We start from the raw sequence: 60,948 nt of genomic DNA on the forward strand, positions 1-60,948 counted from the left end.
AAGGAGGAAGTATGAACTCAGCGCAAAAAACCTTAAAACCTTGGGAAAAGATTTGACAAATGGCTAACTAGAATAACCAATGTAGAGAAGTCCTAACACGACCTGATAGAGATGAAAACCGTGACACGAGAACTATGTGACAAATGCACAACTTCAGTAACCTACTCTATCAACTGGAAGAGAGGGTATCAGTGACTGAAGATCAAATGAATGAAATGAAGCGAGAAGAGAAGTTTAGAAAAAAAAAAGTAAAAAGAAATGAACAAAGCCTCCAAGAAATATGGGACTATGTGAAAAGACCAAATCTACGTCTGATTGCTGTACTTGAAAGTGACAGGGAGAATGGAACCATGTTGCAAAACACTCTGCAGGATATTGTCCAGGAGAACTTCCCTAACCTAGCAAGGAAATCCAAAATTCAAATTCAGGAAATACAGGGAATGACAAAAAGATAATCCTCGAGAAGAGCAACTCCAAGACATATCATTGTCAGATTCACCAAAGTTGAAATGGAGGAAAAAATGTTAAGGGCAGCCAGAGAGAAAGGTCGGGTTACCCACAAAGGGAAACCCATCAGACTAATAGCGGATCTCTCGGAAGAAACTCTACAAGCCAGAAAAGAGTGGGGGCCAATATTCAACATTCTTAAAGAAAAGAATTTTCAACCCAGAATTTCATATCCAGTCAAACTAAGTTTCATAAGTAAAGGAGAAATAAAATCCTTTACAGACAAGCAAATGCTGAGAAATTTTGTCACCACCAGGCCTGCCTTACAAGAGCTCCTGAAGGAAGCACTAAAAATGGAAAGGAACAACCGGTACCAGCCACTGCAAAAACATGCCAAAATGTAAATACCATCAATACCAGGAAGAAACTGCATCAACTAATGAGCAAAATAACCAGCTAACATCAAAATGACAGAATCAAATTCACACATAACAATATTAACCTTAAATGTAAATGGACTAAATTGTCCAATTAAAAGACACAGACTGGCAAATTGGATAAAGAGTCAAGACTCATCAGTTTGCTGTATTCAGGAGACCCATCTCACATGCAGAGACACACATAGGCTCAAAATAAAGGGATGGAGGAAGATCTACCAAGCAAATGGAAAACAAAATAAAAGGTTGGGGTTGCACTCCTAGTCTCTGATAAAACACACTTTAAACCAACAAAGATCAAAAGAGACAAAGAAAGCCATTACATAATGGTAAAGGGATTGATTCAACAAAAAGAGTTAACTATCCTAAATATATATGCACCCAATACAGGAGCACCCAGACTCATAAAGCAAGTCCTTAGAGACTTACAAAAAGACTTAGACTCCCATACAATAATAATGGGAGACTTTAATACCCCACTGTCAACATTAGACAAATCAACAAGACAGAAAGTTAACAAGGATATCCAGGAATTGAACTCTGCACCAAGAGGACTTAATGGACATCTACAGAACTCTCCACCCCAAATCAACAGAATATACATTCTTCTCAGCACCACATCACACTTATTCCAAAATTGACCACATAGTTGGAAGTAAAGCACTCCTCAGCAAATGTACAAGAACAGAAATTATAACAAACTGTCTCTCAGACCACAGTGCAATAAAACTAGAATCCAGGATAAAGAAACTCAATCAAAACAGCTCGACTAAATGGAAACTGAACAATCTGCTCCGGAATGACTACTGGGTACATAATGAAAAGAAGGCAGAAATAAAGATGTTCTTTGAAACCAATGAGAACAAAGATACGACATACCAGAATCTCTGGGACATATTTAAAGTAGTGTGTAGAGGGAAATTTATAGCATTAAATGCCCACAAGAGAGAACAGGAATGATCCTAAATTGACACCCTTATGTCACAATTAAAAGAACTAGAGAAGCAAGAGCAAACACATTCAAAAGCTAGCAGAAGGCAAGAAATAACTAAGATCAGAGCAGAACTGAAGGAGATAGAGACACAAAAAGACACTTGAAAAAATTGACAAATCCTGGAGCTGGTTTTTTGAAAAGATCAACAAAATTGATAGACCACTAGCAAGACTAATAAAGAAGAAAAGAGAGAAGAATCAAATAGACACAATAAAAAATGATAAAGGGGATATCACCACCGACCCCACAGAAATACAAACTACCATCAGAGAATACTATAAACACCTCAACGCAAATAAACTAGAAAACCTAGAAGAAATTGGTAAATTCCTGGACACATACACTCTTCCACTACTAAACCAGGAAGAAGGTGAATCCCTGAATAGACCAATAACAGGTTCTGAAATTGAGGCAATAATTAATAGCCTACCAACCAAAAAAAGTCAAGGACCAGAAGGATTCACAGTCGAATTCTACCAGAGGTACAAGGAGGAACTGGTACCATTCCTTCCAAAATTATTTGCATCAATAGAAAAAGAAGGATTCCTCCCTAACTCATTTTATGAGGCCAACATCATCCTGATACCAAAGCCTGGCAGAGACACAACAAAAAAAGAAAATTTTACACCAATATCCCTGATGAACATCGATGCAAAAATCCTCAATAAAATACTGGCAAACCAAATCCAGCAGCACATCAAAAAGCTTATCCACCATGAACAAGTGGGCTTCATCCCTGAGATGCAAGGCTGGTTCAACATACACAAACCAATAAACGTAATCCAGCATATAAACAGAACCAAAGACAAAAACCACATGATTATCTCAATAGATGCAGAAAAGGCCCTTGACAAAATTCAACAACGCTTCATGCCAAAAACTTTCAATAAATTCAGTATTGATGGAATGTATCTCAAAATAATAAGAGCCATTTAGGAAAAACCCACAGCCAATATGATACTGAATGGGCAAAAACTGGAAGCATTCCCCTTGAAACTGGCACAAGACAGGGATGCCCTCTTTCACCACTCCTATTCAACATAGTGTTGGAATTTCTGGCCAGGGCAATTGGGCAAGAGAAAGAAATAAAGGATATTCAATCAGGAAATGAGGAAGTCAAATTGTCCCTGTTTGCAGATGACATGAGTGTATATTTAGAAAACCCCATCATCTCAGCCCAAAATCTCCTTAAGCTGATAAGCAACTTCAGCAAAGTCTCAGGATACAAAATTAATGTGCAAAAATCACAAGCATTCCTATACACCAATAACAGACAGAGAGCCAAATCATGAGTGAACTCCCATTCACAACTGCTTCAAAAGAGAATGAAATACCTAGGAATCAAACTTACAAGGGATGTCAAGGACCTCTTAAAGGAGAACTACAAACCACTGCTCAATGAAATAAAAGAGGACACAAGCAAAAGGAAGAACATTCCCTGCTCATCAATAGGAAGAATCAATATTGTGAAAAGGGCCATACTACCCAAGGTAATTTATAGATTCAATGCCATCCCCATTAAGCTACCAATGAGTTTCTTCACAGAATTGGAAAAAAACTACTTTAAAGTTAATATGGAATCAAAAAAGAGCCCACATTGCCAAGACAATCTTAAGCCAAAAGAACAAAGCTGGAGGCATCACATTACCTACCTGACTTCAAACAATACTACAAGGCTACAGTAACCAAAACAGCATGGTACGGGTACCACAACAGCGATATAGACCAATGGCACAAAACAGAGCCCTCAGAAATAATACCACACATCTACAGCCATCTGATCTTTGACAAACCTGAGAAAAACAAGAAATGGAGAAAGGATTCCCTATCTAATAAATGGTGCTGAGAAAACTGGCTAGCCATAAGGAGAAAGCTGAAACTGGATCCCTTCCCTACACCTTATACAAAAATTAATTCAACATGGATTAAAGACTGAAATGTTAGACCTAAAACCATAAAAACCCTAGAAGAAATTCTAGGCAATACCATTCAGGACATAGGCATGGGCAAGGACTTCATGTCTAAAACACCAAAAGCAATGGCAACAAAAGCCAAAATTGACAAATGGGATCTCATTAAACTAAAGAGCTTCTTCACAGCAAAAGAAACTACCATCAGAGTGAACAAGCAACCTACAGAATGGGAGAAAATTTTTGCAATCTACTCATCTGACAAAGGGCTAATATCCAGAAGCTACAAAGAACTCAAACAAATTTACAAGAAAAAAACAAACAACCCCATCAAAAAGTGGGCAAAGGATATGAACAGACACTTCTCAAAAGAAGACATCTAAGCAGTCAACAGACACCTGAAAAATTGTTCACCATCACTGGCCATCAGAGAAATGCAAATTGAAACCACAATGAGATACCATCTCACATCAGTCAGAATGGTAATCATTAAAAAGTCAGGAAACAACAGGTGCTGGAGAGGATGTGGAGAAATAGGAATAATTTTACACTGTTGGTGGGACTGTAAACTAGTTCAACTATTGTGGAAGACAGAGTGTCGATTCCTCAAGGATCTAGAACTAGAAATAACATTTGACCCAGTGATCCCATTACAGGATATATATATAAAGGATTATAAATCATGCTACTATAAATACACATGCACATATATGTTTATTGTGGCACTATTCATAATAGCAAAGTCTTGGAACCAACCCAAATGTCCATCAATGACATACTGGATTAAGAAAATGTGGCATATATACACCATGGAATACTATGCAGCCATAAAAAGGATGAGTTCATGTCCTTTGTAATGACATGGATGCAGCTGGAAATCATCACTCTCAGCAAACTATCGCAAGAACAGAAAACCAAATACCACATGTTCTCACTCAAAGGTGGGAACTGAACAATGAGAACACTTGGACACAGGAAGGGGAACATCACACACTGGGACCTGTTGTGGGGTGTGGGGATGGGGGAGGGATAGCATTAGGAGATATACCTAATGTAAATGACGAGTTAATGGGTGCAGCATACCAACATTGTACATGTATATATATGTAACAAACCTATACGTTGTGCACAGGTACCCTAGAACATAAAGTATAATAAAAATAAATAAATGAACTAAGTAGGGTTTTGTTACAAGATGCTGTCATCTACAACAGAATATATATATGGTTTTCCTCATGTGTACACTATTGATATTTGTGCTTTTTGAGAAAATACAATACACATTAAAAACATTAATTCAGAAAGCTAAAATTCTTAGAAAGTCATAAGAATTCTTAAAATGCTGAATAGAGTTGAAGGGAAAATATTATAATCTCTCAGGTATATAACTAAAATAAAGAAACAATCCAGAAACAACACATCATGCTAAGGAGCAAGTGCTGCTCTTAGATATGGGTGACTATAATGATGCCAAATCCATGCAGGTTGTCCGACTTCCCCATAATGCATATGGAAAAAAAAAGTCTTAAACTTATGGCAGATCTCAAATCTGAGAATCAAATTATAACTTACCTTGCACACAGAGAAAAAAAGTTACTAGAATGAGTGTCAGAAGAAATTCAATACATTAAAAAAAATGTAAAAAAAAATGGAAAGAACAAGAAGTTACAAGCTTAAAACATTATATTCAGCCAAATGGAGGATAATTACAAATAAAACAAATCAATTTAATACTCAACATATAAGTTAAAAATTAAAGTATTATCTAAGCTGATGAGATTAGTGAACAGAAATTAGTGAACATAATTATTATAGTCCAATAGAGTAAAAGGAGAAAAGGTAATAGAAAACACAAATATAATTATACATACATGAAGAGTAGAAATAGAAGAATGAGAAACAAAACAAATATAATTTTTTCTGTAAAATACATTTTAAAATGAATAGCAATAGTTGGCTGGTCGAGGTGGCTCACGGCTGTAATTCCAGTACTTTGAGAGGCTTAGGTGGGTGGATCACGAGGTTGGGAGATAGAGACCATCCTGACTAACACGGTGAAACACCATCTCTACTAAAAATACAAAAAATTAGCTGGGTGTGGTGGCAGACACCTGTAGTCCCAGCTGCTGGGGAGGCTGAGGAAGGAGAATGGCATGCACCTGGGAGGTGGAGCTTGTAGTGAGTGGAGATTGCGGCATTGCACACAGCCTTGGCAACAGAGTGAGACTCTGTCTCAAAAAAATATATATAGCAATAGTCAAACAATTGGTAATTTATAAGTTTGTACAATTGAAAACATGAATCCTTGAATTCAGAAATTGTGAGTTCACAAAAGAAAAAAATAAATAATACATAAAAGAAATCATAATCTGTATAACACCAAAAATGAGGAAAACACTAAAAATTGGCAAGATAAAAATACATAACTTTCAAAGATGAGAGAAAAATTCCACAGCTTTTGTAGAGCCAGAAACAGAGAATGAATACTAATACAGGTGAGTAAAATATTAAAGCAAGAATTAGATACTTAGCTAAAATACCTTAGTCAAAAAAAAGTCTAAGTTAAAATATTTTCAAAAGAAAACACTAAGTTTTTTGGTTACAAATAAGAGCTTCTTAAGAGCACACTTCAAGAAGAAAGAAATGCTTTTTGTGTATACAGTTAAAAATTAAAGAGTATAAAAATGAAAGAGTAAGAGACTTGATTTGGGAATATCAAAACCTGGTGGACTTTGAACTAAGGAAACCAAATAATTCTTGGTAGCCTGAAATTCAAAAGTATTTAGATATGAAATTATAATTTCACACATTGTACTTAAGTCAGATGAAAATCCTGTGCTACTTCAATAATTTAACTGATGAAGGAAAAATCTCTGTTTTCAGACGATTATTTTTTTGTTATGATCTTATTAAAAATGATGTCTCTTTGAATTTATTTTTGCAGAACATTGATTATTCCTTTATCAATTGATTTGTACAAAAGGACAAATTGATCTGTACCAAAGAACAAACGTAAGCCTAAAGATGGATCGTGAGCCTTTGGATATCCGGGATAACTGAGTTAAAAACCTACCACATGGTTAAGGAAGATAAAATAATGATGTCCACTGAGCCCATGATCACAAAGCAACTCACCAGCAGCAGGATGGTATGGGTGGCCCTTTTCTCTGGGGAGGGACTGGAGCAGAGGCTGGGGCTGTGAAGGTGCTGAGATCACCTCTGATGGTTAAACAAGAGTATCACCATGCACACAATTGCGAGCAACATAATTTCTACAAAGTAAACATTCAGGGAAAATGCCAGAATAAAAATCAGTCCCTTGATTATAGAGATTATCTGGGAAAATGAGCAATATTTACTTGTCAGTATTTATTTGTCAGTTGCCTGGTCTGTGTCACTTGAAATAAGCTACTGTATACATGATCGTGTTACTTCTGGAAAATAAATTGAGGAACCAAAAAAAGAAGAAAACATGGATAATGTAATTTATGGATTTATGCTTAACTCTTGACAACCAGGAAGTGCTAGGATTGATGGTGATGGCCTGGAGAGTGCTCAGGAGGCAGGAAGTGCAGATGGAGAGGCCCCCTTGTCACTCTGCTCAGGTAGAATTACACTTTACATCTGAAGTCATTCCAAAAATGAAGTGACTCAAATACATCTAGAGAAAACAAATCCATTACTATGAGAAGCATCACTAGGTGAATAAAGGCCAAGTGGCAGGTGATCAGGTCATGGGGACTTAGGCTTGTTATTCAGAAAGAATGTGAAGATATGGAGGAAAAAACAAACAAACAAACAAACAAACAAGACAGTGTTGGTGGACTCCAATGCCAGCTTGGAAATAAAAGGGATCTTTTAATGATAACATAAGTGGAAAGTGGGTCCTTCCAAATGGCAAAGAGAAAATCTATTTTGTATATCTGGCAAAGAAAGACTTCATATCATCAGTGTTTATTATTTAGTAGTCAATATCATCACAAATCATCTTCATTTTTTACATTATCCTCCTACCCTTGATAAACCTAGACTATCTCATATGACTTCTTGATCATTCAGCCTCTACATTATTTTCTACACCAAATTGTGTATGTAATAATTTAATAATTATTATTAAAACATACATGTATTAATATTTGTCTCACCAAGCCATCCACAATTATGACCTTACAAAATGTACACTATCTATACTCTAATTGTACCTGGGTCTCCCCTTTTAGACATTATACTTTTGTTTTATATTCTCTCACTTTATATTGATGCTGTTAACATATAAAATTATCCAATTATATGTGTATAGTTTATGTGAACTTGGTAGAATTTTAAGCTAATATGGAGAAAATTACCAAAGCAAACAGTTGAAAAAATCTTTCTAAGATGCCATCATTTTGACACTTTCCATTCTCTGTATCTCTTTCACATTTCTGGACCCTAATTACTACACTGAACTCACCATTATAATTCATAATATCCCCGTTTTTCATCAGAAGATTAGCAATCTTGATCTGATGTGTAACTTTGTATGCCCATTGCCATGAAATATAATATATTCCTAGTATCTGAGAACTAGAATGTAAACATCTTTGGAGGGCATTGTTGTGCTTACCAAAACCCTCTTAGCTATACCACCTAAAAATGGCCCTGGGTCTTTCTCAGTTTAGTTTCCATCTAAGAGATTCTTTATGTAAATTCATTTCAATACATCCGCGTATTTCTGATGTCCATCACTGACTTTTCAAGAGAGTAAACACTACTTGCAATAACTTTATGAAAACTATAAAGTTGCGACAAAATGATCATAACATGATTTTTTTTTTTGAGATCCCTCTTAATACAGGAATCCCCTCTTATGCCTTGAACAATATTTTGGTCTCCAATTTAAAATATAATTTTCCTCAAGTTGTCTCAGGAAATACATGACATCAGAACACCTTGCATGATTTCACTGAACAATTTTGCAGCTACTAATGTTATTTGCCAGGATTGTAGGCACCATTGTGCTATCAAATCTATTTAATCCAGTGACTCAAACAATTTAGCCTTACATCAAAAAAAATGAAAAAGTACCATAATTACTCAGCCTCTTTTGAGATAAAAGTGGGCCCAATTATATGTCAAGATCAATTATGACTATACTGTAGAACATTGCTCTACAACCTTCTGATATCTATGAGTTTATAAGAAACACATTTTATAGTTAAAATTGTTATCTTTGTCCAAGAGCATAAGTTAGTAAAGAAACACATTCATCTTACTGCCAGAACCGATAACTGAGAGTGCTTTAGCATCTGTCTGCACCCTCAGAACAATTTTGCTCAGCTGTCACGATGGAACCAGGAAAAGCGTTAGGGTACTATTGACTTAAGAGCTTAATGGTATATTTTGAGGATTATACTTCCAGTAACATAATACTTGGACATGCACTAATAATATTGGCAACTATTTGTAAACTACATGTTTATATAATTTTATTAATACAATACACACATTATAAGCCACACACCAAAAGAGATAAAATAATTAGATAAAATAACGAGAATTTGAATATTTTCTTCTTTTGCCTAGAATATATTCAGCTCACCCCATGTGTTTTATGGCCCTCTTTCTGCTAATAACAATAACACACTAAAAAATACTTGCTCTGAGTCATCAGATGGAGTCTTCCTTCAACAAGGCTCTTCAGGTCATTGGTACTGAGGCAGGACAGGAAAACAGCATGATATAATGGATTAGAATTGATAACTAACTCAAATGTCCATTAATAATAGATGGGATAAAGACAATGTGGCACATATACACCATGGAATACTATGCAGCCATTAAAAAGGATGAGTTCATGTCCTTTGCAGGGACGTGAATGAAGCTGGAGAGTATCAGTCTCAGGAAAATATCACAAGGACAGAAAATCAAACACCACATGTTCTCACTCATAAGTGGGAGTTGAACAATGAGAACACATGGACACAGAGAGGGGAAACATTACACACTGGGGCCTATTGGGGGGTGAGGGCTGGGGGAGGAATAGCGTTAGGAGAAATAAGTAAGTGAATGACAAGCTGATGGATGCAGTAAACCAACGTGGCACATGTATACCTATGTAACAAACCTGCACATTGTGCACATGTACCCTAGAACTTAAATTATAATAATAATAGGCCTGGTGAGGTGGCTCACACCTGTAATCCCAGCACTTTTGAGGTGGCAGATCATGAGGTCAGGAAATCAAGACCATCCTGGCTAACACGGTGAAACCCCATCTCTACTAAAAATACAAAAAATTAGCCGGGCGTGGTGGCAGAAGCCTGTAGTCCCAGCTGCTGGAGAGGCTAAAGGACTTTATCCAAAATAGACAAAGAACTCTTAAAATTCAACAATAAGAAAGTAAACACTGTGATTTAAAAATGGGCAAAACACTTGGACAGGTACTACACCAAAGGAGATATAGAGATGGCAAGTGAGCAATTGAGAAGATGCTCCACATCATATCCCATTAAGTTATTGTAAATTAAAACAACAGTGAGATGCCATAACACACCTCTTAGAATCACCAAAATTCTAAACACTGGCAACATCAGGTGCCGGGGAGGATGTAGAATAACAGGAACTCTCATTCACTGCTGGTGGGAATGAAAATGGTACAGCTATTTTGAAAGATGATTTGCAGTTTCTTATAAAACTACATGCTCTTTCCATATGATACAGTAGTCTCTTTAGCATGTACTTGAATGAGCTGAAAACTTATGTCCATACAAAAACTTGCACATTGATGATTACAGCAGCTTTTTAAAAGAATTACCAAATCTTAGAAGCAACTGAGATATCCTTCAGGAGGTAAGGGGATAAACACATTGTGGTACATCCAGATGATAGAATGTTATTCAGTGATGCAAAGATATTATCCATAAACAGGAAACTTAAATGCATAATGCCAAGTGAAGGAAGCCAATCTGATAAGGCTGCACACTGTATGATTCCAAGTATGACAACCTGGAAAAGGCAAAACTATGGAAGCAGTAAAAGAGTCAGTGATTGCCAGGGTTTAGTGAGGAAAGCGGCATGAATAGTCAGACCACAGGGGAGTTTTAGGGCGGTGGAACTGTTCTGTATGATTTTGTAATAGTAGGTACATATCGCTGCCCATTTATCAGAATCCATAGCATGTACAACACCAAGAGTGAACCCTAGTGTAAACCATGTGTAAACCATGGACTCTGGGTGATGATGATGTGTCAGTGTAGGTTCATCAGTTGTAACAAATGCACCACTCTGGTGGGGGATGTTGATAATGGAGGTTGGGCATGTTGGGGGAGGGGTAGAGGCTAGATGAGAATTCTCTGTACTTTCTTCTCAGTGTTGCTGTGGGACTAAAACTACTTTTTTTTAAAAATAAAATCCATATAGACAGGTCATGGTGGCTCACACCTGTAATCCCAGAACTTTGGGAGACTGAAGTGGGTGGATCTCTTGAGGCCAGGAGTTTGAGACCAGACAGGCAAAATTGGGAGACTCCGTCTCTACAAAAACAAAAATCCAGCTAGGCGTGGCAGAGTGCATGTGTAGTGCTAGCTATTCAGGAGGCTGAGACGAGACGCCAGGAGTTTGAGACTGCAGTGAGCTATGATTGTGCCACTACACTCCAGCCTGGGCAACAGAGTGAGATCCTATTAGAAAGAAAGGAAGAAAATGAGAGAAAGGAGGGAAGGAGGAGAAGGAGGGGCAGGAAGGAAGACAGGCAAGCAGGCAGGCAGGATCTGTATATAAAGAAGTAAGTCAGATAACTCTTACTGGAAATCTAACAGAACAAATGTCTACCCAGAGGTATATGTAAATGATCATAGCCACTTCATTCATCATAGCCCAAAATTAGGGGGAAAATTAATCTTTTGTCCTGAGACCAGTTTGGTCAGGGAGACCCTAAACCCAGCGGCACTAGAGGAATTAAAGACACACACACAGAAATACAGAGGTGTGAAGTGGGAAGTCAGGGGTCTCACAGCCTTCAGAGCCAAGAGCCCCAAACAGAGATTTACTCATGTATTTATTAACAGCAAGCCAGTCATTAGCATTGTTTCCATAGATATTTGATTAACTAAAAGTATCCCTTATGGGGAATGAAGGGATGGGCCGAAATAAAGGGTTGGGTCTGGCTAGTTATCTGCAGCAGGAACATGCTCTTAAGGCACAGATTGCTCATGTTGTTGTTTGTAGTTTAAGAACACCTTTAAGCGGTTTTCCGCCCTGGGTGGGCCAGGTGTTCCTTACCTTCATTCCAGTAAACCCACAACTTTCCAGCATGGGTGTTATGGCCATCATGAACATATCACAGTGCTGCAGAGATCTTGTTTATGGACAGTTTTGGGGCCAGTTATATAATAATAGGCCTGGTGCAGTGGCTCACACCTGCAATCCCAGCAGTTTAGGAGGCTGAGGTGGGTGGATCATGAGGTCAGGAGATTGAGACCATCCCAGCTAACATGGTGAAACCCCATCTCTACTAAAAAAATGCAAAAAAAAAAAAAATTAGCCAGGCATGGTGGTGGCCTCCTGTAGTCCCAGCTACTCAGGAGGCTGAGCCAGGAGAATGGCGTGAACCTGGGAGCCGAGATTGTGCCACTGTACTCCAGCCTGAGAGACAGAATGAGACTACGTCTCAAAAAAAAAAAAAAAAAAAAAAAAAAAAAAAAAAAAAAAAAAAAGAAAATATTTTGTTAAGGAATTATTGTGTTCCTTTAAGGATGTCATATTTCCTTGCTTTCTTATGTTTCTTTTTCTTTTTTTTTTTTTAGGCTGTGAATATTTTTATATTAAATAACTCTATGTTGAATGTTTTTTAATGCATTTGTCCTTTATTTTATTTATTTTATTTTATTTTTTTTTTTAAATTTATTTATTATTATTATACTTTAAGTTCTAGGGTACATGTGCATAACGTGCAGGTTTGTTACATATGTATACTTGTGCCATGTTGCTGTGCTGCACCCATCAACTCGTCATTTACATCAGGTATAACTCCCAATGCAATCCCTCCCCCCTCCCCCCTCCCCATGATAGGCCCAGGTGTGTGATGTTCCCCTTCCTGAGTCCAAGTGATCTCATTGTTCAGTTCCCACCTATGAGTGAGAACATGCGGTGTTTGGTTTTCTGTTCTTGTGATAGTTTGCTAAGAATGATGGTTTCCAGCTGCATCCATGTCCCTACAAAGGACACAAACTCATCCTTTTTGATGGCTGCATAGTATTCCATGGTGTATATGTGCCACATTTCCTTAATCCAATCTGTCACTGATGGACATTTGGGTTGATTCCAAGTCTTTGCTATTGTGAATAGTGCTGCAATAAACATACGTGTGCATGTGTCTTTATAGCAGCATAATTTATAATCCTTTGGGTATATACCCAGTAATGGGATGGCTGGGTCATATGGTACATCTAGTTCTAGATCCTTGAGGAATCGCCATACTGTTTTCCATAATGGTTGAACTAGTTTACAATCCCACCAACAGTGTAAAAGTGTTCCTATTTCTCCACATCCTCTCCAGCACCTGTTGTTTCCTGACTTTTTAATGATTGCCATTCTAACTGGTGTGAGATGGTATCTCATTGTGGTTTTGATTTGCATTTCTCTGATGGCCAGTGATGATGAGCATTTTTTCATGTGTCTGTTGGCTGTATGAATGTCTTCTTTTGAGAAATGTCTGTTCATATCCTTTGCCCACTTTTTTATGGGGTTGTTTGTTTTTTTCTTGTACATTTGTTTGAGTTCTTTGTAGGTTCTGGATATTAGCCCTTTGTCAGATGAGTAGATTGCAAAAATTTTCTCCCATTCTGTAGGTTGCCTGTTCACTCTGATGGTAGTTTCTTTTGCTGTGCAGAAGCTCTTTAGTTTAATGAGATCCCATTTGTCAATTTTGGCTTTTGCTGCCGTTGCTTTTGGTGTTTTAGACATGAAATCTTTGCCCATGCCTATGTTCTGAATGGTACTACCGAGGTTTTCCTCTAGGATTTTTATGGTATTAGGTCTAACATTTAAGTCTCTAATCCATCTTGAATTAATTTTCGTATAAGGAGTAAGGAAAGGATCCAGTTTCAGCTTTCTACTTATGGCTAGCCAATTTTCCCAGCACCATTTATTAAATAGGGAATCCTTTCCCCATTTCTTGTTTCTCTCAGGTTTGTCAAAGATCAGATGGCTGTAGATGTGTGGTATTATTTCTGAGGACTCTGTTCTGTTCCATTGGTCTATATCTCTGTTTTGGTACCAGTACCATGCTGTTTTGGTTACTGTAGCCTTGCAGTATAGTTTGAAGTCAGGTAGCGTGATGCCTCCAGCTTTGTTCTTTTGACTTAGGATTGTCTTGGAGATGCAGGCTCTTTTTTGGTTCCATATGAACTTTAAAGCAGTTTTTTCCAATTCTGTGAAGAAACTCATTGGTAGCTTGATGGGGATGGCATTGAATCTATAAATTACCTTTGACAGTATGGCCATTTTCACGATATTGATTCTTCCTACCCATGAGCATGGTATGTTCTTCCATTTGTTTGTGTCCTCTTTTATTTCACTGAGCAGTGGTTTGTAGTTCTCCTTGAAGAGGTCCTTTACATCCCTTGTAAGTTGGATTCCTAGGTATTTGATTCTCTTTGAAGCAATTGTGAATGGAAGTTCATTCCTGATTTGGCTCTCTGCTTGTCTGTTACTGGTGTATAAGAATGCTTGTGATTTTTGCACATTAATTTTGTATCCTGAGACTTTGCTGAAGTTGCTTATCAGCTTAAGGAGATTTTGGGCTGAGACAATGGGGTTTTCTAAATATACAATCATGTCATCTGCAAACAGGGACAGTTTGACTTCTTCTTTTCCTAACTGAATACCCTTGATTTCTTTCTCTTGCCTAATTGCCCTAGCCAGAATTTCCAACACTATGTTGAATAGGAGTGGTGAGAGAGGGCATCCCTGTCTTGGGCCAGTTTTCAAAGGGAATTTTTCTAGTTTTTGCCCATTCAGTATGATATTGGCTGTGGGTTTGTCATAAATAGCTCTTATTATTTTGAGGTACGTTCCATCAATACCGAATTTATTGAGCGTTTTTAGCATGAAGGGCTGTTGAATTTTGTCAAAAGCCTTTTCTGCATCTATTGAGATAATCATGTGGTTCTTGTCTTTGGTTCTGTTTATATGCTGGATTATGTTTATTGATTTGCGAATGTTGAACCAGCCTTGCATCCCAGGGATGAAGCCCACTTGATCATGGTAGATAAGCTTTTTGATGTGTTGCTGAATCCGGTTTGCCAGTATTTTATTGAGGATTTTTGCATCGATGTTCATCAGGGATATTGGTCTAAAATTCTCTTTTTTTGTTGTGTCTCTGCCAGGCTTTGGTATCAGGATGATGTTGGCCTCATAAAATGAGTTAGGGAAGGATTCCCTCTTTTTCTATTGATTGGAATAGTTTCAGAAGGAATGGTACCAACTCCTCCTTGTACCTCTGGTAGAATTCAGCTGTGAATCCATCTGGTCCTGGACTTTTTTTGGTTGGTAGGCTATTAATTATTGCCTCAATTTCAGAGCCTGCTATTGGTCTATTCAGGGATTCAACTTCTTCCTGGTTTAGTCTTGAAAGGGTGTAAGTGTCCAGGAAATTATCCATTTCTTCTAGATTTTCCAGTTTATTTGCGTAGAGGTGTTTATAGTATTCTCTGATGGTAGTTTGTATTTCTGTGGGGTCGGTGGTGATATCCCCTTTATCATTTTTAATTGCATCGATTTGATTCTTCTCTCCTTTCTTCTTTATTAGTCTTGCTAGTGGTCTGTTAATTTTGTTGATCTTTTCAAAAAACCAACTCCTGGATTCATTGATTTTTTGGAGAGTTTTTTGTGTCTCTATCTCCTTCAGTTCTGCTCTGATCTTAGTTATTTCTAGCCTTCTGCTAGCTTTCGAATGTGTTTGCTCTTGCTTCTCTAGTTCTTTTAATTGCGATGTTAGAGTGTCAATTTTAGATCTTTCCTGCTTTCTCTTGTGGGCATTTAGTGCTATAAATTTGCCTCTACACACTGCTTTAAATGTGTCCCAGAGATTCTGGTATGTTCTATCTTTGTTCTCATTGGTTTCAAAGAACATCTTTATTTCTGCTTTCATTTCGTGATGTACCCAGTAGTCATTCAGGAGCAGGTTGTTCAGTTTCCATGTAGTTGAGCGGTTTTGATTGAGTTTCTTAGTCCTGAGTTCTAGTTTGATTGCACTGTGGTCTGAGAGACAGTTTGTTATAATTTCTGTTCTTGTACATTTGCTGAGGAGTGCTTTACTTCCAATTACGTGGTCGATTTTGGAGTAAGTACGATGTGGTGCTGAGAAGAATGTATATTCTCTTGATTTGGGGTGGAGAGTTCTATAGATGTCTGTTAGGTCTGCTTGCTGCAGAGATGAGTTCAATTCCTGGATATCCTTGTTAACTTTCTGTCTCGTTGATCTGTCTAATGTTGACAGTGGAGTGTTGAAGTCTCCCATTATTATTGTATGGGGGTCTAAGTCTCTTTGTAAGTCTCTAAGGAGTTGCTTTATGAATCTGGGTGCTCCTGTATTGGGTGCATATTTATTTAGGATAGTTAGCTCTTCCTGTTGAATTGATGCCTTAACCATTATGTAATGGCCTTCTTTGTCTCTTTTGATGTTTGATGGTTTAAAGTCTGTTTTATCAGACTAGTATTGCAACCCCCCCTTTTTTTGTTCTCCATTTGCTTGGTAAACCTTCCTCCATCCCTTTATTTTGAGCCTATGTATGTCTCTGCGTGTGAGATGGGTCTCCTGAATGCAGCAGACTGATGGGTCTTGACTCTTTATCCAGTTTGCCAGTCTGTGTCTTTTAATTGGAGCATTTAGTCCATTTACATTTAAGGTTAAGATTGTTATGTGTGAACTTGATCCTGCCATTATCATATTAACTGGTTATTTTGCTCGTTAGTTGATGCAGTTTCTTCCTAGCCTCGATGGTCTTTACATTTTGGCATGTTTTTGCAATGGCTGGCACCGGTTGTTCCTTTCCATGTTTAGTGCTTCCTTCAGGGTCTCTTGTAAGGCAGGTCTAGTGGTGACAAAATCTCTAAGCATTTGCTTATCTGTAAAGGATTTTATTTCTCCTTCACTTATGAAACTTAGTTTGGCTGGATATGAAATTCTGGGTTTAAAATTCTTTTCTTTAAGAATGTTGAATATTGGCCCCCACTCTCTTCTGGCTTGGAGAGTTTCTGCCAAGAGATCTGCTGTTAGTCTGATGGGCTTCCCTTTGTGGGTAACCCGACCTTTCTCTCTGGCTGCCCTTAAGATTTTTTCCTTCATTTCAACTTTGGTGAATCTGGCAATTATGTGTCTTGGAGTTGCTCTTCTCGAGGAGTATCTTTGTGGCGTTCTCTGTATTTCCTGGATTTGAATGTTGGCCTGCCCTACTAGGTTGGGGAATTTCTCCTGGATGATATCCTGAAGAGTGTTTTCCAACTTGGTTCCATTTTCACCCTCACTTTCAGGCACCCCAATCAGACGTAGATTTGGTCTTTTTACATAATCCCATACTTCTTGCAGGCTTTGTTCATTTCTTTTTCTTCTTTTTTCTTTTGGTTTCTCTTCTGGCTTCATTTCATTCATTTGATCCTCAATCGCAAATACTCTTTCTTCCAGTTGATCGAGTCGGTTACTGAAGCTTGTGCAGTTGTCACGTATTTCTCGTGTCATGGTTTTCATCTCTTTCATTTCGTTTAGGACCTTCTCTGCATTAATTACTCTAGCCATCAATTCTTCCACTTTTTTTTCAAGATTTTTAGTTTCTTTGCGCTGGGTACGTAATTCCTCCTTTAGCTCTGAGAAATTTGATGGACTGAAGCCTTCTTCTCTCATCTCGTCAAAGTCATTCTCCGTCCAGCTTTGATCCGTTGCTGGCGATGAGCTGCGCTCCTTTGCCGGGGGAGATGCGCTCTTATTTTTTGAATTTCCAGCTTTTTTGCCCTGCTTTTTCCCCATCTTTGTGGTTTTATCTGCCTCTGGTCTTTGATGATGGTGATGTACTGATGGGGTTTTGGTGTAGGTGTCCTTCCTGTTTGATAGTTTTCCTTCTAACAGTCAGGACCCTCAGCTGTAGGTCTGTTGGAGATTGCTTGAGGTCCACTCCAGATCCTGTTTGACTGGGTATCAGCAGCAGAGGCTGCAGAAGATAGAATATTTCTGAACAGCGAGTGTACCTGTCTGATTCTTGCTTTGGAAGCTTCCTCTCAGGGGTGTACTCCACCCTGTGAGGTGTGGGGTGTCAGACTGCCCCTAGTGGGGGATGTCTCCCAGTTAGGCTACTCAGGGGTCAGGGACCCACTTGAGCAGGGAGTCTGTCCCTTCTCAGATCTCAACCTCCGTGTTGGGAGATCCACTGCTCTCTTCAAAGCTGTCAGACAGAGTCGTTTGCGTCTGCAGAGGTTTCGACTGTGTTTGTTATTGCCCTGTCCCCAGAGGTGGAGTCTACAGAGACAGGCAGGTTTCTTGAGCTGCTGTGAGCTCCACCCAGCTCGAGCTTCCCAGCAGCTTTGTTTACCTACTTAAGCCTCAGCAATGGCGGGCGCCCCTCCCCCAGCCTCACTGCTGCCTTGCGGGTAGATCACAGACTGCTGTGCTAGCAATGAGGGAGGCTCCGTGGGTGTGGGACCCTCCCGGCCAGGTGTGGGATATGATCTCCTGGTGTGCCTGTTTGCTTAAAGCACAGTATTGGGGTGGGAGTTACCCAATTTTCCAGGTGTTGTGTGTCTCAGTTCCCCTGGCTATGAAAAGGGATTCCCTTCCCCCTTGCACTTCCCAGGTGAGGCAATGCCTCGCCCTGCTTCAGCTCTCGCTGGTCGGGCTGCAGCAGCTGACCAGCACCGATCGTCCGGCACTCCCCAGTGAGATGAACCCAGTACCTCAGTTGAAAATGCAGAATTCACTGGTCTTCTGTGTCGCTCGCGCTGGGAGTTGGAGACTGGAGCTGTTCCTATTCGGCCATCTTGCTCCCGCTTTCTTATGTTTCTTGTGTCTGTACATTGATTTCTATGCATCTGATGTAAAAGTCACTTTTTATTTTTGAATTTACTTTCTTTGAGGGTGAGGATTTTTTTCCTGAAGATGTGAGTAGAATGTTGGTTGGGTAGGGTTTATTGGCTCTGCATTCAATTGTGAAGTCTCTGTGTGATTTCTTTGGCTGTAAAATATCATTAGTGGTATCTATGGTTTCCTCAGTGCATTACAGTGGGGTTATTTCTAGGGGCTACAGTGAAGTTGTGCTGGTTACACTGAAATGCTGTATGGGCCCATCTCTAGGTTTCAGTGCTAGTGTTGGTGAACTAAGTTTATCTATCCTTTTGACCTAGAGTGACATATGCTGGCACCTGTGTTGGTGACTCCAGGCAGGCCACCAGCAGGGTAACTTACTCAGATGCCAGTTGTAATTGTAGCATACTGGGAGGGCGAATGGACTCTCAAACTTCTGGACAGTCATGGTGGCATGTGCAATGGAAAAATCAGTAGTGATGAACTGCTCTTCCAAGTCTCCAGTGCTCTTCTGAGTCCCAGCTGTGTTGGCAATGGTTGTAATGGGCTGTGTATGCCAGCATCTAGGCCAGTTGGTGGCACTTGCAGGTAAAAGCCAGCTGTGATGGAAGCAGTGTGTTGTTTATGCCCAACTTCAGTGACCCCAAAAGACACACTTTGTTGTCCCAGGTTGGGGAATCTCCTTACAACCCTGGATCCTGCACTTTGTCCTAAGGAAGGGGTGATACTGGATGGAGCTGAATTGCACTCAAACTTCCCCAGTGATGAGTGCCTGCATAGAGGTAATTGGTAGGAGTGAGGCAATCCTCAGGGGGCTGGTGAAATGCTTGGGTGAAGGGCAACTGTCACTGCCCTGAGGTCCTGCCACAGGGAGGGTGGTGGTGGTCTCAGCACCCACAACTTTGACTGGTGGTTGGGCAAATTTATCCCTCTCATGCCCAGCCCCACTGGCGCTTGCTCCCTCCTCCCACCTGTCACAAACACCCTGGCTATTCTGTCAGACCTGAGAAATTTATGCTGTTCTTTAGTTCAACCCTGGGTCATAGGAACTCCTCCACAGCTCAAGATGAAGCCACTGTGACAACTGTCATCCTGCTCAAGTCCTGGGGATAATGCCCACTTTCAGTGCTGTTGGCTGCTGTCCATGTCATGCTTGCTTCTCAGTCTTGGTTGTGCTAGCCCACTCCCTGCTCATGCCCCAGTTCCATGTGCAGTAGCTTGAGTTTCCTTAATGACTAGGAATGACAACAACCCTGATGACTAGGACCATGAACACTCTGTTAGGAGCTAGGATTAAAAAGGTCATCTTGCTATAGCTTCTTAGGCTACAGGAAGTGTGTGGAACCAAGGGCATGTTCCCTCCCCTTGAGTGGTTTCTTCTCAGTCACCTGACTGCTCCTTTTGCTAGATTCAGGGATTGGGAGGGTCAAAGTGCTCTCTCATGATCTAGATTTTATGATTCCCTAGTGAGAAAATGGACCAGAGAAATGCTGTTGCTTACTTTCTCCTATATTATAGAGTCACTCCTATTTTCCAGCCAGTCTTGGCCACACAGGTTGCCTGTTTTTCTTTTCCTTTCTAGTTTTTGTCATTTCCTGTCACTTTTCTGTTGATCTCTTGTGTTCTCTCTTGGACAACGTACTGAATATATGATTGTCTATATACTATTATGGTACTAAATGGATGCAGTTGGTTTGAAATGCTCCTAGTTAGCCATCTTAAAAAAAAATTGTACCGATGTTAAATCATGCAACCTTGCTGAACTCATTTATTAGTTCTAGTGGGTTTTTCAAAATTTCTTAGAAATTTTTATTTGTATGATAACATCATATGTAAAGTTTCCAATCCCCAGGTGGAGTCCATTCTTGTCTTTTTTCTAAAATAACTTTCCCAAACCTAGGTTTTAACCATTACATGTGACATTAGCTGCACATTTTATAGATGCCTTTTAGCAGGTCTAGGAAGTTTTCTTTTATTTCTGGACTGCTTTGGGTTTTACTTTAAATAGATGTTGGTTTCGTTAAATGTTCTTGTGTGTATCAAATTTTTTTTTTGTATTTGTTTTATTTTTATCCTGTGTTACACTGACTAATTTTTGGATGTTAAGCCTGATTTGCATTTTTGAGATAACTCCTTTTGGTGATGGTTAAACTATTAAAATTATCGAATCAACAGTGATACTATTTACATAGAGGTAGGTTTTTTTTTTTTTTTTTTTTTTTTTTTTTTTTTTTTTTTTTTTCAGACGGAGTCTGGCTCTGTTGCCCAGGCTGGAGTGCAGTGGCCGGATCTCAGCTCACTGCAAGCTCCACCTCCCGGGTTTATGCCATTCTCTTACCTCAGCCTCCCGAGTAGCTGGGACTACAGGCGCCCGTCACCTCACCCGGCTAGTTTTTTGTTGTTGTTGTACTTTTTAGTAGTGATGGGGTTTCACTGTGTTCGCCAGGATGGTCTCGATCTCCTGACCTCGTGATCCACCCGTCTCGGCCTCCCAAAGTGCTGGGATTACAGGCTTGAGCCACCGCGCCCGGCCGAGTAGGTTTTCCTTACACATTTTTTTTTATACTTTTTATATCTGTGGGATGAGTGTGATATTTTTTATTTTATAGTATAAACTCAGTGGTGGTGTAGGTCCCAGATCTCCTGGGAAGGAGGAAGAAACCTTAATCTTCTCTACCTAAGTGGGTAAGTCATTCTCTGTGTCTCAAGTCATAGTTGTTTCTGGAGCTCTGGGCATGGGAGAATACATAGTGATCTTTGGACAGGAAATGGCTAGCTCTCAACTGAAGCCAACATTGCTGAAGGTGAAAAATCTTAAGGTTAACAGTAGAAACCATGTGGTTGCCAGGTTTTCAGGAAAACAAAGAGGAGATTAAACGTGTGGGTGACATGGGAGGGGTGAGTTAGTATGGGTTGGGAAAGGCAGACACAACTTTATTTCCCTGAGCAGTTTCCATTGTAATCAAATGGAAAAATTTTAAAAGTGATTTGAAAAGATCAAGGAATTATAAACTAAACAAGCATATTTGGAAAGGAGCCAAAGATAAATTGAAAAAAAATGAATAAGTTTAATACACAATATTTGGGTTAAATATCAAGTTAGACTCACATGATAAAAAGATTAGTAAACTAAAATATTGAGCAGAATGAATATCACCAAATAAAGACAAAGTATAAAAATATAAATATAATTATAGGAAGATTATGAGAAGGAAAATACATTTAAATTATCCAATAGAATATATAAAACTATAGAATATATAAATAGAATGTATAAACATTTCCACCAACAATAAATGAGAGCTCTTGTTACTCTACATCCTTGCTAGGGTTAGTGTAGTCAGTGTTTTAGATTTTAGCCATTCTAATATGGGTGTAGCAGTATGTCATTGTTATTTTAAATTTCTATTTCCTAATGACACATGATGCTGAACATCTTAACATATGCTTATTTGCCATACTTTCATGCTCTTTAGTGAAGCCTTACAACTTTTACATTTGTATTTGTTTGAATCCTTTGCCATTTTATAATTGGGTTGTTTATTTTTTTATTCTTGAGTTTTAAGTGTTTTTTATTGTTTATTTTTTGAGACAGAGTCTCGCTCTGCCGCCCAGGCTGGATTGCAGTGGCACAATCTTGGCTCACCGCAAGCTCCCTCTCCCGGGTTCACACCATGTCCTGCCTCAGCCTCCCGAGTAGCTGGGACTACATGCACCCGCCACCACGCCACCTGGCTAATTTTTTTCTTTTTTGTATTTTTAGTAGAGACAAGGTTTCACCGGGTAAGCCATTTTTAGTAGAGACAGGGTTTCACCATGTTAGTTAGGAGATAGTCTCCATCTCCTGACCTCGTGATCCACCTGCCTCGGCCTCACAAGATGCTGGGATTACAGGTGTGAGCCACTGCACCTGGCCGGGTTGTTTATTTTTCATTCTTGAGTTTTAAGTGTTTTTTATTTTTCGCATATTTGGATACCAGTCTCTTATCAGTTATGTGTTTTTCAATTATTTTCTCCCATTCTGTGCCTTTTCTTTTTATTCTTTTATCAGTATCTTTTGCAGTACAGAAATATTATTCTGTACTGACATATATGGCCAATCCACACTCAAGGGGAAGAGAATTATAATCCATCTCATATTGAGAGAAATATAAAGGAGTTTGTGGCTCTATTTTAATGTTTTGATTGATGTATAATTTCCATACAATAAACTGCACCTGTTTATAGTGTAAAATTTGGCTAAGTTTTGACACATGTATACCCATGAAACCCTCACCATTATCATGATAACAAACGTATTCATCAACCCCTAAAAAATACAAAACATTACGTTTAAAGAAGCTCAGTGAGATGCAAGGGAAATCTGAAAACCAATAAAAGAAAGTCAGAAAATCAATTCAAGGTACAAATGAGAAAGGAAATAGGTATCTTAGAAAAGAAAATAAAAACCAGAAATTCTGAAGGAAAAAAAAAATTATTGGAGGAAACCCAAAACACATTTAAAACGTTAAAAAATAGGTTATACCAAGGAAAAGAAAAAAAAATTCTATGACTTGAAGATAGGTCTTTTAAAATAATCAAGACAAAATTTTGCAAAATGAATTTTTAAAATAAATGAAACTCTTTGAGACATTTGGGACTACATAGGGCAAACCAATTTATGAATTGTATTATCAAGGTTAGGAGAATTCAAAAGGCCTAGAGAACCTATTTAATGAAATAATAGATAAAATCTTTCCACATTTAGCAAGAGATTTAGACATTCAGATATGGAAGGCTCAGTGATCCCTAACAAATGCAGTGCAAAAAGGACTTCACCACAGCACATTAAAATCTGACTGTCTCAAATCGGTGTAAATGCACAGATTCTAAAATCAGAAAGAAAAGTGCATGTATTCACCTATGAAGGAGACCCCATCAGACTAACAGTGGGTTTCTCAGGAGAAACCATAAAGGCCAGAAAACAGTGGGATGGCATTTTCAAAATGCTCTAAGAAAAAATAAAGTCAGCTAAGAATTCTACATTCAGCAGGGCTGAACTTTATAAATAAAGTATAAATCAATCTTTTCCAGACAAGCAAATGCTGAAGAAATGTGTCACCACTAGACTGGCCCTACAAAAAATGCTCAACTGATTCCTAAACGTGGAAGTAAAAAGACAATATTTACAACCAGGAAAACACATGAAAGTATAAAACTCAATGGTAAAACAATCACACGAAGGAGGAAGAGAAACAAATCATAGGACTCTACTACAGGACTCCACCAAACAACGACAGTCAAAGAAAATGAAAAATTCAAATAATTTATAAATTAACTAGAAAACAACAACATGACAGGAACAAAACCACAGATATCAATGTAAACCTTGATTGTAAATGGATTAAATATTCATTTAAAAATATATAGATTGGCTGAATACATTTAGAAACATTTTTGAGCTATATGCTGCTTCCAAGAAACTCATGTTACCTGTAAAGGCGTGGAAAAAGATATTCCATGTAAATGAAAACTAAAAGCAAAAACGAGAAGCTACACTTATATCAGATAAATCATACCTTAAGTCAAAAACAGTTAAGAAAATGCAAAAGGATTATTATATAATAATAAAGGGGTCAATTCATTAAGAACATGCATATTATAAATATATATTTACAAAATGCTGGATCACCCACATTTATAAAACCAATATTTAGTCATAAACAGAGAGATAGGGAGCAATACAATAATACTTGGGAAATTCAACACACCATTCAGAGCATTAGGCAAATTATCTAGACAGAAAAGAAACAAACATTGGACTAAAATTGGACTTTAGACCAAATGACTTAACAGATATTTACAGAACATTCTACTCAACAACTGCAGAATATACATTCTTCTCATCAGTACATGGATTATTGTCCAAAATAGACCATATTTTAGGCCACAAAATAAGTCTCAACAAATTTTAAAATACCAAAATCAGATTAAGTATCTTCTCTGACCACAGTGGAGCAAAACTAGAAATCAATACCAAGAGAAATTCTGGAAACTATACAAATAAATGAAATTTAAACAACATGAATGACCATGAAGTCAACAAAGAAATTAAGATGAAAATTATTTATAAAATGAATTCTAAACTTGGAAGCAAAAGGATAACCTTCATGAAAACACATAAAAGTAAAAAACCCATTGGTAAAGCAAATACACAAAAAAGGAAGAACAAGGACTCATGGCACCACTATAAAAAAACTAACAAAGAGCAATGACAAAGTCAGATAAATAGTAAGGAACAAAGAATATATAAAACAGTTAAGACAATAACAGAAACACTACCTTAGATAACAAAGACAACCTTGAATGTAAATGTATTGTATTATTCACTTAAGATAATAGACTGTGTGAATGAACTTAGAAAACATGGTCTGACTATAGGCTGCCTACAAGAAATGCACCTTACCTATTAAGAGAAATATAGACAAGAAAATAAAAGCATGAAAAAAGATATTTCATGCAACAAGAAACCAAAAGTAAGCAGAAATGTCTATACTTATACCACACAAACCAGAATTTAAGTTAGAATATAAAAATTCTGAGTATATATATTCACCAAACACTGGAGTACCCAGATTCATAAAGCAAATATTACTACATCTAAAGAGAGGAATAGACTGCAATACAATAACTGTGGGAAACTTTAACACCCCACCTCAGAATGAAAAAGATTATTAAAACAGTAAATCAAAAAACAAACATTGGATTTAAACTGGAATTTAGGCCAAATGATTTTCATAGATATTTACAAAACATTTTATCCAACAAAGGCAGAATAAACATTCTTTTTATTAGCATATTCTCCATAACAGACTACAAATCTCAACATCTGAAAAACAATAGGCTGGCCCAGCACGGTGGCTCAAGCCTGTAATCCAAGCACTTTGGGAGGCTGAGGTGGGCAGATCATGAGGTCAGGAGATCGAGACTGTCCTGGCTAACACAGTGAAACCACATCTCTACTAAAAGTACAAAAAATTAGCTGGGTGTGGTGGCCAGCACCTGTAGTCCCAGCTACTCAGGAGGATGAGGCAGGAGAACTGGTATGAACCCGGGTGGCGGAGCTTGCAGTGAGTTGAGATCATGCCACTGCACTCCAGCCTGGGCGACAGTGCAAGACTCTGTCTCAAAAAAATAAATAAATAAATAAATAAAAATAAAACACAATAGGATATACATGACAACACATTGAAAAAATATGTATTGCAAATAACTCAAACCACCATAAAATACAAGTAAAAATCTACACCAAGAGGATCTTTGGAAATTATATCAATACATGAAAATTAAATAACATAATCCCATATGACCACTGGATCAATTAATAGTTAAGATGGACATTTTTTTGAACTTTAAAAATGTATTTTAATGTCATTCCAAAAGGAAATAAAATTTCTAGATACAAATCATCTCATTCAAATCACTTTTTAACATACATTCTGCAACTTAAAATATTATAAGGAATCAATATTCCCATCTTTTATAATCTCAATATATTACATATTTAATATATAATAAATGTACAATACATACAGGTAGTCAGCAGGTTTACAAAGTAATTTCTTTAAAGTCTGATCAGTATTGATAAATACTTTTAGACTATTAAAAGGAACTATTTAGGATCATAGAATAAAATAAAATATGGCAGGTCCAAGCCTAATGGCAAGATTACAAATGTTCATATGGCCAATCATTTTAAAAGAACTCTCTAGTTGGGTAGAATATGTTTTAAAACAATACTCTTCCTATTCTCAAGCTGAAGTAGTTGTAGATATTGACCATATTCACCTCCATTAAATTTAAAATAACTATGCAGTTTTCTTTACTGTAATATACAGTAGCTATCTCTTCCTTTCTGTTGGATTTTATCATTTCAGGAGTAACTAATACATTACCAACAGAAGAGACTTTAGCCCCTTTCCCTCCCCTAAAGCATGGCTCAGTTTGAAGATTGTTCTATAGACAGCCACTATGACTACCAACAGTACCATAATACCGTTAAAAGCAATCAATAACTAGAGTCATTTGAGATGTTTCAAAGACTGCTGGAGGTTTCTGTCAACCAAGGTAATCAGAAATATTACCCTTGTAGATAGCCCTCTCATACCAGTAAATACAGAGAGTTAAAATTCCAATGCCACAGTGTAACAGTTAACAATCTATTTTGTAATTTTAAATATTATAACATTAATTCACCCTGAGAATACAAAGGAAACATTTAATACAAGATATTCTGATTTTTTTTTCCCATTGTATTTACTTTCTTCTGGTTTTCATCAGCCCTTTAAGGACACAAATATTTGAATTTAAAGTGTGATTTTGATATTTTTTTTGTTAACTGAGATTCATGCCACAGTCAGATATTGGTGATAAAAAAGCCCAAAAAGGCTTGTAGAAAAGAGGCAAGCAGCAATCCACCAGGTCAGAAAAGACAGAAGTCCTCAAAAAAGAAGAAGAGTAAAAATATTTTTAAGCTGCTCATTGTCACTGTTATTTGTGTAACAGTAACCTTCATCTTCCCTTCAGCTGACGGTAATTCAGAGTAAACAAAATTGTAGAGCAGACTATTATCCACTGGTAAGGTAGAGATAGATTCTGGATAAATACCCCAGGAATGATTGCCTAGTGTTTTCAAAAGCAGAGTGGTGTGAAACAGCATTACCAGAGGCACCACATACTGCAGTGCAATGACACAAAGATAATAAAAGACTCAAGCCACCATTTTCTGTAGCTCAACTGTACTTATTCACCCTGCTTCTTTCTTCATCTGATCCACACATTTTTGGGCTAAATTTAAATAAGCTTGCAGGTGACTACACATCATGGCCAACCACAAAGCACACAACAGGATTATTAACCAGAGTCGCGGAGTATCGAATGTGGCTTCTGGCATTAAAGGGATACTTTCTTCACCCAAGGTTGGGTTCTTAATGTAGTCTTTGGTGACTGGTTTTACCCAGAGCAAAACCATAAATAAATGTGCCAAGAAGCTGATATGAAGTAATGTTTGTGTAATTTTTTCTGTTGTCAAATTCAGGGCATCCAGAAGCATTTGAGCCAGTTGTAATCCAGGAAATGTCAAGAAAGCCCCAAAGAGTGAACAGAAAATAGCCAGGAAAAATTTGAAAGTAAGTTTTGAAACAGGACTCTGAGATTCTAAACCTTGTTTTTCAAGAAACTGCATCACACTATCTGAAAAATTTGTAAATCCTGTTTCAAGTCCAAATTCCAGATAATTTTCTGTTACAATCAACACTACCATTGCTTTGTCAAAGAAAAAAAATCCAAAGGTGACACAAATAGATTTTTCACCACCATATTCTACTTTAATATATTGTGTAGTTAACGAAAATAGAACTTTGATTGCAAAAGACAAAACAAACCGGCACCAGACTAAGCTGATACTCATTTCCTGTGTAAGCTTCATAAACTTGTAATAGACTTCAGTTACTAGATACACAACTGTAGCAGCCACTGTGAAATCCACCAGTCACTGGTATTCTGGAAAATATTGCAATGCTAAATTATCCACTTCTGTATATGACTTTGTTTCTAGATGAAGGTCAATATTCTGTGGAATGGTTAATGACTTACTTTCAATGTGACCATTATATTTCCTACCTTTTTTGCTTTTCCCTTTTTGCTGATTCCCCGCAAGAATTCCACTGAGCAAGAGAATAGCAAGGTATAATCTTCTGCATGACACTGGCCATCACCATGGTAACAACAGCTGTATATCTATCACACACTATGAGTGAGAACATGCAGTGTTTGGTTTTCAAGGTGGATATGTTTTTAACTATTGAAAGAAGTGAAAATGAAAACACGACATATCAAAATCTATACTATACAGCAAACACATTAAGAACAGGTAGGCAATAGCAATAAACATCTACACCAGAAAGCAGAAAGATTTCATATAAACAATCTAACAATGCACCTCAAGGAAGTGAAAAAGCAAGGACACAGCAAACCCAAAATTTGCAGGATGAAAGAAATAATAAAGATTGGAGAAAAACTAAAGAGAGACTAAGGAAAGAAATACAAAGGTCAATGAAGCGGTATGTTATTCAAAAATATAACCAATATTGATAAACTGCTAGCTTGACTAACCAAGAAAAGAGATAAGAAACAAATCAGCAAAATAAAAGAACAGACATTACAATTGATATCACAGAAATACCAAAGATAATTAGAGAATATTATAAATGCTAACAAACAGGAAAATGTAGAGGAAATGATTGAATTTCTATAAACACATAACCTATCCAGACTGAATCAGAAGTAGAAAAACTGAAGTGATCAACGAATAATGAGACTGAGTCAGTAAAAAAATGTCTCCCAACAAAAAAAGAGACAAAATCAGGTCGAATAACTGCTGAATTATTCCAAATGTATAAAAAAAGAATGAACACCAATCCTCCTCAAACTATTTCAAAAACACATAAGAGAAAGGAATGCTTCCAAACTTATTTTGTGAGGACACAATACCAAACAAGACAAGGATCCACCACCAACAACACAAAACTATGGGCCAATATCTGTAATAAACATAGATGCAACAATCTTTAATAAAATGTTAGCAAACCAAATGCTACAGCACATCAAAAGGTAATGCACCATGATCAAGTGAAATTTATACCAAAATTCAAGGATGCTTGCATACACATCAATACACTGAATACGTTGCCTCAGTAGAATGAAAGACAAAACCCATATAACTAGGTCAATAGATGTAGAAAAAGTAATTGATAAAATTTAACATCTGTTCATATTAAAAACTCTCAACAAACTAGCATAGAAAGATCATTCTGTAAAGTAGTAAAGGTCATATGTGACAAACCCAAAACTAACAATATACTGAACAGACAAAAGCTGAAAGCTTTTTCTCTAAGACACCGAACAAAACAAGAACGTTCACTTTCACAAATCTTATTGAACATGAAAGTCCTAATCAGTAATCTGGCAAGAGAAAAAAAACAAAAAACAAAAACAGACATCCAAATTGACTTGCAAAAGGAAGGTAAATTGTCCACTTTGCAGATGACATAATTTTTTATATAGAAAAACCTAAAAAAGACTCCAATAAAAGACTGTAAGAACTCACAAACAAGGCCAGGTGCTGTGGTTCATGCCTGAATTCCTAGCACTTTGGGAGGCCAAGGCAGGTGACTCTCCTGAGGCCAGGAGTTCAAGAACAGCCTGGCCAACATGGTGAGACCCTGTATCTACTAAAAGTGAAAAAACTAGCCCGTGGTGGCATGCACCTGTAGTCTCAGCTAGTCTGGAGACTGAGGCAGGAGAATCACTTGAACCCAGAAGGCAGAGGTTGCAGTGAGCTGAGATCATGCCATTGCACTCCAGCCTGGGCGAAAGAGCAAGACTCCATCTAAAAAAAATAATTAACACACAAAAATCAGTAGTTTTTTTAACACATTGACAATAAAATAGTCAAAAAATGAAGCTAGAAGGCAATCCTGTTTACAATAGCTATATAAATTACCAACAAGTAAATTTAACCAAGACATGAAAAATGTTTGTGAAGATAACTACAGAACACTGATGAAAGAAATTCAAGAGGACACAAACAAATTTAAAGAAATCTCATGCTCATGGATAGAAAAAATTACTATCATTAAAATGACTACATCATCCAAAGAAATCTAGAGTCAATGCAATTGCTACCAAAATAACATCATTTTTATAGAAATAAAAAAAAACAGAAATCTATCATTTGTATGAAACCTATAAAGAACTACAATAGCCAAATTAATCCTGAGCAAAACCAATGGAAGAAAATAGAGAACCCAGCAATACACTTCTGTTTGTATAGCCAATTGATTTTCTACAAAGGTAGCTAGAATGTACACTGGGGAAAGAATACCTTCTTCAATAAATGGTGTTGGGAAAATTGAATATCCATATGCAAAAGATTGAAACTGTATCTCTCACAATACACAAAAGTCAACCCAACATGGATTAATGACTTAAACATAAGACCTGAAAGTATAAAACTACAAGAAGAAAACATTATAAAAATCAGAACATTGGTCCAGGCAAAGATTTTTTGGTTAAGACCTCAAAACCACAGTCAACTAAAAGCAAAATTAAAAAATTGAAACTATCATAAATGAAAAAGCTTCTGCACTGCAAAAGAAATAATCAAAACACCAAAGAGACAAACTGTTGCATAGAATATACTGAGAAGTGTTCAACTGACAACCAATATTTAGAATATATAAGAAACTCAAGCAACTCAAGAATAATATTAAAAAGACTCATTAAAAAAGTAGTCAAAGGACATGAATGGATATATCTCAAGTGATGACACATTAATGAAAAACAGGTCCATGAAAAAATGCTGAACATTCTCTGGGAAATGCAAATCAGAAGCACAATGAGGCATCATCTTACCTCAGAATGGCTATGATTAAAAAGACAAAAAATAAAAGACACGGTTGAAAATATGATAAAAATTAATGTTTATATGCTGTTGGTGGGAATGTAAATTAGTACAACCAGTATAGAAAACAGTATAGATATTTCTCCAAAAAGTAAAAATAGAACTTCCAGATGATTCAGGACCCCACTATTGGGTATTTACTCAAAGGAAACTAAATCAGTATATCAAAGGGATACATGCACTCACATGTGTATCACAGCATTATTCACAATCAAAAAGACACAAAATCAACCAATGTTTCTTCAATGAGCCAATGGATACAGAAGATGTAGTACGCACTCACACACACAATGGAATATCAGCTATAACAAAGAATAAAATTAAGTCATTTGCAACTGGAGGTGACTACATTGAGTGAAATAAGCCAGGCACAGGATTCAAATACCACATGTCCTCAACTCATACATAAGAGCTAAAAACTTGGCCCCACAGAGATAGAGAATAGACTGATAGATACCAGAGGCTGGGAAGTGTGGAAGGGTGGGAGAGGAAAATGAACAGAGACTAGCAAATGGGAAAAACACACTTACATAGAAAAAAGTAAGTTTTAATGACCAGTGGAAGGCTAGTGTGACTTGTGTTAACAATATATTTTATATTACAAAGTAGCTAAAAGAGAGGTATGGAAATGTTCTCATCACATAGAAATTATGTATATTCAAAATGATATCCTATATACCTTGACTTGATCATTACACATTCTCTGCATGTAATAAATACTCACATGTATCCCATACATATGTAAAACATTATGTGTCAATAAAAGAAAAACAAAAAATACAAAGTTTAAATCTAAGCAACTTTAAAATAAATAGACAAAAATATCCCATAACAAACATTTTTATGTTGTTAATTTGCTTTAATGCCCCATTCCCTGTGGCAGCTAGTGAATAAACACAAGATTCCAACCTTTGTCATTGACTTTTTCTTTCTAGACCGTGGGATACATTTCCATATGATGGATGCATTCATTACTACGAAAGAGCGAAAGAAAATTGAAGTTTCTTGAGACTCAGTCATCTCAATAGAATACAGGTGTTTCTAAGTCTCCTCAGGGTAGCATTAACTATTTTTTATGTAGCTCTATATCTACATGAGGATGAAAAATTTTACTCATTATGTGTTGCTTCTTTGGATATGTTCTATAAAATAACAAATAGTCATTATTAAACATTTGAAATACATGGAAAATCATCCACAAATATTGTTGATATATTGGTATATTTCCATTCATTTTATATTTATTTAAATATTTTTATTTTTACTTCAATGATTTTTGGGGTACAGGTGGTTTTTGGTTCATGGGTAAGTTTTTAATTTCTTAGATTTTTGTGCACGCATCACCTGAACAGTGTACACTGTACCCAATATGTTTTTTAAATTATCACCCCCTCCCAACCTTCTGTCTTGAGTTAAAATTAGTGATGTTTAGTATTTTTCGTATGTTTTTGACTGTGTATCATTTTTTGATAATTGTCTATTCATGAACTTTGCGTGCTTTCTGATGGAATTATTCACTTTTTCTTGCTGATTTGAGTTCCTTGTAGATTCTAGATATTAGAATAATATAAGTCCCTTATGTTAATGTTATTCTTATGCATTTGCATTCTCATAGCTTAGCTCCCCCTTATAAGCGAAAACATACAATATTTTTTTATTATTGAGTTTCTTCACTTAGAATAACTTCCTCTAACTCCATTTAAGTTGCTGCAAAGGACATCATTTTGCTCCATTTTAAGGGGGAGTCATATTTCATGGTGCATATATATCACATTTTCTTTATCCGCTCCTTGGATGATGGGCACTTAGGTTAATTCTGTATCTTTGTAATTGTGAATTGTGCTGCTATAAACATACTTGTTCATATGTCTTTTTCATATAACGACTTTTTTTTTAAGACTTATATTTTAAGGGGGGTGGGGTGGTAGATACCCAGAGGTATGATTGCTAAATTGAATGGTAGTTCTACTTTTAGTTCTTTAAGGAATACCCATACTGCTTTCCATAGTGGTTGTACTAACTTACATTCTCACCAGCAGTGCAAAAGTGTTCCATTTTTATCACATCTATGCCAATATCTTTTTTTTTTTGACTTTTTAATTATACCCATTTATGCAGGAGTAAGGGGGTATCTCACTGTAGTTCTAATTTGCATTTCTCTGATAATTAGTGATGTTCAGCATTTTTTCATGTTTGTTGGCTGTTTGTATATTTTCTTTAAAAAATTTTCTATTCGTGTCCTTTGCCCATATTTGATGGGATTATTTGTTTTTCTCTGGCCAATTTGCCTGAGTTGCTTGTAGTTACTGGATATTAATTCTTTCTGATATGCATAGTTTGCATGCAAATTTTTTGTCTCTGTGGGTTGTCTGTTTACTCGGCTGATTGTTATTATTTGCTATGCAGAAGCTTTTTCGTTTGATTAGGTCACATTTATTGATTTATTTTTGTTTTATTTGCATATGAGATCTAAGCCATAAATTCTTTTTCTAAGCCAGTGTCTGGAAGAGGTTTTCTGATGTTATCTTCTAGAATTTATGTGGTTTCTAGTCTCAGATTTCAGAATTTGATCCATCAGAAGTTAATTTTTGTATAAGGTGAGAGCTGAAGATTTAGTTTCATTCTTCTATATGTGGCTTGACAGTTATTCAAGCACCATTTGATGAATAGGGTGTCATTTTATGTTCTTGTGTGCTTTGTCAAAGATCAGTTGGCTGTATCTGGCTTTATTTCAGGGTTTGTCTATTCTGTTCTGTTGGTCTGCATGCCTATTTTTATACCAGTACCATGCTGCTTTGGTAACTAGAGCCTTGTAGTATAATTTGAAGTCAGGTAATGTGATGACTCCAGATTTGTTGTTTTTGCTTAGTATGGCTTTGGCTCTGAAGGCTCTTTATGGGTTCCACATGAAATTTAGAATAGTTTTTTTTTCCAGTTCTGTGAATAAAAATCATGGTATTTTGATAAAAATTACATTGAATCTATAGATTGCTTTGGGCAGTATGGTCATTTTTCACAATAATTTTTAATATCTATTAGCCTATTTTCATATGCTGTAAAGAAGTGCCCAAGACTGGAAATATATATATATTATTTATTGATATATAATATTTGCATATTATATATGTTATATAAAAATATTTATATATATAATAAAATATAATGGAGATTTAATTGACTCACAGTTCCACAGGGCTTGGGAGGACTCACAAAACTTACAATTATGGTGGAAGGTAAAGGGGAAGCAAGCAAGGCACCTTCTTCACTTGGCAGCAGGAGGGAGAATGAACACAGGAGGAACTATCAAACTCTTATAAAACCATCAGATTTATAAGAATTTACTACCACAAAAATAGCATGGGGGAAATCACCCCCATGATCCAATTACCTCCACCTAGTCTCTTTCTTGGCAAATGGGGATTATGGGAATTACAATTAAAAATGAGGTTAGTGTAAGGACACAAACTTAACCATGTCACAATCTATGAGCACGAAATATGTTTCCACTTGTTTGGGTCATCCATGATTTCTTTCAGCAGTGTTTTGTGATTTTCCTTGTAGAGAGCTCTTTCACTTTTTTTGTTAAATATATTTCTAAGTATTTTATTTATTCATTCATTTATTTATTTTTGCAGCTATTGTAAAACAGATTGAGTTCTTAATTTGATTCTCAGCTTCATTGTTTTTGGTGTATAGCAGTGCTACTAATTTGTGTACATTGATTTTGTATCCTAAGACTTTACTAAATCTGTTTATAAAATCTGGAGGCTTTTTAGATGAGCCTTTTGAGTATTTTAAGTATATGATCATACCACCAGTGAACAGAAACAGTTTGATTCCTCTTTCCCAGGTTGGATGCCCTTTATGTATTTCTCTTGTTTGATTGCTCTGGCCAGGACTTCCACTACTATGCTGAATATAAGTGATAAAAGTGGGCATCCTTGTCTTGTTGCAGTTCTCAAGGGGAATGTTTTCAAATTTTCTTATTTAGTGTGATGTTGGCAGTGGGTTTGTCATAAATGGCTTTTATTTGTTTGAAGTAAGTGCCTTCTATGCCTATTTTGTTGAGGAAATTTATCATAATATAATTCTGGATTTTATCAAATAGTTTTTCTGCATTTTCAAGATGATCATACTTTTAAAAAAATTCTGTTCATAAGACGTATCACATTTATTGACTTGCATATGTTAAACCATCCTTGCATCCCTAGGATAAAACCTACTTTGTCATGATGTATTATCTTTTTGATGTACTGTTCAATTCAGTTAGCTGTATATTGTTGAGAAGTTTTGCATATATGTTCATTAGGGACATTGGTCTGTAGATATCCGTTTTTGTTGTAGCCTTTGCTGTAGCTATTAGTATGATACTGGCTGCATAGAATAGTTTAGGAAACTTCCTCTTTCTTTATTTTTTGGAATAGTATTAGTAGAAATAGTACCAATTCTTCTTTGAATGTCTAATTGAATTCAGCTGTGAATCCCTCTGGTTTTAGCCTTTCTGGTTGTTGGCAACTTTCTTTTTATTACCAATTTCATCTTGCTGCTTGTTATTGAGTTCTTCATGGTTTCTATTTCTTACTGATTTAAGAGGGTTGTATATTTTCAAAGACCTGTCAATTTTCTCTAGATTTCCTAGTCTGTACATGTAAAAGTGCTCATAGTAGCCTTAAATAATTTTTTATAATTTTTGTGTTATTGATTGTAATATGTCCAGTTTTATTTCTAACTGAGCTTATTTAGATTTTCTCTTTTCTTTTCTTGACTAGTCTTCAAATGGGCTCTCAATTTTGTTTATCTTTTCGGAAAAATATCTTTTTGTTTCATTTATCTTTTCTATTTTTTGTTTCAATGTCCTTCAGTTCTGCTCTTATCTTTGTTGTTTCTTCCTTTCTGCTTTATTTGGGTGTACTTTGTTCTTGTTTCTCTAGTTTCTTGAAGTGTGACCTTAGCTGTCTATTTGTGCTCTTTCAGACTTTTTGGTGTAGGCATTTAATGCTATAAACTTTTCTCTTAGCACCATTTTTGCAGTATCCCAGATGTTTGGATAATTTGTGTCATTATTATTGTTCGTTTTAAATAATTGTTAAATTTCCATCTTGATTTAATTTTTAACTCAAATATTAATCAAGAGAAGATTGTTGAATTTTCATTTATTTTTAGAGTTTTAAGGGTTCCTTTTGAAGGTAATTTCCAGTTTTATTTCACTGTGATCTGAGAAAATTCTTGATATGATTTTGATTTCTCTAAATTTATTGAGATTTGTTTTTTTGTGGCCTATTATATGGTATATCTTGAAGAATTTTCCATGTGCTGAAGAGAAGAATGCATATTCTGCAGTTTGGGAGAAGAACGTTCTGTGAATGCCTGTTAGGTGTATTTGTTCTAGAGTGTAATTTAAATTCATAGCTTCTTTACTTTATGTCTTGATGATTTGTGTAGTGCTGTCAGTAAAGTATTGAAGTTCCCCATTATTACTGTGTTGCTGTTTTTCTGAGTTCTCAGGTGTTAGTGTGTCCAGAATTGGTGGGTTATTAGTCTCGCTGACTTCAAGAATGAAGCCACGGACCCTCGCAGTGAGTGTTACAGTTCTTAAAGATGGTGTGTCTGGAGTTTGTTCCTTCAGATGTTCAGATGTGTCTGGAGTTTCTTCCGTCTGGTGGGTTCATGGTCTCACTGACTTCAGGAGTGAAGCTGCAGACCTTTGCGGTGAGTGTTACAGCTCTTAAAGGCAGCGCATCTGGAGTTATTCATTCCTTCCAGTGGTTTCGTGGTCTCCCTGGCTTCAGGAGTTAAGCTGCACACCTTCACAGTGAATGTTATAGCTCATAAAGGTGGTGCGTCTGGAGTTGTTCAGTCCTCCTGGTTGGTTCGTGATCTCACTGGCTTCAGAAGTGAAGCTGCAGACCTTCACCTTGAGTATTACAGCTCATAAAGGCGGCATGGACCTAAAGAGTGAGCAGCAGCAAGATTTATTGCAAAGAGTGAAAGAACAAAGCTTCCACAGCATGGAAAGGGACCTGAGCCGGTTGCCCCTGTTGGCTCAGGTGGCCTGCTTTTATTCCCTTAACTGTCCCCACCCATATCCTGCTGATTGGTCCATTTTAGAGAGAGCTGATTGGTCCATTTTACAGAGCGCTGACTGATCCATTTTACAGAGAGTTGATTGGTTCGTTTTGATAGAGTGTTGATTTGTGCATTTACAATCCTTTAGCTAGACACAGAATGCCGATTGGTGTGTTTATAATCCTTTAGCTACACACAAAAGTTCTCCAAGTCCCCCACCAGATTAGCTAGACACAGAGTGTTGATTGGTGAATTTAGAAACCTTTAGCTAGACACAGGGTGCTGATTGGTGCATTTACAAACCTTTAGCTAGACAGAAAAGTTCTCCAGGTCCCCACTAGACCCAGAAGCCCAGCTGGCTTTACCTCTCAATGGTACTCACCACCAGACTGTGGCACCTAGCCCAGGAACTCTGGCAGCCCAGAGGGAGCTTGCCCCCAATCAAGCCCAGCAGGCACTGGCCGGCCACACCAAATGCAGGGCACCCAGAGCCCCTACCCACCCAGAACCTGCACCAGCCCACAAGTGCCACATGCAGCCCCAACTCCTGCCAGTGCCTCTCCCTCCACAGCTCCTTGCAAGCAGAGGGAGCCAGCTCGCCTTGGCCAGCCCCAGAGAGGGCTCATAGTGCAGTGGCAGGCTGAAGGGTTCCTCAAGCATAGCCAGAATGGACCCAGAGGCCAAGAAGGTACCAAGAGTGAGTGAGGGGCTGGGCGCGGTGGCTCAAGCCTGTAATCCCAGCACTTTGGGAGGCCGAGATGGGCGGATCACGAGGTGAGAAGATCAAGACCATCCTGGCTAACACAGTGAAACCCCGTCTCTACTAAAAAATACAAAAAAATAGCCAGGCGAGGTGGCAGGCGCCTGTAGTCCCAGCTATTCAGGAGGCTGAGGCAGGAGAATGGCGTAAACCCAGGAGGCGGAGCTTGCAGTGAGCTGAGATCCGGCCACTGCACTCCAGCCTGGGCGACAGAGCGAGACTCTGTCTCAAAAAAAAAAAAAAAAAAAAAAAAAAGAAGAAGAAGAATGAGTGAGGGCTGCTAACATGTTGTCACTTCTCATTAATAAGAATTGTTTTATAAATCTGGGAGCTCCAGTGTTAGATGCCCATAAATTTGGGATTGTAATATTTTCTTGTTGGACTAATCCTTTATCATTATATAGTATTCTTCTTTGTCTTTTTTTAAGACAAAAAAGGAAACTGATCTTCCTGTTGGATTAATCCTTTTATCATTATATAGTTTCCTTCTTTGTCTTTTTTTAAATATTAAAAAGGATACAGACTGTACAGCAACAAAGCTTTGTAGCTTTAAGGTTTGTTTTGTTTGATATAAGAATAGCTACTCCTGCTTGCTTTTAGTTTTCATTTTCGTGGAATATCATTTTCCACCTTTTTACCTTAAGTTTCATGAGTCCTTATGTGTTAGGTGACTCTCTTAAAGACAGCGAATATGTGGTTGGTGGATTTTTATACATTCTGTCATTCTATAATCTTTCACTTGGAGCATTTAGGCCATTTATATTCAATGTTAATCTTAAGATGTGAGGTACTATTCAATTAATCCTGTTGTTACTTAGACACTTTGTATTTTTCATTGTGTTATTGTTTTATAGGTCCTGTTAGTTTTATGCTTTAAAGAGGTTCTATTTTGCTGTATAGCAAGCTTTTGTTTTAAAATTTAGAACTCCCTTTAGCATTTCTTGTAGTGTTGGTTTGGAAGTGGCAAATTCCCCCAGCACTTGTTTGTCTGAAAAAAGTCAATGTGAAAGAGAGAATTTTAAGAGCTGTGAGACAGAGTATCAGGTAACCTATAAAAAAAAAAAAAAAAAAAAAAAAAAAAAAAAAAAACCTGTCAGACTAACAGCTAATTTCTCAGCAAAAACCTTACAAACCAGAGGGATTGGGGTCCTCCTGCTTTTAGCTTGGAACCTTATAAAAGCCAGCCAAGAATTTTGTGTCTATCAAAACTAAGCTTCATAAATGAAAAAGTGATAAAGTATTTTTCAAGCATTTTAGTGCATAGTCTGTGGTTTTGTTTTCTTCTATATAATTGCCTATATACCAAATACAGAATTTTCAGTTCTTTTTATTTTTAACAAACACATTTTTCTATTCCATTATAAATTCTCTTAAATATTTTAACGTCATTTAATTGACTACATCAGTAAAATTTTGCATAATTTACTTTATTTTACAGTATTATATAAATCATGTGTGCCTTTTATGTCCAGATAAAATAATAGATGTAATAATACTACAGAAAAAACTAAATAGATGTCATTCTTGCCTTTATGAAACTTAAAGTGAAGGAAATAGAGATTATAAAATCATACACATATTAATGTTATCATGAAAAGTTGCTGAGACCAGCTCACGGACACCCTAACGCAGCAGCGCTAGAGGAATTAAAGACACACAAACACAGAAATATAGAGGTGTGCAGTGGGAAATTGGGGGTCTCATAGCCTTCACAGCTCAAAGCCTCAAACAGAGATTTACTCACATATTTATTAACAGAAAGCCAGTGATAAGCATTGTTTCTATAGATTATAGATTAACTAAAAGTATTCTTTATGGGAAACAAAGGGATGGGCCAAAATAAAGGGATGAGTTTGGCTAGCTATCTCCAGCAGGAGCATGTCCTTAAGGCACAGATCTCTCATGCTATTGTTTGTGGTTTAAGAATGCCTTTAAGCAGTTTTCTGCCCTGGGTGGGCCAGGTGTTCCTTGCCCTCATTCCAGTAAACCCACAACCTTCCAGCATGGGCATCATGGCCATCATGAACATGTCACAGTACTGCAGAGATTTTGTTTATGACCAGTTTTGGGACCAGTTTATGGCCAAATTTTGGGGGGTCTGTTCCCAACAAAAAGTTGAAATGTGCTTTGACAGAATTTTAAAAGATGACCACTGAGATTAACAGTTTAGAGCAGGTATCTCTGCAAAAGTGACGCATCGACTAATAAGAAATCCTTAGAAACAATTTCTGTTGTTTTTACTTACTCAGAATTCCTTTCAAATAGCATTATATTCTTTCCCAAATAGCATTATATTTTCTATCAGTGAATTGTGCCTCCCACATTTCATACCCTCTTGGCCCATGGCTGAACATGTGACCCATGCCAAGACAATAATAGTTTCTCTTGGGTGTTTAAACTTTAAACATGTACTCAAAAGGGCAGAAAATGGTCAGACCTATGTTTGTCCAATGGTAGTAAAATGAAGCCTATTAGTTAATTCTTGTTCATCTAACTCTTAAAACTAAGCTTATTTCTGTCCTTCCAGAATTACGAGACAGGCATTGCACTTAATTCTGTGCAACAAGCAGAAATAGGTAATATATTCCCCCTTTTTGCTTAAATTGCACAGAATTTACTTCTGTGGCTTATGCAACAATCAACCCTAGCTGATACAGTCATTATGGTATAGTAAGAAAAGAAATAAGATACTCACAGATGAAGCTAGGAGTCAATTGGTGTAGGCTTTCAGGGCATAAAGGACTTTTAAATTTCATTCTAATGGAAAGCCATTTAAAAAATTTAAGCAGGAGACTGCATAATCAGAAGTATGCTTTCATAATAAAATAGCTTCGATGTCTGGAGTAACACTCGAGTTTCATTGTCTCACAGCTATGGAAAACAAGGACATGGACACACAAAAAGTGAGGTTGAGAGCAGAAGTTTAACATGCAAAAGAAAGAGAATAGCTCTCTGTTGCAGACAGGTGTCTGGAAAAATTGACTGGTGGTCTGTTGTGAAATGCTGGAGTTTTATAGATAAGATGGTGAGGGGGTGGTGTCTGACTTATATAGGGTGTAAAAAACTGGTTAGACCAGGTGTGCCCTTTGCATAGAACACAAATCTTTGGTAACTCCCACCCTAATCTTTTATTATGTAGGTGGATTTCTCTGTCTAAGGTGTGTTAATCCTTGTTGAAAGTGAGCTAGGGGGTTATATGCTAAGCCAACTAAGAGGTCTCTTTCCTTAAAATAAAATCATTTGTAAGAAAAGACCATCCATATAGCATTTCAAAAGGGTTCAGCCCTAACTTTGAAGGGTAAAGCCACAGTAAAGCCTTGGAAATAATGACCCAAAGAAGGTGTGTTCCTTGGGACAGTTGTATTGCAGGGCTGTTACAGGGTTTGATGAGGCCCTGCATTTTCAGGTTATTAATAATGGCTTCTAGCCCTTTCCTAGCATCTGGCTTTAGGGAATATTGTCCTAACTATCGCCTAAACCCCTCAAAAAACTGAAATCCATAAGGTGAATCTGGACTGGCCTAGTGCTTATAACTTGACCTATTCTTCCATGAATTGCCCACACTTCTGAATTGATATTAGTTTCCACCAGGGGGAAACAAAGAGTTTGTTCTGGGGCTATAAGAATGCTGACCCCATGTGAGTTAAAATATCTCTACCTAATAAAGGAGTGGGATTTTAGGCATGATTAAGAAGATATGTGTAAATAATAGATCTCCCAAACTACAACTAAGCGGTTGAGAAAAATATCAGGTTAGAATCTTTCCTGAGATGAATATCATGGTTATGCTACAGAAAGAGGGGAGGCCTGGATTAGAGAGAAGTAAAAAACTGGTTCCAGTGTCCAGAAAGAAATTCATCCTCCTTCCTTCAATTTCCAGAATCACCAGGGTTCCTGAGCAATAATGGCAGTTCGAACCACTGGAGCTGGGGGTTTGATCCCAGGGACTCATCAGTCCTGCTGGACCATTGGTGAAACCAGTTTTGGACATGGTGACCTCCATCTCTGGAGGCAGTTTGATTTCCAGTGGTCACTGCCATGTGCTGGACAGGGTCAAGATGGCTGCTTCTTGCTCCCTGGGCAATCTTTCTTAAAGTGCCCTGACTTGCCACATTGGTAGCAAATAGCAGATGCACCTCAGGGATCCTGGATCTTGCATGTGTGTAAAGCAGTTACTACAGCCCCTGTCCTTCTCTGTGCTTCCTCTCTTTCTCCTGGACATCCTCCTGGTTCCTACTATAAAATACCAAGGTGGCTATCCTCAAGAGATTTTCCAAGGTGGTCTCTGGTCCTGTAGCCTCCTTCTGTAGTTTCCTTCTAATATTAGGAGCTTCCTGTGTAATAAACATGTCTTTTAAAATTAGCTGTCCCTCAACTGTTTCAGGTGATATGGAGGTATGTTTTATTAGTGCTTCTCTCAGCCTTGCCATAAAGGTTGTGGGATTCTCATGTGGATTTTTGTCTGTCATGGACATTTTAGAGTAACTAAGAGGTTTGGCACTAATTCTTCACAGGCCTTCCAATATGCACAATAAAAAGCGTTTTCTTTTCCATTTGTCTGTGAAGTCATTGGGGTTCTAATGAGGGTTGTCAGGAGTTATTTCCTCTCTTTTTATTGGGAATGGTGTTTTCCCTTTTTTTGTCCTTACCTATTTTCTCTTTTGCTTTTTGGCCTACTAGAAGAGACATATTGCTCATCTTTAATTCCTCTGATGTAGGTAGAGCTGCCTGTTTTTCAGCAGCATTTGAGCTTGGCTTAGGAGCAGCATAACGTCCCTCCACAAGAGGTCAAACACCTGAGATAAATTTTGGAAGGCTTCTATATAGCTATCAGGGTCATCAGAAAATTGGCCTAAGTTTCCCTTTATTTGCCTAAGGTCCTGAAATGAGAAGGGAACTTGAACACTTGTGGCATCACCTTCATTGGACATTTCCCATATGATTAAGAGCAAAGCTGGAGGAGTGGGAAGTTTTGGATATGGTGGAAGTGGAAGAGCCTATGGTGTGGTTAGAGGGGGACCTGAATAAGGGGAACAGAAGGGGCTAGGACACTAGATTGCTCCCTCAGATGGTTCTCCTAGAAGTTGCCTTTCTAGTTTTGGAGAACTATTTCCTTTGTGCCTCCCTGATATGACTGCTAAAAGAGCTGGGTCAATTGTGCAATGTTTGCAAAGGTCTAGGTTGTCTCACAGGGCAAAGAAAACCTGTACATAGAAAACCTTGACCCATTTGCTCTCTCGTCTACAAAGATCTAATTTTTGGATAGTATTAAAATCAAGGCTTCCCTCCAAAGTCAGATTAGTTCAAGCTAATAAGAAGGGCATACCTTTGTGCAAAAGAAAATTAGCCACTTTTTCTTCAAAGTCCTGGGGTCATAGGAGTCCCAATGCTTCATAATGCACTCCAGAGGAGTACAGGCTAAAGATAGTCTGTTACCCATCTAAAAAGTGAGAAAAAGGTATCCCTTTAGTCTCCTTCCTTTCTTTCTTTTTCTTGTTTTGTTTTTCTTTTTCTTTTTTTTTTTTTTTTTTTGAGATGGCTCACGCAGGCTGGAGTGCAGTGGCGTGATCTTGACTCACTACAAGCTCTGCCTCTGAGGTTCACACCATTCTCCTGCCTCAGCTTCCCTAGTAGCTTGGACTATAGGCCCCCACCATTATGCCTGACTAATTTTTTGTATTTTTAGTAGAGATGGGGTTTCACTGTGTTAGCCAGGATGGTCTGGATCTCCTGACCTCATGATCCACCTGCCTTGGCCTCCCAAAGTGCTGGGATTACAGGTGTGAGTCACTGCACCTGGCCTAGTGTCCTTCCTTTCTTTTGGAGTGATCCAGGGTAAAGGAGGTGCCAATGGGGGTATCCTTTCAACTGTTTCTTTCCTTGATTCCCTGAGCCCCAGCATCCATTAAAGTGGATGCAGACATGACCCTCAGACATGGATCCGGGGGAACTAAGCAATGGGATTAGTCACACTTACCAATTCAACTTTAGTCCTCTGTTGGCGATTTCCCTTTGATTTTCTAGACTTCTGTGATCTCTGTGGCTTCCCAATAGATGGCTCTCAGGACAGACTATGTAATAGTTGTATGTGGGCAAGGCCCCTTAATGGAGCGAGAGTACTGAGTTGTGCTCTATATGCTGTTATTATACCCCATATTAAAGTATATATTCTTAGGCAGTGGTTCTGGTTAGCATCCTTACTACATGAAATCCCCTTATTATTTAAGTATTGTTGTAACAGGAAGTAGAACAGGTGCCTTTAAAACATGTAGCGACCAAATGGCAGTTTTCCTGTTGAAGGGAAATTATTGACACAAAATTTGGTTTTGGGAGACATTTTCCTCCTCATTGTTGAGTTTTCCCATTCATGGATGGGGCATAAAGCTTGGTTTATAGTTGAGGGGTGCAAAAAGGGAATAGTATTGGGAAAATACAGTGTTCCAGCAAAGGCCTGACAAGGTATCTGTTGGAGAGGATTCCTATTCCACTGGGTGGCACTGTAGGTCTTGAAATATCGTGTACTTTCCAGACAAAGGATAGAGAAAAAGATGTTCACTGGGTAGGGGAGGGGAGACCCTCTGTTCCTAGAAAAATCACAAAAATGGCAATCTCTTAAGCTATATGCCCAGTTACTGTGGAATTGCTGATCTTGCCTGATATGATTATTTCCTTTAACTGTAAAAATTCTTGCAGCATTGTATACAAAGAGGGGACAGGAGACATGGTGGTCATGGAGAGGAAAGAAAAAAAATTGATGAAAAAACCTTGGAGATTGTGTTGCTGATGCCTAATGAGCAGTAAGAGGCTGGAAGAGTACATCCAGAAGCCTTTGGGTAACATTGGGGTGTAGCCTTGGCCAGGAACTGCCTCTGGATCTCCTCCAGTCCCACAGGACGGCAAGGTTCTTTGTGAAAGTTAATCTGTTCAAAACAGAACCAACATTCCCAGCATCCTGAGGGCACTGGGGGATTTGCTCAGCATTCCACAGCAAGCCTGTCACCTCACCTGCATCTTGAGAATGGTAGTGAGCACAACTGGCCATCTCTTAACTGGCCATCAGATACCCAGCCTCTTAACTGGCCATCAGATACCCAGTTTTAAGTTTGATTTTACAATTTAAAATTGAGGAGCAAAGACCTCAAAATAAAAGTAGAGATTTGGGGTCCACTGCTATACTTACCCAACACCCATGGTTCCTTATCTTATGGCCATGTAAAACTAGGATGCAGACACACAAAGAGTGAGGTTGAGAGTGGAGGTCAAAAGAAAGAGAATAGCTGTCTGCTGCAAAGAGTTGTCCTGGAAAAATGGGTTGCCTGTCTATGGCAAAATACAGAGGGTTTTAAAGATCAGCTGGCGAGGAGGCAGTGTCTGATTTGAATAGGACATAAAAAACTGGTTAGACCAGGTGTGCCATTTGCATAGAAGGTGAATCTCTGGTAGCTCCATTTTAATCTTGTATTATGCAGGCAGGTTATCTGCCTAAGCTGTGACATGTTGCCCATTTCTATGTTCCTATAAACATGGTAACAAAAGGGAAGATGGAACCTCCATGTTGACTATGTGTGGCCCCCAGGTAGCATTTTTCTCTTGGCATAGTTGCCAGCATTGCCCCATGCAAGCTTCCAGTATGTTTATCTATGTCTGCAGCTCAATTTTTCAGGCTGCTCTTTGTTAGAAAAAAGAAATAATTTTCTGGGCTGCTTTTTATTAGAAGGGAAGCTCTGTCAATGACTCTTTATCCCTCATTATATGCTTAAATTATTTCTTTCTACATAGCTCCTGTATCAATAATATTACTTTGGGTCAGATACGGAGGCTCATGCCTATAATCCCAGCACTTTGGGAGGTTGTGGCAGGTGGATCACCTGAGGTCAGGAATTCAAGACCAGACTGGCCAACATGGTGAAACCCCATCTCTACTAAAAATACAGAATTAGCCAAGCATGGTGGTACATGCCTGTAATCACAGCCACTCAGGAGGCTGAGACAGGAGAATCACTTGAACCGAGGAGGTGGAGGTTGTTGTGAGCCGAGATCACACCATTGCACTCCAGCCTGGGCAACAAGAGCAAAACTCCATCTCAAAAAAAAAAAAAAAAAAAAGAAAAAAAAAAACAGTGAAACTTTACCTCAAAAAGAAAATCACTTTGACTGCAGGGTGGGCAATTCCTTGAAAGACAACAGAGGAGTAGAGTCAGGGAGATCACTTCAGTAGCCATTGTCATATTGGAGAAAAAATATTTTAAGTATTAAAATCTGATAAAAATTGTGGAGTGAGAAAAGCAAATGTCCAAGGAATTTTTATACAATTTAGGATACAACAAAGCTATGGGAAAACTAAAAATTGTCAGAATAGTAAGACCATGAAATACTATGCAGCCATAAAAAGAATGAAATTATGTCCTTTGCAGAAACAGGGATGGAACTGGAGACTGTTACACTTAAGAAACCAATGCAGAAACTGAAAGCCAAATACCACATGTTCTAACATATACGTGGGAGCTAAACGTTAATACATAGACCCATAGAGGGGAACAACAAACACTTGAACCTATCAGAAGGTGGAAGGTGGGGTAGGATAAGAGAGAAGATCAGAAAAAAAAAATGAATGGGTAATAGGCTTAATACCAGGGGAATAAAATGATCTGTATAAAAAACTACCATGACACTAATTTACCTATATAACAGACCTGCACATGTAGTCCTGAAAAGATTAAAGTGAAGTAAAAGAAGAAAAAATAGGAAAGCCAAGCTAAGCACACTGTTACAAAAGCAAAAATATTAGAATATTAAAGCAAAAAGTGTTTCTAACAGGAATATCTCAATGAAAACTTTTTTGATGAAATGTGGCCTAAGATCAAGACAAAATATTTACTGACTTGGCAATGTGAAAGTCATTCCTGAAATGAGTGGAGTTGTAGTTGTAGAGGTCATAAAACTTGGTTTGAAAAATAAATCACTGAAAGAATTTCTGTTTCTGGTAAAAAGAAAAACTAGACAACCTAAAAACTATCCTAATTAAAATTACCTAAAATGAATACCTGAGTCCCTAAGAAACTAAGAAAAATCTTTAGAGGTCAGAAATAAAATGGATACCTTAAAACTTAAAGCTCAAAGAGGCTGCCTTAGAGAAGTTATCCTGTCTCAATAATGTATGGACTTTGGTTTGAATGTTCCAAACACAAAGATTTCAGGCTTCTAATAAATGAAAGTTTGAAACTGATGAGACCCTGTTCATATGGCTGAAACTTTCAAAGGGGTACACATTCAGCAGAAGGGTAGAACGTTTAACAACAAAAACAAACAAACAAAAAAACACACATGCACAGAAATCACAAACCCCAAACCACGACATTGGGAGACAATAATAAAGCTTGTCCAGTTTGCTCTATGCTCTGGAGAGGAGGTACAGAGTGTGCTATAATAATGTAAACAGGTTTGCATTCAAATAGATTTTGGGTTTGAATTTACATTATGTGCCTGGTTTGATTAGTCCCAAACATTAAATTAACATAAGGAGTCAGATGGTAGAGTAAACACAAAACCTCAACCCAGGCTGAAATAAATTTACAATCAGACATAAGGAAACATGAAGGGAACCAATTCTTATGATCACAAATTAACAGACACAAACATTTAGACTGCCCTCCAAGGGTCTTATAAAATAACAATGCAAATAAAGATTATAAGATAAGTATTTTCAATGATTAAGGACCTAAGAGGAGGAATTTTAAAATATGAGGAAGAAACAACACTCTATATAAAAGAGAGGAGCCCAGAATATCTTCTTGGGGTAGGCAGAATTCTCAAGAAACCCCCAGTTCCCTATCCCGAGGTAATTTAATAAAACACTGTAATTGTATGTAAGTTCTGCTGTGAAAGGACTTTGCAGATTGAATTAAGGTTACTGGTCAGCTGACTTTAAAATAAGGATTTTATGCTGCGTTATCTGGGCAGACCCAATGTAATCACATGAGCCTTCAAAAGCAGAAGGGGAAGGTACAAAGCCAGTGGAAGATGTGGCAGAACAGAAAATAAGAGACATGCAGCAGAATGGGAAGTCAGAGAAATTCTAAGTATGAGAAGGATTCAACTCATTTTTGCTGGCTTGAAGATGTAGGGACAAATACAAAGTCCTTATAAAAGCCTCTAGGATATAAAGGTGTCCCCTGTCCTGGAGTTGACATCCAGTAAGGAATGGTTACCTCAGTTCTATAAACGCAAGAAAGGCAATAGATTCTTCTAACAGCATAAACATGCATGGAAGAAGTTTCTTTCCAGAGTCTTCTGATAAGAGCCCAGCAGGCCAACACCCGATTTCAGCCTTATGTAATGTTTTCTTGTAGAATATTTTCAAGGAGTTTTAGAACTTGGGGCACTCTGAAATTCTCATTTTACTTAGAAATTGCTTATGCTTGCTCAGCAATTGTGTATACCTGAGAGCTCTTGAGATATAAGAAAGCCTGTGAATTGTTTCTAAATATGATAAACTCATTGTGCTTCCTAAGCTTAACAGTTATTACAACTGATATTCATTTTACAGTGTTTTAAGTGTTTCTTAGTTTTATTATGCAAAGGTTTCCTGCTCCCCAATTTTTGGAGCCTATAAATATTTTTTTCAGGTCCCAAAGAATGTTGTAGGTCCTTAAAACTCTAGTAGGTTCTGAGCCATGTGCTTAAGCCAAGTGAAATATAGAACAATCCTGTGCATGCCTCACTCACATGTAGCAGTTGTATATACACTTGCAGTAAAATCAGACCGGTATCCCCACATGTTGACAATTTTAATTTTATTGAATACAGTGCTTTTTGTGTTGTTGACTGGTAATTTTTTTTTTTTTTTTTTGGAGATAGGGTCTCACTCTGCCTCCCAGGCTGGAGTGCAATGGCATAATCTCGGCTCACTGCAACCTCCACCTCTCAGGTTCAAGTGATTCTCCTGTCTCAGCCTCCCTAGTATCTGGGATTACAGGCATGCACCACCACGCCCAGCTAAGACTGATAATTTTTTAGTGACTAGCGTAGGTGCTATAAAATGAATGCTTAATAAGTGTACTTAATGTAATCAAAAATCTACAACTTCAACTATATGTCATAATCTCCTTCCTAAAATATTTATTTGAAATTATATTTCTAAAGCCTCTCAAAATTTTTGGATTCTCTTTAACAAAAAAAGCTTTCTTTATTGTGTTAAAATGTGGTAGAAATAAAATATAAAACCCTACACAAAGTGGAAATCTCTATAAATATTTTACTTCTAGATATGTGTTTCATTAGAAGTTACTTACAGATTTCCTTCTAAGCATTTATAGAATGATATTCAAAATATTCTAGACATTCCATATCCTTAATACAGCAATGGCTTTTTAGTATTCTGAAAATTTTTCTCAAGGCCAGGAAAATTTTTCTTGGTGGTATAGAAATATTAACAGAGTACACTCTAAGACAGTCTTAACATATGTGATGAAACAAAAATTATGCACAGGCCTAGCTGTTACGTGCAGGGAAGGTAGGCAGGCTGATGTTCATAAGCAATTAGGAATGCAAGAAGCAATATTGTTCCAAAGTTCACACGATCCTTCTCAACCCCAGCAGTAATATTAGTTAATTAAAAACAACTCCCTCACCTAGATATGCTGAAGTGGGATTAACAAGATTTAAATGAATAATAACATGAATTATTTCACATGCAAACCTTCATGTGTGATACTCATCCTTGGATACAATAATTGAGTCTGAAATTCAAAGGCTTGGATTTAACTCCTCTGTGGAAGACTTGTGGGAAAGAGAGTTTCTGGGGTGTCAGATGAGTTGGTCTCCCCTGTGTGAGATACCCATGGGGAGCCATGGGCGGCCTCTCAGGAGAAAAGTCTCCTTATTGCCTTCATGTCTTTATGCCCCGAGAGCATAACTACTCAGCGACATTCCACAGGTTGCTCAGGGAGGTAACACTCCCTTGAGGCAGTGGAAGGCAGTGGAGTACAATCAAACATCTTGGCTCCTCCTGAAACCCACTCCCATCCATTTCAGTCCCGATAAGTCAAAGATCTTAAGTAGTTTAGACACATGCCTTTGCTCAAGGAAATTCACAGAAGCCACCTCTGCTACGCATCTTATTGAGTTCTCCTTCACTGATTAATCCTTTTCCTCATCCCTTCCAACCCCTCCCATCTGCCCTAAGAACAAAGATCTTGTAAAGCAATAAATTGGGTGGAGCCCGAGAGCTTTGGGCAGTGAGCAAGCCTCTGATGCTCCGGTCCCCTGGACCCACCTTTTAAATGCTTATTCTGTCTCTTTCTAACTCCTTGGTCTCCGCCAAACTGGGGGTACCCACTGGGTGGTGTGGGGCTGGGTGGTGTGGGGCTGGTTTCCCCAACAATATTGCTAAACCTACACCTTTCCACCTTAAGATAATAATGCTATGACATCAATTTTTTGGCACGTGGATAGTTTTGCTCACCTCTAAACCCAATAAAACCCCCATTCTTACCTAGAGACAGACCCAGTGACCCAGAAAGTCAGACTTCATGTGGCCACTGAAAGAGTGCAACTTAAATTTGAGTATAACCAAAAATGCTTAAAACTGAGCATGTTGTGCTTCTATAGAAAACCAATATGCGAAAAAAATGTATAAATAGAAAAACAGAGAAAGGGACTGGGAGAATTTGTTTTCTGTAGGTATTGGGATGAAGTTCCCTACCTCTTTCCACTGCTCTTCCACACCACTGCTTTTCCCAGGACAGGAAACTTGGTTTCCAGCTCTTGCACCTCCTCCAGCAATGTCTTTTTTTGCAGATGTGCTTGGCCTTGTATTATGAGGAAAAAAACAAAAGAACGTGGTGTAAGAATTCGACGCAGCTGAAAAGAGAGGTTACTCCCATCTTGGGCCATTCCCAAAAGCCCTTTGATAGAGGTTGAGGCTTGAGAAGTGGTGTAGCATGTACAGTGAACATGCATGATGTATACTCCATCTCCATAGGCTGGAGGCATCCTAAGTGCTGCAGATCAGATCTGGACAATAAATGTCAAGAGTTACCACCACCCCACAAAGAACTAGACATCTGTAGACCTGCTGAGGAGCCCAGTCATTCAAAGACAGGATGGAGTTCACAGAGACTCAAGGTCTGCCTCTGAAGCTTTTCTTGGTAGGATTTGAAAACTCAGAAGATGCTTTAAATCCTCACCCTAGTGAACAGATGCTGGTTCCCTCGTCCTTGGCCTGACTGAAGTCAGAGAGCCCAGGAGTTAGCCCATTTTCTCCCTCCATTTTTGGTATGAAAACAGCCACTGGCACAGCACCCATGGATTTAGGATGGTAGAGTGCATGGTCTGGATGCAAAACCTTTGCCCTGAAATGTGGCATCAACACAAATACAGACTGCAGATTTTTCATCTTCCTCTGGTGATGACTCATCATTAGTGTCCACATATGTAAGCTTTGATGAAATACTACCTGTTATTAAATAACCCTCAGCTAGTACAGCTCACTCTTCTGGAACTGTAGGAAGTGTTCCTATATCTTTTTTTCTGATTAAACTGATTAATACCTAACAATGTTCAAATATTTGGCTAATCTCAGGGTTTTTCTAAAATTGAGACTGAATAAAACTAAAATTGAGCTGCTATTGAAAACAATCTAGAAGAAGAAAAGACATTTAATAAGATATGGGTTATACAGGAGGAAAAAACTGTAAATAGAATAGGCTCAGGAATTAGCAACGTATCGGGTAAAAATTTTTGCATTGGTTTAATTTCAACATAAACACATGTGAAAATCCTGCTGGGTATCAGAACTCAAAAGACAGAATGAGAACAAAAACTGAGCACATTTGCCTCAAAAGAAAAAGTGCCAGGAGAACATTCTGAAGACGTGGACCTTTTCTGTAGAATCACATTCTACCACCACCCACCCTCCACCTTCAATAACGGAAAGCATGCTACAATAATATGAGTCATCTCCCAATGCTTTGAGTTAATCCATCATAGAGTATTAGCACTGAGACATTGCATATGTGCCTGGCATCCTTTCCCCCAAAGTAAACAAGAGAAAGTCACACACGCCTTAACACATTATACATTAATTCCATCGACAGTGTCCTGAGACTCAGGATAGATAAAATACTGCAGGTCAAAGCAGAGCCTGTGGAATTTTATTTTAAACAATAGATGAGAAAATGTCTTTTGTTGTAAAAAAGACAGTCAAAAAGGTTGTTAAAATATATGCTGTTTATTATGAATTATTTGGGAACTCAAACTTTGCCTTTTATCTTATGGACTTCTAAAGCTAGACTAACAAGGCCACTGAATGTGTGCCCCACCTGCTGTGAGCCATCAGCTTGCACAGGTACCAGGAGAAATAGGAAGGCTGGGCACTTATAATCTACATCTTAGGCCAAGAACAAAGAGAATCCGATCCACTGTGGAAGCTGTTTGTTTCCTCTCATTCAAAACAAGTCCTCAGAGGGCAATGGTCTGAGCATCTCTATGCTCCCAGGCATTGTACATGGTCTCAGTGGATGAAATTGCATCCATATACGAGAGTTATTCAGCAATTTGTTAATATTTCCACTAGGCTAGCCCCTGTGAGCTAGCCTGGAAACTTTGCTGCTATTGGAGAATACTGCATTGCAATGCTGGGAATGACTTGACTTCTCTTTCTGCATGTAGCACTTGAGTAGAAGGGGTGCTGGTAATTTAAAACAGTGTTCTCAAGCACATTTTATCTCATAAGGCATGAATTAGGGAAAAAAAGGTTCTAAAATATTCCCTGTCTGAAATCTACAAGTGAATGGCCTAACATTAATATTCATAGATCATCAAGTGAGTTGTTAAGCATTAGCCACTGGCACATCACTTAAGTCTCACCAGGAGCCAGGATTTTGTGTGTTCTGCATCACAACTTTGACAAAGTAAGCCCCATTATCTGAAAATGGCTTACCCCTGAGTGGTCCAGGCTTCATTTAATCCCACATCAAGGGGACAGATGACCACAGAAGGAACAAAGTAGGATTGTGGCTACTGACACATGAGTATGAGACTTGTGACTCTTCAGTCTACCTAAGAGCATTTCCAGGTTCTTAGAGACTTTTAAAATAAATTGATTGATTTAGGATCTTACTTTCCATTTTTTGTTTTGGAAATTTTTTTCCTGGACTCCTTTTGTATGCAAGGATAGCCAGTAAAAGTGTTTAATTCTAAACATGGATGAAAATGTAAATATAATGTGCTTCAAAATAAATTAGTTTAGTTAGAAAGTTAAAAAAATCAAGGCCTATTTGTATATAGAAATAGCTCATTTTCTCTTATTTCCATTTAACTGCTTCTCTGAGATTATAATAAGAAAATAAAGGCCAGGTATGGTGGCTCATGCCCTTAATGCCAGCACTTTGGGAAGCTGAGATGGGGGCATCACCTAAGGTCAGGAGTTCAAGACCAGCCTGACCAACATGGTAAAACCCTATCTCTACTAAAAAATACAAAAAATAACCAGGTGTGGTGGTGCTGAAAGGAATGAGACACATCCCCCATATATGTCCCAACTTCCTGAGCCCAGCACAAACACATTCCTCCATATTTCTTTCAAACTTCAGAAAAACACCACCTGGGAAATCTCCGATAAGGAAGCAGCAGGAACCACTAAAAAATGCTAAATGTATAATATTAACCAATTGTAATGCTGTAACTGAGAGAATTACCTTGTTCCCCTGTAACTTTACATATCCTGTTTACATCAGGCTATAAAAAGCAAGCACTCGCATTGTTCGGGGCCCTCTTGTATGCTGTGGAATGGAGGGACCAAGTTCGAACTTGTAGTAAAGATCCTTGCCGCTTGGCTTTGACTCTGGACTCTGGTGGTCTTCTTTGGGGAACAAACGGTCTGGGCATAACATCTGGGGGCTCGTCCAGGATTCCCCAAGCCCACCAGACCCCTGGTCAACGGATCTACTAGGATCGATCTACTGATAGGTGAGCCGGCTCGTCTCCGTTTGTCTGTCTGTGTCTGTTCTGAACCTGAATCTGTGACTCGTGAGGTCTGAAACTGAAGCTGGCGCAGTCCTGGCGGACGCGCTATAGGACGGCCATTGGAGACCAGTGGGAGACGTCCCCTGACTCTCGTCTGATTTTTATCCGAGCGGCTGACTCTGACCCGAGTTACCAGAGCGCGCTTGCGATCTGTGCTGCCGGAGCGCGTTTGCGATCTGGGCAGCGGCTGACTCTGACCCGGGTTACCGGAGCGCGCTTGCGATCTGAGCTGCCGGAGCGCGTTTGCAATCTGGGCAGCGGCTGACTCTGACCCGGGTTACCGGAGCGCGCTTCCAATCTGAGTTGCCGGAGCGCGTTTGCGATCTGGGCAGAGGCTGACTCTGACCCGGGTTACCGGAGCGCACTTGCGATCTGAGCTGCCGGAGAGCGTTTGCGATCTGGGCAGTGGCTGACTCTGACCCGGGTTACCGGAGCACGCTTGCGATCTGTGCTGCTGGAGGGCGGTTGCGATCCGAGCAGCTGACTCTAACCTGGGCTACCGGAGCGTGCTTGCGATCTGTGCTGCCAGAGCACGTTTGCGATCTGGGCAGCAGCTGTTTCTGACCCGGGCTGCCGGGCGCGCTCGCGATCTGAGCTGCCAGAGCGCGTTTGCGATCTGGGTAGCAGCTGTTTCTGCCCCAGGCTGCCAGGGTGCGCTCGCGATCTGAGCTGCCGGAGCACGTTTGCAATCTGAGCAGCAGCCGTTTCTGACCCGGGCTGCCAAAGTGCGCTTGCGACTAGATATCATTAATGTCAGATTTCCTTCACAGGGATTCTAACCCACATTCCTTTACAGGAAGAGACTACAAATTATTACAGGATGGGTAATACCCAGAGCACTCCCCTATCTCTCCTTACAAGTAATTTCAAAGATGTAAGAACAAGGGGCCATAATCTTAGTTTGGAAATCAGGAGGGGAAAGCTCATTACCCTATGCCGCTCCAAATGGCCTGCCTTTGATGTGAGATGGCCACCCAAAGGGACGTTCTGACTTGATGTCATCACTAGAGTAAAGTCCAAGATTTTCCTACCTGGGCATGCGGGCCACTTGGATCAAATCCCATATATCCTCATATGGCAGGACCTTGTTGAGAACCCGCCTCCTTGTCTGTCACCTTTCCAATTAGCCCCTGAACCTTGTAAGGCACTGGTTGCTCGGCCGCTAAAATCCAAGCAACCAACTGCCCCCCCCCTTCCTGTTCTACCTGAAAGCGGGGACCCAGTGTTCACAGAACCCCCTCCGTACTCCTCCGGGCCCCAGGCCCCAGCCCCCTGGCCTGAGCTGCGGGAAGGAGCAGGTGGACGGGAGGTGGCCAACGCACCCGGACCCACCCCCCGGGCTGAGCCACGGGAGGAAGCAGGCGGACGGGAGGCGGCCAGCACACACGGCCCGCTGAAAGGGAAAGTAACTTTGAAGGGCCGGCGGGGTGGACACAAGGGCGCACTTTGCGGGCTAGCCCCCCCCAGCCGCCTGACTCCATGGTGGCTTTACCCCTTCGGGAAATAGGACCCCCAGATGACACGGGAATCCCCAGGCTCCAGTACTGGCCATTCTCTACCAGTGATCTGTATAACTGGGAGACCCAGAGTGCTCGGTTTTCAGACAACCCCAAAGATTTAATGGCTTTACTGGATAGTGTCATGTTCACCCACCAGCCCACTTGGGATGATTGTCAGCAGCTCCTCCGAATCTTGTTCACAACAGAGGAGCACGAGAGAATACAGGTAGAAGCTAGAAAGCTGGTCCCGGGGGACGACGGTCAACCAACTGCCAACCCCGACCTCATAAATGCGACTTTTCCTCTGACCAGGCTGGCGTGGGACTACAACACGGCAGAAGGTAGGGGACGGCTACGCCTTTATCGCCAGACTCTAATGGTGGGTCTCCGGGCAGCTGCTCTCAAGCCCACTAATTTGGCTAAAGTATACTCTGTTCTGCAGGGAAAGACAGAGAGCCCAGCTACCTACATAGAAAGATTAATGGAAGCTTTTAGACAGTACACCCCCATAGACCCAGAGGCTCCAGGAAGTCAGGCAGCTGTTATAATGTCTTTCATAAATCACGCAGCCCCAGACATTAAAAGGAAGCTCCAGAAATTAGAAGACTTAGAGGGAAAGTGGATTCAGGACCTCCTTCAGATAGCCCAGCGGGTTTATAATAACAGAGATACTCCAGAGGAAAAGCAAATAAAGGCCACTGAAAAAATGACCAAGGTCCTGGCAGCAGTGGTACAGAAAGAGCATCTACAGCCAGAGAACACCCAACCTAGGCGGCCTCCCAGGCATGATAATCTGAGCAAAGACCAATGTGCCTACTGTAAGGAAGCTGGCCACTGGGTAAGAGACTGCCCCAAAGAGAAACAACAAGGACAGGGACCCCCTAGGTCTACACCCGTACTAGTCACTCAAGACAAAGACTAGGGAAGACGGGGTTCGGACCCCCTCCCCGAACCTAGGGTAACTTTGCAAGTGGAGGGGCCCCCAGTCCAGTTCTTGGTCGATACAGGAGCACAGCACTCAGTCCTAGTTAAAACTAATGGAAAATTATCCTCCAAGTCCTCGTGGGCACAAGGGGCCACAGGAGTTAAGAAATACCCATGGACAACACAAAGGACAGTAAACCTCGGAGCCAGGAATGTAACCCATTCTTTCCTGGTCATCCCTGAGAGCCCCTGTCCCCTATTAGGGAGAGACCTGCTAACTAAAATGGGAGCACAGATCCATTTCCTCCCTGAGGGGCCCGTTGTGACCAACTCCCACAATCAGCCCGTGTCCGTCCTGACTATAACCCTAGAAGATGAGTACCAGCTCCACCAGGAGTGAGCGGCCCCTGACCAGGACATAGCAACCTGGCTCCAGCAATATCCAGAAGCTTGGGCGGAAACGGGGGGCTTAGGACTAGCAGAACACCGTCCTGCCTTGTTTGTTGTACTTAAGCCTGGGACAGACCCCGTGTGGGTACGCCAAAACCCGATGCCCCTAGAGGCCAAGAAAGGAATTGCCCCACATATCCGCCGGCTCCTTGACCAAGGGGTCCTTCACCCATGTCACTCGCCCTGGAATACTCCATTGTTGCTGGTACGAAAACCTAATAGTGGAGAATACAGACCTGTACAAGATTTAAGAGAAATCAATAAGAGGGTTGTGGACATACACCCAACTGTGCCTAACCCGTATACCCTCCTGAGTACCCTAAACCCTAAACATCAATGGTACACTGTTTTAGATTTGAAAGATGCTTTCTTCAGTTTGCCTTTAGCCCCTCAGAGCCAAAAGCTCTTCGCCTTCGAGTGGAATGACCCTGGAAGGGGCATAAGTGGCCAACTGACATGGACCAGGCTGCCGCAGGATTCAAAAACTCTCCAACCCTGTTCGATGAGGCCCTCCATGAAGACCTGGGTGAGTACCGACATAAACACCCTGAAATAACTTTACTACAGTATGTTGATGACCTCCTGGTTGCTGCTGAGACCCAAGAAGCTTGTATTCAAGGGACCAAGAGTTTCTTACAAGCTCTGGGAAATCTAGGCTACCGAGCCTCGGCAAAGAAAGCTCAAATCTGTAAGTCAGAAGTAACATATCTGGGGTACCTGCTAAAAGGAGGGCAGTGCTGGTTAACAGATGCCCGGAAGCAGACTGTTCTGCAGATCCCCAGGCCACAATCCACCCGACAAGTGAGGGAATTCCTGGGGTTGGCGGGATTTTGTAGACTATGGATACCTGGGTTCGCAGAACTGGCTAAACCCTTGTATCAGGCAACACGGGGGCAGCAGCCATTTAATTGGACAGACGAAGCCGAGTCGGCTTTCCAACAGATCAAAACAGCCCTACTCTCTGTGCCTGCACTGGGACTACCTGATGTCACCAAGCCCTTCCACTTATACGTGGATGAGAGTAAGGGTGTCGCCAAGGCGGTAATAACTCAGAACTTAGGCCCCTGGTGGAGGCCGGTTGCCTACCTATCAAAGAAGTTAGACCCAGTGGCTGCCGGGTGACCCCCTTGTCTCCGAATGATTGCAGCCACGGCTCTGATGGTACAAGGTGCTGATAAACTTGTCATGGGTCAAGAATTGCGGGTCGTTACCCCACATGCCATCGAAGGTGTACTCAAACAGCCACCTAATTGATGGATAAGTAACACCCGGCTCACCCACTACCAAGGACTACTACTAAATCCTATCAGGATAACCTTCCTGCCCCCAACGACCTTAAACCCTGCCTCGCTGCTGCCTAACCCGGACATGGACGCGCCACTCCATGATTGCACCGAGATACTAGCTCAGGTGCACGGAGTTCGAGAGGACCTGCAGGACCGCCCACTCCCTGACGCTGACCTCGTCTGGTTCACTGATGGGAGCAACTTCATGCATCAAGGCCAGAGGTACGCTGGAGCGGCAGTGACTTCAGAGACTGAGGTAATCTGGGCGGAACCCTTGCCCCCGGGGACATCGGCCCAGAAGGCCGAACTGATAGCGCTCACCCAAGCTCTTACCTTAGGGGCAGGGAAGAAGCTGACAGTATATACAGACAGCCAATATGCTTTTGCTATGGCGCACATACATGGGGCCATTTACAGGGAGCGAGGGTTACTAACGGCTGAAGGAAAATAGATAAAAAACAAGCAAGAGATCCTAGCCCTGTTAACAGCGCTATGGAAGCCAGAAAAGTTAGCCATTGTGCATTGCCCAGGGCATCAGAAACCAACCACTCCAACTGCTCAAGGCAATTTTCTGGTAGACCAAACTGCAAGAAATGTGGCAAAGGCTCCCAGCCAACTCCTTGCACTCCAGCTCCCTGACCCGGGCCTCCGGGACTTGCCATATTTCCCTGATTATTCAGAACAAGATCTCCAGTGGATTGACAAGCTTCCCCTGAAACAGATCCAGAATGGGTGGTGGACTGATACTAATGACCAAACCATCCTACCAGAAAAATTAGGACAACAAGTGTTAGAACACATCCATCGAACCACCCACCTGGGTGCTCGGCAGATGATAGACCTGATCAGACGCTCTAAGCTCAAATTCAGACATACAGCCAAGATGGCCAGCAGCATCGTGACAAGTTGCAAAGTCTGCCAGCTTAACAACACCTACCCCCAGTCCCAGGCTGCAGTGGGAACAAGGCTTAGGGGAACCAGGCCCGGTATCTACTGGGAAGTAGATTTTACTGAAATAAAGCCAGGAAAGTACGGGTATCGGTACTGTCTTTGTAGATACTTTTTCAGGGTGGACTGAAGCATTCCCAACCAAAAGAGAAACTGCTCAGGTCGTAGCAAAGAAAATTCTGGAAGATATCCTTCCCAGGTATGGCTTCCCCATCCAGATAGGGTCAGATAATGGGCCCGCCTTCGTCGCTAAGGTAAGTCAGGATTTGGCTTCCATCCTTGGGGCAAATTGGAAACTACATTGCACTTACAGGCCCCAGAGTTCAGGACAGGTAGAGAGGATGAATCGGACCTTAAAAGAGACCTTAACTAAATTGACTATGGAGACTGGCGCTAATTGGGTGGTCCTTCTCTCCTACACTCTGTTCCGGGCCCGTAATACCCCTTATGGACTGGGCCTTACCCCTTACGAAATCATGTATGGCAGACCCCCACCCCTGGTTCCCAGTCTAAAAGATGATCTGCTCAAATCTGAAACAGAAAATGTCTCTGAATTCTTATTTTCCCTACAAGCCTTGCAGAAAATTCATCAAGAAATCTGGCCCAAGCTGAAGGAACTATATGAGACTGGTCCCCCACCGACACCCCATCCGTACCAGCCGGGAGACTGGGTCCTGGTTAAGCGACACCGACAAGAGACCCTAGAACCCAGGTGGAAGGGACCACTCCAGGTACTCCTGACAACACCCACCGCCCTGAAGGTAGAAGGCATCATGTCGTGGATCCCCTACACCCACGTCAAGCCAGTGGACCCAACCTCCGACCTTCTGGGACCAATCACGGCAGCAGCTGAAGCACTGGCCACATGGACTGTGGACAGAGCTAAGAACAACCCCTTAAAACTCACCCTGCGCCAGCAACATAGCTCACTGCAAACATGCAGTTAGGTAGTCTAGCCCTAACGCTAGCCGCCCTAGTGGCCGCTAGGGAAAACATCAAACCAGCATCTAATCCCTTTGTCTGGAGATTCTGGCTTTATGAAAACCGAACCCACCCTGGACAACCTCATAAGTCGGGGAAATTATTGGCCAGTGCTGATTGCCCCTCCTCAGGGTGCAATAGCCCAATCTTACTAAATTTTACTGGCTTTCAAATAGCCAAACCAGTGACACCAATAATATGTTTTGAGTTTGATCAGACTGAATACAATTGTAAACACTATTGGTGGCACCAAGATGCCGGCTGTCCTTATAACTATTGTAACATCCATAGGTCCCATTATTGGGGAGAGAAAGAACAGTTGGACCCTAAGTGGCCCTTCCATCGTAGACGGGATGGAGACTTTTCATATACATGGATAGTTAGAGACCCCTGGAACTCCCGCTGGACCATGCCTCAACATGGGGCTGTATACTACTCCCCCTCCTCCACATGGCCTAGCAGTCACCTCTATCTGTGGCGAGGCCTAGTGCAGGTACTGCCCCGGTCCACGGGAATATCCAACGACAGGAAAACAGACTAAGACAAGACTTACATCCTTTCTCCTGGTTAAAATTATTACAGGAAGGACTAGAGCTTGCTAACCTTACAGGACTTCACAGCCTGTCTGGCTGCTTTCTGTGTGCCACCCTAGGGCGTCCACCGCTA

At 39.5% G+C, this 60,948-nt stretch overlaps 1 pseudogene; it reads right to left on the bottom strand.

Moving 5' to 3' along the window:
- Positions 1-27,116: 27,116 nt before the first annotated feature.
- LOC139356368 (transmembrane protein 161B-like) lies at positions 27,117-40,924 on the bottom strand (annotated as a pseudogene).
- Positions 40,925-60,948: the final 20,024 nt, after the last annotated feature.

Source organism: Macaca nemestrina, chromosome 9, assembly GCF_043159975.1.
Source record: "Macaca nemestrina isolate mMacNem1 chromosome 9, mMacNem.hap1, whole genome shotgun sequence".
NCBI classification, from domain to species: Eukaryota; Metazoa; Chordata; class Mammalia; order Primates; family Cercopithecidae; genus Macaca; species Macaca nemestrina.